Source organism: Aquarana catesbeiana, linkage group LG06 (genome assembly GCF_042186555.1).
Source record: "Aquarana catesbeiana isolate 2022-GZ linkage group LG06, ASM4218655v1, whole genome shotgun sequence".
In the NCBI taxonomy this organism is placed as follows: Eukaryota; Metazoa; Chordata; class Amphibia; order Anura; family Ranidae; genus Aquarana; species Aquarana catesbeiana.
In genome coordinates this window covers 25,930,029-26,002,117 of record NC_133329.1, presented here as the reverse complement: position 1 = coordinate 26,002,117, position 72,089 = coordinate 25,930,029, and the positions used below count along the sequence as shown (strand labels likewise).

The 72,089-nt window shown below is 43.2% G+C and overlaps 1 protein-coding gene across 1 annotated transcript; it reads right to left on the bottom strand.

Annotated features, from left to right (window-relative positions):
* Positions 1 to 23,369: 23,369 nt before the first annotated feature.
* LOC141148235 (guanylate-binding protein 3-like) lies at positions 23,370 to 69,397 on the bottom strand. Its single transcript, XM_073635484.1, has 11 exons — positions 69,242 to 69,397; positions 65,835 to 66,047; positions 65,142 to 65,269; positions 38,274 to 38,383; positions 36,177 to 36,364; positions 32,759 to 33,007; positions 31,799 to 32,076; positions 29,716 to 29,928; positions 29,277 to 29,379; positions 27,891 to 28,084; positions 23,370 to 23,810 (listed from the first exon to the last, which is right to left on the bottom strand). Exons 2-11 carry the CDS (start codon positions 66,025 to 66,027, stop codon positions 23,586 to 23,588), a joined length of 1,881 nt encoding a protein of 626 aa, XP_073491585.1. The 5' UTR covers positions 66,028 to 66,047; positions 69,242 to 69,397; the 3' UTR covers positions 23,370 to 23,585.
* Between the last annotated feature and the right edge of the window lie 2,692 nt (positions 69,398 to 72,089).

The window sequence follows — 72,089 nt, the reverse complement described above, 5'->3', positions numbered from 1 at the left end:
TCCTACTGCATGCCGCTCCAGGCCACGCCCCGGTTGACCCACTTTCAATGTGTGTCTGCATTTCTGTTATCGAAGTCTCAATTTACTGAAATGTTGAGGCAGCAGTTCAGTGCACAGTGCATTAATGATATCCAACTACCTCACTGATGTTTCCTTTTGGCATTCATTTCTTTCTCCACCTCTATTATAATACAGCTGACAATGCACACTCAGGGCATGGCTGATGATGAGAACAAAGAGTGAAAATAAGCCCTAGGTTGCAACCAAAATTTCTAGATGCTTGGAGGTGGGTCAAGCCAAGTTGTTGGAGGATGACTGCTGTCAGACAATTTAATGCTGGGAAATCCCACAGCACAGAGTGGGGGAAGCATATGTCTATCACAATAAGCACCATTGGCGGCTGACGCCAAGTTTTACTTTGTTCTAGTGGGGTGGAATGCCCGTGTCAATCTAAGAACAACAACCATTGGTGGGTCTTGTCATCAAGGTCCTCTACTGCAATCACACAAGACTTTGTGGCCAATTTCATGTAGATGTTGACCACAGAGCTTCTGAGCACTCTCCCACACATTCTCCTGCAGATTCAGTCTCTAATTTTCCTGTGGCTGTAGGCAGTCCCCAGATCAGTTTTGTTGGGCTTCTTAGGATTTTGTTTGCTGTTGTCCACTCATCAGTTGGACTGCTTTTGGATGTTCTGAGTTCCCATGTCCTTTAACAGACAAGAAACAAAATCGAATTTGTGTACTCACTAATTCGCTCACTCATTAAAATCAATTTCTTGATGTCCAAAGAGGAGGGGTTATCCTGCGTCCCTCACTGAGCTCCGAGAAAAGGATTTCATTGGGAGTGTAACAGGGGAAGGAAGTGAGACAAAATCTCCCAAATATGACCAAGGACAGAAATAAAAATCTGACAAAAAATTGAACTCTTCCCCACTCCATCCAAAATGAAAAAAACTCAGCTGGATTTGGACTTTAAAGAGAATGTGAACCCAACATTTCATATCCCTGATTAGGGATGAGCCGAACACCCCCCTGTTCGGTTCGCACCAGAACATGCGAACAGGAAAAAAATTCGTTCGAACACGCGAACACCGTTAAAGTCTATGGGACACGAACATGAATAATCAAAAGTGCTAATTTTAAAGGCTAATATGCAAGTTATTGTCAATAAAAGTGTTTGGGGACCCGGGTCCTGCCCCAGGGGACATGGATCAATGCAAAAAAAAGTTTTAAAAACGGCCGTTTTTTCAGGAGCAGTGATTTTAATAATGCTTAAAGTCAAACAATAAAAGTGTAATATCCTTTTAAATTTCATACCTGGGGGGTGTCTATAGTATGCCTGTAAAGGGGCGCATGTTTCCCGTGTTTAGAACAGTCTGACAGCAAAATGACATTTTGAAGGAAAAAACTCATTTAAAACTACCGCGGCTATTGCATTGCCGACAATACACATAGAAGTTCATTGATAAAAACGGCATGGGAATTCCCCACAGGGCAACCCCGAACCAAAATTAAAAAAAAAAAATGATGTGGGAGTCCCCCTAAATTCCATACAAGGCCCTTCAGGTCTGGTATGGATATTAAGGGGAACCCCAGCCAAAATTTAAAAAAAAAATTGACGTGGGGTTCCCCCTAAATTCCATACCAGACCCTTCAGGTCTGGTATGGATTTTAAGGGGAACCCCGCGCCCAAAAAAAAAAAAAAACGGCGTGGGGTCCCCCTAAAAATCCATACCAGACCCTTATCCGAGCACGCAACCTGGCAGGCCGCAGGAAAAGAGGGGGGGACGAGAGTGCGGCCCCCCCCCCTCCTGAACCATACCAGGCCACATGCCCTCAACATTGGGAGGGTGCTTTGGGGTAGCCCCCCAAAGCACCTTGTCCCCATGTTGATGAAGACAAGGGCCTCATCCCCACAACCGTGGCCGGTGGTTGTGGGGGTCTGCGGGCGGGGGGCTTATCGGAATCTGGAAGCCCCCTTTAACAAGGGGACCCCCAGATCCCGGCCCCCCCCCTGTGTGAAATGGTAAGGGGGTACTTACCCCTACCATTTCACTAAAAAACTGTCAAAAATGTTAAAAATGACAAGAGACAGTTTTTGACAATTCCTTTATTTAAATGCTTCTTCTTTCTTCCTTCATCTTCTTCTTCTTCTGGTTCTTCTGGCTCTTCTGGTTCTTCCTCCGGCGTTCTCGTCCAGCATCTCCTCCGCGGCGTCTTCTATCTTCTTCTCCTCGGGCCGCTCCGCACCCATGGCATGAGGGGGGAGGCTCCCGCTCTTCTCTTCATCTTCTTCTTCATCTTCATCTTCATCTTCTTCTTCTTCTTCTCTTCTTCATCTCTTCTTCCTTCTTCATTTCTTCTGCGGGCCGCTCCGCATCCATGCATGGAGGGAGGCTCCCGCTGTGTGACGGCGTCTCTTCGTCTGACGGTTCTTAAATAACGGGGGGCGGGGCCACCCGGTGACCCCGCCCCCCTCTGACGCACGGGACATGACGGGACTTCCCTGTGGCATTCCCCGTGACGTCACAGGGAAGTCCCGTCAATTCACCGTGCGTCAGAGGGGGCGGGGTCACCGGATGGCCCCGCCCCCCGTTATTTAAGAACCGTCAGACGAAGAGACGCCGTCACACAGCGGGAGCCTCCCTCCATGCATGGATGCGGAGCGGCCCGCAGAAGAAATGAAGAAGGAAGAAGAGATGAAGAAGAGAAGAAGAAGAAGAAGAAGAAGATGAAGAAGAAGATGAAGATGAAGATGAAGAAGAAGATGAAGAGAAGAGCGGGAGCCTCCCCCCTCATGCCATGGGTGCGGAGCGGCCCGAGGAGAAGAAGATAGAAGACGCCGCGGAGGAGATGCTGGACGAGAACGCCGGAGGAAGAACCAGAAGAGCCAGAAGAACCAGAAGAAGAAGAAGATGAAGGAAGAAAGAAGAAGCATTTAAATAAAGGAATTGTCAAAAACTGTCTCTTGTCATTTTTAACATTTTTGACAGTTTTTTAGTGAAATGGTAGGGGTAAGTACCCCCTTACCATTTCACACAGGGGGGGGGGGCCGGGATCTGGGGGGTCCCCTTGTTAAAGGGGGCTTCCAGATTCCGATAAGCCCCCCGCCCGCAGACCCCCACAACCACCGGCCACGGTTGTGGGGATGAGGCCCTTGTCTTCATCAACATGGGGACAAGGTGTTTTGGGGGGCTACCCCAAAGCACCCTCCCAATGTTGAGGGCATGTGGCCTGGTACGGTTCAGGAGGGGGGGGGGCCGCACTCTCGTCCCCCCCTCTTTTCCTGCGGCCTGCCAGGTTGCGTGCTCGGATAAGGGTCTGGTATGGATTTTTAGGGGGACCCCACGCCGTTTTTTTTTTTTTTTTTTGGCGCGGGGTTCCCCTTAAAATCCATACCAGACCTGAAGGGTCTGGTATGGAATTTAGGGGGAACCCCACGTCAATTTTTTTTTTAAATTTTGGCTGGGGTTCCCCTTAATATCCATACCAGACCTGAAGGGCCTTGTATGGAATTTAGGGGGACCCCCACATCATTTTTTTTTTTTTATTTTGGTTCGGGGTTGCCCTGTGGGGAATTCCCATGCCGTTTTTATCAATGAACTTCTATGTGTATTGTCGGCAATGCAATAGCCGCGGGTAGTTTTAAATGAGTTTTTTCCTTCCAAATGTCATTTTGCTGTCAGACTGTTCTAAACACAGGAAACATGCGCCCCTTTACAGGCATACTATAGACACCCCCCAGGTACGAAATTTAAAGGGATATTACACTTTTATTGTTTGACTTTAAGCATTAATAAAATCACTGCTCCTGAAAAAACGTCCGTTTTTAAAACTTTTTTTTGCATTGATCCATGTCCCCTGGGGCAGGACCCGGGTCCCCAAACACTTTTTATGACAATAACTTGCATATAAGCCTTTAAAATTAGCACTTTTGATTTCTCCCATAGACTTTTAAAGGGTGTTCCGCGGCATTCGAATTTGCCGCGAACACCCCAAATTGTTCGCTGTTCGGCGAACTTGCGAACAGCCAATGTTCGAGTAGAACATGAGTTCGACTCGAACTCGAAGCTCATCCCTATCCCTGATATGTGCCAGCAATACCATGTACATGTATGATAATGTCTCCTGTTCTTTCTGTATTGCTTCCTTTGTGTTAAAATCACTGGTGTTCCTGCCAGTCCCTCTGCTTTCCTATTAAAAATTCTATTCCTATTATTTTTTTATATCTATACACAAATGTTTTGCCTTTCATTTATATTTTAAACTGAAAATGTTGTTTTACAAGGTGAGGCAGAAGGTGCATTCTATGCATTAAGATAAAAAATCCTTCTGTGTGCAGCAGCCCCATCTAGATCCAGCCATGTTGCACAAGAGACTCGGCTGTCTGAGACTCCCCTCCTTGATTGGCTGAGCTAATGAGGAGATAAAGGGGGCAGTGCAGGGCCATAGCTCCATGTCTGAATGGACTCATGGAGCTGCAGCTCGGCTCGGGTTCCCCTATAGCAAGCTGCTTGCTGTGGGGGCACTCAACAGTAGGGAGGAGCCAAGAGTACAGAAGAGGGACCCAAGAAGAGGAGGACCGGGGCTGCTCTGAGCTAATCCACAACACAGAGCAGGTAAGTATAACATGTTTGTTATTTTTAATGAAAATAAATGAGACTTTAGTATCACTTTAAGCGAGACAATTGCACAATGTGTATTTGCATTACCCTCTCCTTCTGTCGCATGACTTGCTCCAGTTTCTCATTCAATATTTTTTTGTCTTCCTCCATCTTCTGCATGAGCTGGTTAAAGGTCTTTTGCACATTGTCCCTCTCCTCTTCCACCTTCTGTTCTTGTTGAGTCCCCTGCAACTTTTGCAACTCTTCTTCCATTGCCACAATTTTTTTCCTTGCATTTTCCTCTGACATAAAGCACAAACAAGATTAACATTGAAAAATAACATGTTTTATTATGGATCAGCATAGGGGAAAAGGAAAAATATGGCATGTACCTCTTTGGCCCTTCAATAGGAAATGGCTACATGCTCAGATTGACAAGTACTCATTGCAAAACAAAGGAAGTGGAAACCTTGGCAGTTGCTATACCGAGTCTGTTGGGGAAATGATCTTCTTGTCTGCTAACTAGGTTTCTCTTGAAATGACAGAGTTCTCATCCTCACCCATTTCCAGAAGGTAAGTTGGACACTATACAGCAGAAAAAAAAAACAGCACTTTTTGGCAGCTATCATACAGCCATTAGTCTGTAGTTTGGCTCCGTCAAAATAATAATAAATATATATATACCGTATATATATATATATATATATATATATATATATATATATATATATACACTTTTCCTGGCGGTTCACTTTCAGATATCAATTACAGTGATTTAACATGTACAGTGTATAAACTGTTAACATTTTTCAAGGAAATTAGTAAATGAGATTACATAAACCACGGACCTTCCTCTTCCTTCTGTTTCTGATTGAGAGCATTGTCCTTCTGTATAATTATAATTTCAGAACTTTTGTTGGGACTTTATTTATTCCTGTAGCACCTCTTCCGACTGTAGAACAGCAGAGAAGTATTTGGTTTGGAATATATAGGAGCATATACCGCCTTCAGGACTAATACAAATGGTCAATCTCTCTAAAGATTATATGCTCATAGACAAACAAAACATATCCTTGTGGTATTTACTATGTGATCCTTTGACATAATACCTTAGCAAGGTATCCCCCAATATGTGTGTTCCTTATAAATAATCAGGGGTACCCAGATGCAAGCCAAATGGGTCACAATAACAATGATATGTGTATGTGTTAATGATAATGGGACCAAAGGGCATAATACAATCAAGAATTGAAGTCTGTAATTTTATGATGCATTTAAACAATTTTTAAATGATGTAGGTCCACCCACCTTTACACCCTTTCCACTTTGCATATTGTACTTCTTTTCTATGGCTTTCAAGCGTCCTCCCTGGGTGTTGTATGCTCCCTTGTACTGTACTTGCTGCACTTCCTCCCCCCTCCCTCGATGGTGGCAGCCCTGGTGTCTCAAGACTCCTGTAAAAAACAAAAAGTACACAGCCTCACCTAATGCCTATAATAATAAGGCCTATTAGGGCGTGCTGCTCCCTGATGGCCCCTCCTCTCTTCTTGTCCGTCCTGGGTGATGTAATGTATAGTACAAGCAACTGGGGTGGACGGGAGGAAAAGAGGGTCCGGCGGGGAGCAGCGTGAAAGGTCTTATTACAGCCGCTGCCCATGCTAGACTGTATGTGTATGTGTTGGCCCTCTTATGGGGCCCCCCTAATGGCCCCAGGCATTTGGGTAGTGCCCGATGGGTCAGTCCGCCCCTGCTCATTAAACAGTCCACGTTCAGTGAAAGTTCATGTACTGCAAAGTTTGCAGTACAAAAACTTTCACTGAATGTGGAATGCTTATTGAGCTTGTTGCACAAATCACTTTATTATACTTTATTTATGATATCTATGGCTATGCATATTTATAATTTATTTAATCCATATTGCGCACTAAATTTGATTGGCTGCTTCTGCCTGGCACACACGCACAATCGCACATGATGATGCCCAGGCTCGGACTGGGACAAAAAATAGGCCCGGGCATTTTGGATTAAGCAGCCCATGACATGTTAACTGGCCCCTTCCCCACTCTCCGCCCTGACAAATCCCCTGAGAGAGGGGAGGGGGAACCCAGCAGAGGTGTGTGTGGCAGGGTGAGGTGGGACCAGGAAAGAGCATAGGGGATGGAGAGCACAGGGAAGAACCTTGAGAGGTGGAGAGCACAGGGGGCAGCGGAGAGAATGGGGGAGGTGGAGAGCACAGAGAGGTTGGCGGAGAGCATGGGGGGAGGTGGAGAGCACAGGGAAGGCGGCGGAGAGCATGAGGGGAGGTGGAGAGTACGGGGTCAGTGGAGAGCATTGGGGTAGCGGAGAGCATGGGGGGAGGCGGAGAGCACAGGGAGGGGGCGGCGGAGAGCATGGGGGGAGGTGGAGAGCATGGGGGGGAGATGGAGAGCATGGGGGCAGTGGAGAGCATGGGGGAGGTAGAGAGCATGGGGGGCAGCGGAGAGCATGGGGGGTGGCGGAGAGCACAGGGAGGGTGGTGGAGAGCATGGGGGAGGTGGAGAGCACAGGGAGTCCGGTGGAGAGCGTTGGGGGAAGGTGGAGAGCATAGGGAGGGCTGCAGAGCTTGGGGGGAGGTGGAGAGCACATGGAGGGCGGCGGAGAGCATGGGGGGAGGTGGAGAGCATAGGGAGGGCTGCAGCGCTTGAGGGGAGGTGGAGAGCACAGGGAGGGCAGCGGAGAGCATGGGGGGAGTGGAGAGCACAGGGAGGGTGGCGGAGAGCATGGGGGAAGGTGGAGAGCACAGGGGGGAAGCGGAGAGCATGGGGGAGGTAGAGAGCACTGGGGGGGCGGCAGAGACATGGGGGGGAGGTGGAGAGCATGAGGAGGCAAAGAGTAAAGGTGAGGTGGAGAGCCCAGGTAGGAAGCAGAGAGAAGCAGGATAGGAGGAGCAGGGGGGCGGCTGCATATAGAACAATCATTTTCTCCATCTTCCTCCTGCAGACTCGGAATGCCTGCTTCTCCTCTACCTCTCGCAGGCATTTCGAGACTGCAGGAGGAAGATAAAGAGAATGATTGTTCTATATGCAGCTGCCCCCCACTGCTCCTCCTATTCAGGTACAGGGGGGCGCACTCAAGTTTTCTGTTATCTGGCCCCAAGGTGTCTGCAGCAGGTGTCTGGCTCCTCCCCCCTTAGCAGTCACGCACCCCCGGCACCGACAGCTGACCTATACGGGCACCGTGCGGCCACAGAGAGGCCGAAGTTTTCTCATCTAGCTCCTCCCCCGGCGCCAATGGCTGAGCTTAACTGGCAGCCGGGCGGCCGCAGAGAGGCTGGGTGAGCGGCGCGGGCTCAAAGAGCAGGCCAGCTGTCTTGAGCCCCGCAAGGACTTGCAGCCTGGGGGCCCCAGCGGCCGCGGCCCACCGGGCAAGAGCCCAGTTTGCCCTATGGCCAATCCGGGCCTGATGATAGCTCAAAACGTTTGTCATCATCATGTGCGATTGTGCATGTGTGCCAGGCCTAAGCAGAAGCAAGCAGCCAATCAAATATAGTGCTCAATATAATATGAAATAGAGACAGGAAAGACCAAAATATAAAACACCACATCCCATATATAGAAATATAGAAAGAAAGGACTGTAGGCCTTAGGCCTAGGGACTTTAGAGGTGTTGATATCAGAAAATTTTTATATATATATACACTGGTTCACAACCATGTTAGGATAAAAGACAAATTTTTATTACAATTAATGTAAAAAAGGCCTAACCACGGGCCAATATATGATATAACAATTTCCAGAAAATTCATAAAAAGCTACTACAGTTTATGATGCAAATACCAATTTCTTCCCGACATGTTTCGCTCAAATCGAGCTTCCTCAGGGGATTGTGTGGTATTAATTATAGAACTGAAAATTACATAAACAAAGAAAAATCATTAATGCAAAAATATATAATTAAATGTTAAACAAATTACATAGTCAAAATAATGTGAACAAATTCAAAAATATCAAATCAATAATATAAAGTAAAATCAATATACATTATTATTAACTCAAGTTGTTAAACTAATATTTAATGAAAAAAAAAAAAAAAGGAAGGGGGGAAGGGGGAAGGGGATATTCATGAACCCTTACCTAGAAACAGTGTATTTTTAAAAAAAGAAAAACTGAAGTTTTGCCGGATTTGTTGGAAAATTTACTCCTAGGCTAACCTCCCGCTCATTAGGGTACCTGGATCGCTAGTTTGCTTGCAGAGGTGATATATATATATATAGTCGGAAATTTTTATATATAAAAATAGTGTCCTAGCAGAAGGAGACAGGACATATGTGGTTAGTAAAAATTGTTAAATATTTTAAATAAAAAATTTGTTAATTATGTATAGTCAAAGAATTGCTGCATTTGGAAACAACCAATACTATTTCTATAAATCATACCTGGAAGTATTTTAGAGGGTAGAATCAATTTTAAAGGTAAGGAACATCCTGGGTGTTTATTGGGACAGGAGCACCAGCCATAGGATGTAATACAAAGAGGAAGAGAAACTTCAATATAGAAGAGAGATGGGGATCATCTGGAAAGGAAGGGTTAAATCAGCCTTAGCCTGTATCCAACACATCTATCATAAAATAAAAAAGGGATATGCTTAATGTTAAAATTGCCTTATGCCAAAGTTAGGCAAAAAGAAAGTGCATACAGAAATCCTAAAGTTGTGAATAGAGAGGAGTTGCCTACCTTGTGCAGATGTTAAAGAAATTCAATAGGGTGGAGGAGAGATCCTTCCCTCCTTCCTCCGTGATGTCCGGCAGAGTAATGACAGGGAGCGAAAGATCTCCCTGTTTAAATATCATTCTCCGGAGCGGACAGCGTCTGACGTCACTGCCGCTCCACGGACATGCATAGGGTCCACACTGCGCATGCGCCTCACCTATCATCAGCGGCGTCAGAAGCTGTTGTAACAACCAGCTCCCGGTCGCCATCTTGGAAGTGGTTTTTGCCCTTAATAGATGGGAGGGGGAAAGCTGGCTCAGCTCAAAACGGAATGTTTAGGACAATAATGAACCAAACCTCAGTTATTATAGGAGCGGGCCAGAAAAGGTGATGAATAGATGGGGCTGTAGTGCATAGCGCAGGAGGCCATAGAAGGCATCTAAAAATGGGGCCCTTGATTAGAGACCCACATAAATCAGATGCCTGGGTGTCAGTGCAAGCTTAAATAAAAGTAATCCAGGGTAGAGGAGGGAGGGTGGGGGGGGTGTTGTAAAAAAAAAATATATATATATATATATATATATATATATTATTCAAACACAGCAAAACAAATTACTGATATATATAGAATAATAAAATCACAAAAAAGGTTTGTAGCTAAGGGCATCGTTAAGCCCTGGGGCTTTTAAAGCATCAAGATTGGAAATCCATTTGGCTTCCCGTTGCAACAAAATCTGATCATAGTTACCTCCCCTTTCTCCTGGGGGGACATATTCCAAAGCAACAAAACGCATCATAGTTTCGTCAAATTTATGAAAGAGACCCATATGGCGACTGATCGGTGTCTCCATTCTTTTTTTACAGACAAGGGAGACATGATCCCGTATGCGGTGGAAAAATGGGCGCTTTGTTTTGCCCACATAAAAAGCATTGCAGCCACAAGTCATCAGGTAGACAATGCCAACTGACTGACAAGTGACTGCAAATTTAGGAGAGTAAAAGCGGCCATTGGGGAGGGCAATGGTGCGTGTTGCATGAATATACCTGCAGAAATCGCATTTATGACACGGTCGTGTACCTCTATTTGAGCTGATAGGAATGAGAGATGGATCATAATGACTGTGAACAATCCTATCCTTAATGGATTGTGATCGTCTAAAAGTTATTTCTGGATAGTGTTTTAGATGTTTCGAGACCCGTGGATCCCCCATTAGGAGGTACCAATATTTCTGCATCAATTCCCGTACTTGTTTATGTTGTCCCGAGAATCTGGTAATCATTCTAAGTTCAGTAGTAGATGTGGGAGTTTTTTGACCATGGATAAGATCCGATCTGTTATGCTTCTTTGCCCTGGCATATGCTTTTTTTAGACTCTTGTTACTGTAACCGCGAATCTTAAGGCGGTGTTTTAGGGCCTTGGCTTCTTTTTCAAAATGACTGCTGGTACTGCAATTTCTTCTAAGGCGAAGATATTGCCCATAGGGAATGTTCTTTTTTAATGGTAAAGGATGGGAACTGGTGGCATGGAGAAGAGAGTTACCCGACGATGGCTTGCGATATAGAGTGGTACCTAATGTTCTGTCCTGGTTAATGAAAATTTGAATATCTAGGAAGGTCAGTCTTTCTTGACTTGCTTCCATGGTGAAACTAAGGTTAAATTTATTAACCCTCAGATTTTCAAAAAATAAAAGTAAATCCGTGTAATTTCCTGTCCAGATGAAAAAGATATCATCTATATATCTTCGCCAGATCGGTATCTGTTCAAAAAAGCGTTGTATATTATCATCAAGGAGCAGGTTTTGCTCCCACCCCCCCAGATACAGGTTTGCATAGGAAGGAGCACATTTGGTGCCCATAGCTACGCCCTGTATCTGGAGGTAGTGGGAGCGTTCAAAAATAAAAATATTGTTATGTAAAATGAATCGCAGAAGATCAAGAATAAATTGATTATATGCCGGGGATGACTCTCCATTAAGAGAGATAAAGCCCTCTACAACTTCCACCCCCTTGTTATGGGGGATGGAGTTGTAGAGGGCCTCCACATCCAAAGATACCAACCAAGCCCCTTCAGGTAGTGCCAAACCATCTAGAGCTCTCAAAAGATCTCTGGTATCCTGTAAATAGGATGCTAAATCTTCCACAAAAGGTCTGAGGTAGTCGTCAACTAATTGGCTGGACCTTTCTGTCAGGCAGCCATTTCCCGACACAATGGGGCGGCCTGGAGGATCCTTCAGATCCTTATGGACTTTGTGAAGTGCATAAAAAGTAGGTATACGTGGAAAGGGAACATCAAGAAATTGCCAGGTTGATTTGTTGATCAAACCTGAATGGTACGCTGAGCCGATAAGTTTTCTATAACGGGTAGTCATATGTTGTATATGGACTTCTGATATTCGTTTGTACCATTCACGATTGTTTAACAATCGTTTCACCATGGTTACATATTGTTGGCAGTCCATGATGACAAGGTTGCCACCCTTGTCAGATGGTTTTATAATTAACTGCTTGTTGTTCTGTAGGGAAGATAGGGCTTCTAATTGGGAGGGGGTTAAGTTCGAATCACGTAGTCCCTTCCACTTCGTCTTTTTTATAGCTTCAGTCATTTGTTGAATGAATGCCCAAACATTGGGATTCCCATGTAGGCCAGGAAAGGTTTTTGACTTTGGTCTATATTCTTTAGGTTTAGAAAATGAAAAAGTGTTGGACTGTGAATCTGGAGTGGAGGAAGAGGTTGAAGGTACCAATTGATCGAGAGCCAGAGAATCCGCCTCTAGCATCTCAGTTTGATCAATATGTCCTTCTTCCCACAGCTCCATTAGATCTTCAAGGGCCTTAATGTCTTCTAGACTTGGAATTTGAGAAGGAGGTGCAGATGTAGAGCAGGAGTTCTGGGAGGGAAAAATAGATCTGGAAGATGTGTCGGGTGATGAAGTAGGCTTGTCAAATGATATACGGAGGAGTAACTTTCTAGCAAAGAGGTTTAGATCTTTAATTAGCTCGAATTGGTCAACTTTTTGAGTGGGGCAAAAGGATAAACCCAGCTCCAACACAGAAAGTTGATCTGGCGTGAGAGAGGTAGATGAAAGATTTACTATTTCAAACTTTTCAACGTTTTGAACGACGTTGATTCCGTGCTCATACCTTTCTTGTGATCGTGTACCGGTTGCGTAAAAATTGGAGCCGGACGAAAATCCGATTGTGTGATGGTATCATTGGACGTACTTACTTGCGAAGATGACGCTTGAGCAGGAAATGAGTTGGCAGAACCAACATTAATAGCCGATTCGCGATGGTTAGGTGCGCTGTTTGTGGTGTTGGCTTTGGCCATAGACGCTCTAGTGCTCATCGGGGGTCGGCTGGTATTAGGAGTGCGTTTCAGAGAATTAGTGAGTGCATTCGCATTCCCGTCCGAATGTTTGGAAATATCCAAATTTTTTTGATGATTTGAAGGGCGCTCAGCAACCTGTGAAGAAAAGGAGGAAGCAGACAAAGTATCAGAGTCATTAGTAGATTTTTTATTGTTACGCTTTTTTGATTTATTTTGAATCCAATTATACGCTTGGTCATTGTCATATGCCAATTTGTCTCTCATATACTTTTTCTCTTTAGTTTTTAATATTCCTGACACATACTTCTCTAGTTCAGTATTTAGCATAGTTTCTCGATTAGGGAAAAGCTCATTAGAGACAATAGAATCATTGTCTCTATAGAGCCTTTCAATCTCTTTGTTCAGAGAGGTTAGTTCAAAGCCAAAATGTTCACATAGTAGTTCCATCATTGTGAGGGAGCAATTTTGAAGGTTCTCCTCCCATTTATGTTTAAAATCTTGTCCCATGTTGTTAATAGTGGGGAAGATCTGAATTCTAAGCCCCCACGGGGCGACCTTCTCTTCTATATATCTGGAAAAATACCATTTATTCCAATGTATTCTGGCTTTCTTTTCTAACATTCTCTGGAGTCTGAGAAAAAAATGGTCCATAGTAAGACCACCTCCTGTAAGATTTTGTGATTTATGAATTTGTTCCATAAACCCTTCAAATGCATTACCACAGTAGTTTGCCATGCTGAAAAAAAAAAAAAAAAATATACTAATATACAAATATATGTTCACTTATGAAATAACAATTAACAATAATCAATGTTAAACAACCAATTACCATTTGGGTTGAAAATATAATGATAAATTTGGTAATTCCTGTTTCAAATTGGGAGGTAGGTGGATAACACCTGAAGAATTACATAATATGAAATAGAGACAGGAAAGACCAAAATATAAAACACCACATCCCATATATAGAAATATAGAAAGAAAGGACTGTAGGCCTTAGGCCTAGGGACTTTAGAGGTGTTGATATCAGAAAATTTTTATATATATATACACTGGTTCACAACCATGTTAGGATAAAAGACAAATTTTTATTACAATTAATGTAAAAAAGGCCTAACCACGGGCCAATACATGATATAACAATTTCCAGAAAATTCATAAAAAGCTACTACAGTTTATGATGCAAATACCAATTTCTTCCCGACATGTTTCGCTCAAATCGAGCTTCCTCAGGGGATTGTGTGGTATTAATTATAGAACTGAAAATTACATAAACAAAGAAAAATCATCAATGCAAAAATATATAATTAAATGTTAAACAAATTACATAGTCAAAATAATGTGAACAAATTCAAAAATATCAAATCAATAATATAAAGTAAAATCAATATACATTATTATTAACTCAAGTTGTTAAACTAATATTTAATGAAAAAAAAAAAAAAAAGGAAGGGGGGAAGGGGGAAGGGGATATTCATGAACCCTTACCTAGAAACAGTGTATTTTTAAAAAAAGAAAAACTGAAGTTTTGCCGGATTTGTTGGAAAATTTACTCCTAGGCTAACCTCCCGCTCATTAGGGTACCTGGATCGCTAGTTTGCTTGCAGAGGTGATATATATATATATATAGTCGGAAATTTTTATATATAAAAATAGTGTCCTAGCAGAAGGAGACAGGACATATGTGGTTAGTAAAAATTGTTAAATATTTTAAATAAAAAATTTGTTAATTATGTATAGTCAAAGAATTGCTGCATTTGGAAACAACCAATACTATTTCTATAAATCATACCTGGAAGTATTTTAGAGGGTAGAATCAATTTTAAAGGTAAGGAACATCCTGGGTGTTTATTGGGACAGGAGCACCAGCCATAGGATGTAATACAAAGAGGAAGAGAAACTTCAATATAGAAGAGAGATGGGGATCATCTGGAAAGGAAGGGTTAAATCAGCCTTAGCCTGTATCCAACACATCTATCATAAAATAAAAAAGGGATATGCTTAATGTTAAAATTGCCTTATGCCAAAGTTAGGCAAAAAGAAAGTGCATACAGAAATCCTAAAGTTGTGAATAGAGAGGAGTTGCCTACCTTGTGCAGATGTTAAAGAAATTCAATAGGGTGGAGGAGAGATCCTTCCCTCCTTCCTCCGTGATGTCCGGCAGAGTAATGACAGGGAGCGAAAGATCTCCCTGTTTAAATATCATTCTCCGGAGCGGACAGCGTCTGACGTCACTGGAATCAACGTCGTTCAAAACGTTGAAAAGTTTGAAATAGTAAATCTTTCATCTACCTCTCTCACGCCAGATCAACTTTCTGTGTTGGAGCTGGGTTTATCCTTTTGCCCCACTCAAAAAGTTGACCAATTCGAGCTAATTAAAGATCTAAACCTCTTTGCTAGAAAGTTACTCCTCCGTATATCATTTGACAAGCCTACTTCATCACCCGACACATCTTCCAGATCTATTTTTCCCTCCCAGAACTCCTGCTCTACATCTGCACCTCCTTCTCAAATTCCAAGTCTAGAAGACATTATGGCCCTTGAAGATCTAATGGAGCTGTGGGAAGAAGGACATATTGATCAAACTGAGATGCTAGAGGCGGATTCTCTGGCTCTCGATCAATTGGTACCTTCAACCTCTTCCTCCACTCCAGATTCACAGTCCAACACTTTTTCATTTTCTAAACCTAAAGAATATAGACCAAAGTCAAAAACCTTTCATGGCCTACATGGGAATCCCAATGTTTGGGCATTCATTCAACAAATGACTGAAGCTATAAAAAAGACGAAGTGGAAGGGACTACGTGATTCGAACTTAACCCCCTCCCAATTAGAAGCCCTATCTTCCCTACAGAACAACAAGCAGTTAATTATAAAACCATCTGACAAGGGTGGCAACCTTGTCATCATGGACTGCCAACAATATGTAACCATGGTGAAACGATTGTTAAACAATCGTGAATGGTACAAACGAATATCAGAAGTCCATATACAACATATGACTACCCGTTATAGAAAACTTATCGGCTCAGCGTACCATTCAGGTTTGATCAACAAATCAACCTGGCAATTTCTTGATGTTCCCTTTCCACGTATACCTACTTTTTATGCACTTCCCAAAGTCCATAAGGATCTGAAGGATCCTCCAGGCCGCCCCATTGTGTCGGGAAATGGCTGCCTGACAGAAAGGTCCAGCCAATTAGTTGATGACTACCTCAGACCTTTTGTGGAAGATTTAGCATCCTATTTACAGGATACCAGAGATCTTTTGAGAGCTCTAGATGGTTTGGCACTACCTGAAGGGGCCTGGTTGGTATCTTTGGATGTGGAGGCCCTCTACAACTCCATCCCCCATAACAAGGGGGTGGAAGTTGTAGAGGGCTTTATCTCTCTTAATGGAGAGTCATCCCCGGCATATAATCAATTTATTCTTGATCTTCTGCGATTCATTTTACATAACAATATTTTTATTTTTGAACGCTCCCACTACCTCCAGATACAGGGCGTAGCTATGGGCACCAAATGTGCTCCTTCCTATGCAAACCTGTATCTGGGGGGGGTGGGAGCAAAACCTGCTCCTTGATGATAATATACAACGCTTTTTTGAACAGATACCGATCTGGCGAAGATATATAGATGATATCTTTTTCATCTGGACAGGAAATTACACGGATTTACTTTTATTTTTTGAAAATCTGAGGGTTAATAAATTTAACCTTAGTTTCACCATGGAAGCAAGTCAAGAAAGACTGACCTTCCTAGATATTCAAATTTTCATTAACCAGGACAGAACATTAGGTACCACTCTATATCGCAAGCCATCGTCGGGTAACTCTCTTCTCCATGCCACCAGTTCCCATCCTTTACCATTAAAAAAGAACATTCCCTATGGGCAATATCTTCACCTTAGAAGAAATTGCAGTACCAGCAGTCATTTTGAAAAAGAAGCCAAGGCCCTACAACACCGCCTTAAGATTCGCGGTTACAGTAACAAGAGTCTAAAAAAAGCATATGCCAGGGCAAAGAAGCATAACAGATCGGATCTTGTCCATGGTCAAAAAACTCCCACATCTACTACTGAACTTAGAATGATTACCAGATTCTCGGGACAACATAAACAAGTACGGGAATTGATGCAGAAATATTGGAACCTCCTAATGGGGGATCCACGGGTCTTGAAACATCTAAAACACTATCCAGAAATAACTTTTAGACGATCACAATCCATTAAGGATAGGATTGTTCACAGTCATTATGATCCATCTCTCATTCCTATCAGCTCAAATAGAGGTACACGACCGTGTCATAAATGCGATTTCTGCAGGTATATTCATGCAACACGCACCATTGCCCTCCCCAATGGCCGCTTTTACTCTCCTAAATTTGCAGTCACTTGTCAGTCAGTTGGCATTGTCTACCTGATGACTTGTGGCTGCAATGCTTTTTATGTGGGCAAAACAAAGCGCCCATTTTTCCACCGCATACGGGATCATGTCTCCCTTGTCTGTAAAAAAAGAATGGAGACACCGATCAGTCACCATATGGGTCTCTTTCATAAATTTGACGACACTATGATGCGTTTTGTTGCTTTGGAATATGTCCCCCCAGGAGAAAGGGGAGGTAACTATGATCAGATTTTGTTGCAACGGGAAGCCAAATGGATTTCCAATCTTGATGCTTTAAAAGCCCCAGGGCTTAACGATGCCCTTAGCTACAAACCTTTTTTGTGATTTTATTATTCTATATATATCAGTAATTTGTTTTGCTGTGTTTGAATAATATATATATATATATATATTTTTTTTTTTTTACAACACCCCCCTCCCCTCCCCCCCCCCCACCCTCCCTCCTCTACCCTGGATTACTTTTATTTAAGCTTGCACGGACACCCAGGCATCTGATTTATGTGGGTCTCTAATCAAGGGCCCCATTTTTAGATGCCTTCTATGGCCTCCTGCGCTATGCACTACAGCCCCATCTATTCATCACCTTTTCTGGCCCGCTCCTATAATAACTGAGGTTTGGTTCATTATTGTCTTAAACATTCCGTTTTGAGCTGAGCCAGCTTTCCCCCTCCCATCTATTGAGGGCAAAAACCACTTCCAAGATGGCGACCGGGAGCTGGTTGTTACAACAGCTTCTGACGCCGCTGATGATAGGTGAGACGCATGCGCAGTGTGGACCCTATGCATGTCCGCGGAGCGGCAGTGACGTCAGACGCTGTCCGCTCCGGAGAATGATATTTAAACAGGGAGATCTTTCGCTCCCTGTCATTACTCTGCCGGACATCACGGAGGAAGGAGGGAAGGATCTCTCCTCCACCCTATTGAATTTCTTTAACATCTGCACAAGGTAGGCAACTCCTCTCTATTCACAACTTTAGGATTTCTGTATGCACTTTCTTTTTGCCTAACTTTGGCATAAGGCAATTTTAACATTAAGCATATCCCTTTTTTATTTTATGATAGATGTGTTGGATACAGGCTAAGGCTGATTTAACCCTTCCTTTCCAGATGATCCCCATCTCTCTTCTATATTGAAGTTTCTCTTCCTCTTTGTATTACATCCTATGGCTGGTGCTCCTGTCCCAATAAACACCCAGGATGTTCCTTACCTTTAAAATTGATTCTACCCTCTAAAATACTTCCAGGTATGATTTATAGAAATAGTATTGGTTGTTTCCAAATGCAGCAATTCTTTGACTATACATAATTAACAAATTTTTTATTTAAAATATTTAACAATTTTTACTAACCACATATGTCCTGTCTCCTTCTGCTAGGACACTATTTTTATATATAAAAATTTCCGACTATATATATATATATATATCACCTCTGCAAGCAAACTAGCGATCCAGGTACCCTAATGAGCGGGAGGTTAGCCTAGGAGTAAATTTTCCAACAAATCCGGCAAAACTTCAGTTTTTCTTTTTTTAAAAATACACTGTTTCTAGGTAAGGGTTCATGAATATCCCCTTCCCCCTTCCCCCCTTCTTTTTTTTTTTTTTTTTCATTAAATATTAGTTTAACAACTTGAGTTAATAATAATGTATATTGATTTTACTTTATATTATTGATTTGATATTTTTGAATTTGTTCACATTATTTTGACTATGTAATTTGTTTAACATTTAATTATATATTTTTGCATTGATGATTTTTCTTTGTTTATGTAATTTTCAGTTCTATAATTAATACCACACAATCCCCTGAGGAAGCTCGATTTGAGCGAAACATGTCGGGAAGAAATTGGTATTTGCATCATAAACTGTAGTAGCTTTTTATGAATTTTCTGGAAATTGTTATATCATGTATTGGCCCGTGGTTAGGCCTTTTTTACATTAATTGTAATAAAAATTTGTCTTTTATCCTAACATGGTTGTGAACCAGTGTATATATATATATAAACATTTTCTGATATCAACACTTCTAAAGTCCCTAGGCCTAAGGCCTACAGTCCTTTCATTCTATAGTGCTCAATATAGATTAAATAAATTATAAATATGCATAGCCATAGATATCATAAATAAAGCGTAATAAAGTGATATGTGCAACAGCTGTTCACAAATCACTTTATTACAGTTTATTTATGATATCTATGGCTATGCATATTTATTTAATGCACTGAGCACTATATTTAGCTGCTTGCTTCTGCTTCGCAGTTGGCACACACACACATGAACATGATGACGATCAAGAAGTAGTATCTGGCTGCTACTAGGTTGCTATCCTTGGTGCTGCTGCTGGGGGTTCCCCATCCGGCCGTCATCCAATCCTTCTCCCGTCCTCTCTTCTTCTCCTCACCTCACGTCACATTCTCTGCTCCGGGGAGAAGATGATGCCTGGCAGAGGAGGGTAGGCGGAGCGTTAGGCTCCGCCTCCACCACTATTACCCTACCCTATGTGGATCCGATATGGGCAGTCATCGGCTGTTATGGGGGCGACTGTCACTCCTCTCCCCAGGCCAAGTAGCAATATTAGCAATTGCTGTTCTGGCGCCACGCTCCAGCAGGCCGGCCACGGTGCCGGAGGCTATATTAGTGTGGAAGGTGGGAAGGGTGGGGGTTTTTTTGTGCGGGAGCGGCTTTTTGCCGCCCCCCATGGCACCCATGGCACTTGCCATGGTTGCTATACCTTAGATAAGCCACTGCTTGTGACAACCAGCGTGCAAGCCAAAAAGCCCCAGACAGAGTTGTATTTATTGAGAGTCCAACACAGTTAAATCCAACATGTTTCAAGGGTTCAAAAGGTCCCCATGATCAGGACTCAACAGATGTTGAAGAAAAGAAACATATACACTGGTTTGATGGCTTTAATGTGATTTTTATTAAATACAACTGGACTTCATGCAATAAGATTCATTTACTAAAGGCAAATAGATTGTACACAGCTTAGTAAATGATGGGAAGCTCTGTTGACGTCCATCATGTGCAAGCAAAAATGCTGCTTTTTTAAAATAAATTTCCTTGCATGTGATTGGGTATTCTTTGTAAAGTGAAGCTTTACCTCATTTACTAAGCTCTAGAGCAACTACACTTGCAATATACAATATATACACACAGGTGCATCTCATAAAATTAGAATATCATGAAAAAGTTAATTTATTTCAGTAATTCAATTCAAACTCATATATTTTATACAGATGAGTTACACACAGAGTGATATATTTCAAGCATTTCTTTCTTTTAATTTTGATGATTATGGCTTATAGCTAGTGAAAACCCAAAATTCAGTATCACAGTAAATTAGAATATTACATTAATAAAAAAAAGGATTTTTAATACAGAAATGTTGGCTTACTGAAAAGTATGTCCATGTACATTATAGTATGCACTCAATACTTGGTTGGGGCTCCTTTTGCATGAATTACTGCATCAATGTGGTGTGGCATGGAGGCGATCAGCCTGTGGCACTGCTGAGGTGTTATGGAAACCCATGTTTTTTTTTATAGCGGCCTTCAGCTTGTCTGCATTTTTGGGTCTGGTGTCTCCAGGGATGGACTGGCCATCGGGACTACCGGGAGATTCCCGGTGGGCCGATGGCTCAGTGGGCCAGTTTCAAAGACAGGGGAGGAGAGAGAGATACACAGCACCAAATGTAGCATTAAAACAACTTTTATTCCACTTAAAGAACGTTACTGACAAAGTTAGTAGGGTGAAAGGCATTGAAACACTGTGCAAGAGTCCAGGCTTGTCATCAATTTGAATTAGGAGCCGCCACCGGGAACCGATCGGGCCAGTAGATGAAGAGCGCATCGGTGTGTACTACTACTTCCTGGTGGCGGAGGAATGATGGCCTGAAGGATGCGTCACCTTCCACATCTTGCATCATTTTCGGATGATGACATCACATCCGCCCCATCATGCGTTCCACCACTACCAGGAAGTAGTAGTACACACCGATGCCCTGCATCTACTGGCCCGATCGGTTCCCGGTGGCGGCTCCTAATTCAGATCGATGACAAGCCTGGACTCTTGCACAGTGTCTCAATGCCTTTTACCCTACTAACTTTGTCAGTAACGTTCTTTAAGTGGAATACAAGTTGTTTTAATGCTACATTTTGCGCTGTGTATCTCTCTCTCCTCCCCTGTCACGTTGTGTGTTGGGGGGGTACAGAGCTGGGTTGGAGATGCCCATCAAGTCCTGTAGTAGCACTACATCTGGTGACAAGTGACTTGGCAGGTGACAGGCAATGGGGCAAGTGATATGCGGCATCTGGTGGCAGGCAATGGTGGCAATTGACATGCGGCACCTGGTGGCAGGCGACATGGCAAGTGACAAGCTGCCTCTGCTGACAAGTGACGTGGCAAGTGACGTTTTGCATCTGGTGGCAGGTAACATGGCAAGTGACATGTGGCATCTAGTGGCAGGCGACGTGGCAAGTGACACGCTGCATCTGGTGGCAGGCGATGGTGGCAAGTGACATGCGGCACCTGGTGGCAGGCAACGTGGCAAGTGACATGCAGCATCTGGTTGCAGGCGACGTGGCAAGTGACAAGCTGCCTCTGCTGACAATTGACGTGACAAGTGAAGTTCTGCATCTGGTGGCAGGTAACGTGGCAAGTGACACACTGCATCTGGTGGCAGGCGATGTGGCAAGTGACGTGGCAGGTGAAACACTCGGGGCTCCCACTGATTCTGCATTATGGTGAGTTGAACTATTTCATGTTATATTACAATGTAATAATAGAAATAATGCGCTTCAATCATCCTGACACCATATCAACCATGGTGCCGAGAAGATTGAAGCGCCAACACCAGGTGTTTGGAGTAAAGTGGGCTGGTCTGGATGAAGTCCAGGGCCAAATTTTTGTCCCAGTCCAGCCCTGGGTGTCTCTCATCTTCCTCTTTACAATATCCCATAAAGGCTCTAGAATTTCCTGCTAGAGGGCTGCGCTGACTTCAGGCTTGATAAAACACATTGGACCAACACCAGCAGATGAGATGGCTCCCCAAATCATCACTGACTGTGGAAAATTTAGCATTTCATTTAGAAATCAAGGTCCCTGAGTCTGGAGGAAGAGTGGAGAGGCACAGAATCCAAGTTGCATGAGGTCCAGTGTGAAGTTTCCACAGGCGTCCCAATACTTTTGGTAATATAGTGTATATACATTGGAGAATTTAACCAAGCATAGACATGTGCAGGATGAAAAAATTTGTTTAGTTTTGTTTTGTTTCGATTCGTTATTTAACTAAATTTGTTTTGTTAAATTCGTTGCATTCGTTACATTCATTTTCAGAATTCATTTTGTTTCCTATTCGAAAAAATTCGACTGCATTCGAAAAAAAACTATCAAATTCGAAAAAATTCTACCACATTTGAAAAAAAGTGTCAAATTTGAAGAAATTCTACCACATTCGAAAAAAACTATCAAATTCGAAAAAAACATTAACTGAATTTGAAAAAGTAAACTATATATAACCAATTTGCGAAATTTGAAATTCGTATAGAATGAAATCGAATTCCAATAGAAAAAATTAGGATAGAATAGAAAATATAAAAGAATAGCATAGAAAAACAATAGAACAGAATAGAAAAAAATATAATATATTGTATTCTAATCTTTTCTATTCGAATTCGAATTCATTCTGTACCAAATTCCAATTTCGGAAGATGGTTATATATATATTATATTTTCTTCTATTCTGTTCTATTGTTTTTCTAGTCTATTCTTTTCTATTATTTTCTGTTCTAATCTTTTCTATTCAAATTCGAATTCATTCTATATGAAATTCAAACTTCAGAAGCCACGTTCCGAAATTCGAATTTCGTATAGAATGAATTTGAAGTTGAATTGAAAAGACTATTATAGAATATAAAATAATAGAAAAGAAAAGAATAAAAAAAAAATAGAAGAGAATAATAAAAAAAAAAAATTCTATATTTATATATTCTATTGCTTTATTATTTTATATTCTATCTTATTGTTTTTTTTAGAAAAACGTTTTCTATTTTTTTCAAATTCGATTCGAATTTGTTTTCAAATTCGATTCAAATTTGTCTTCGAATTCGATTTGAATATGTTTTCGAATTCGATTCGAATATGTTTTCGAATTCATTCGTTTTTTTTCGGATTCGTTTAAATTCTTTACTTTTGTAATTCGGAAATTCGGATGCATCCGAATTTCCGAATAATGAAAAATTTGTCCGAATTTCGATTCGGAAGGAAACGAAATGCACATGCCTAACCAAGCATTGGTGATAAAGTTCCTGGATCATATGGAGAAAACAGTCTAGAGAACAGTTTCATGTTTATGTTTTGAGTTTATTTTCCTTTCTACTGCTTTCTTTTTTCATTAAGATGATGAACAGTTAAGAAGTGGGCGGGGCAGGTTTTATTCTGTCATAGTATAGAGCAGGTGGGGGAGGGGGATTTTTTGAATGAAGCTGTCTTATTATCATAGCTCTGTCTCATAATCTCTTTGGCCTGTTTTGGGGCAGACTTGTTACCTGCCCATTCTTAATTATTAAAATATTTTTTGCTTATTGTTTCTTTGAGCACTGTTCCTCCCTTTACAAGTAATCCTGGAATCACAGCAACAACAACGTCCTTGAAAGTGTCTACGATGGGTTTATACCAGGCCGGACCGCTCTGTTCTTTTTGCTCTTCCTGTATTTCTTTGATCTGCTCACGGTACATGTTGGCATGCCTCGGAAGTCCCTGGTCCATGAAAAGCTGCTGATTCTAAGAACACATCAGGAGTCAGTATGTAGATAGATAGATAGATAGATAGATAGATAGATAGATAGATAGATAGATAGATAGATAGATAGATAGATAGATAGATACAGTAGATCTATAACAACAGTTCTTTTCTGATATGTAGTCTTGATACTGTTTGGAACAAACATTTGATTGTCTACTTAGTAACGAGAACACAATAATAGATTAAAAGCCTTGTCACTAACTGTGGCCCCATATTTTCACATTTTTTCTTATACCCCATTTAATAAGCAGAATTGGCTGTTATTGTGTGCTGAATACATTTCATGATGTTGAGTGTTGATGATTTGGTAATTGTGAATTAGTGGTCTCTGGTTCCTTCCCCAGTGTTTTATGTCACTGGCCATAAGATAACTGGTATTATCAGGAGTGATGCTTGATTTAAGGAACCTTGTAGGTCCTAATGATGTGTTACACATCAAGTTTAGTTAGATTGATATGGCAATTAGACTGTTCCCAAACAAAAGATCTCCTCTACCCACTGTGGGATTTTAGGAAAATGTGGGGTGAAAAAGAGCAGCATCAAAGGAAACATTCTGTTAGTTGATTAGGTGGAAATAATTTACATTTTATGACCAGACATTCCCATTGGACTAATGGTGGAAAGCAATTAGGCATAATAGTTCATCATCAGCATGTATAGACCATTGGGACAACTCACAAAAGATTCTCCATAGATGGTATATAACTCCTTATAGGTTGCATAAATATTACCCAGCCACTTGCCCATTTTGTTGCAGAAATTGCCAACAAATAGGCAATCTTTATCATATTCTGTGGGGCTGTACTAAAATTCAAGGGTTCTAAAAGGAGATATCCTCTCTTCTTTCCTTCATAACAAGGACTAAGACAACTCTCTCACCTGCTTCATCTTTACTAAGCATTGTGATTGAGGGCAACCCCCCATCATTTAGAACAGTTGTTCTTTTCATCCTGTCTGCAGCCCAAATTGCAATTGCTAAGTTTCATGATCAGAGGGTAAAATCACCTGGGACTGTAGCTCAAGATCTAGCAGCCAATGCAACACTTAACCAGGTGTACCTGGGTATGGGTCCTTACAGATGTGTGACCGCAGGCAACGGTGGTGTGCCAGAGTCGCAGGATCTAAGGACCAACACATTCTTCCCCAGAGCCACTGGTGGTGTGGACAGCCAACAGGTTGCGGCTCTCTAGCACACCCGTGTGGGCACAGTGCTACCAAGTAACATGCTGGAGGGACATGGGGTACACACAGGAGTCTAAGCAGAGATAGACAGAAACAGGAAATACAGGAAACCACTGTCAGAAACCAAAGGGAACTGAGAACAAAGACAGGTTCAAACAACACACAGAATGAGGGAATACTCGGAACAGCAAACACCAGAGGAACAAGAGGTTCCAGCTTCAGCATGGAGATACGTTGCTCAAACGCTAAGCCACAGGTGCACCGACCTAATAATACGTACTGCAGGTTCAGGGTGGATTGGCAGGAACCTGATCAGCTCCAACGGGAGGTAAAACCCAGCGGCGGATCAATGTGCATGGAACCGTGACACAAAGGAGTGGATAACAACGATTCCTCCCAAAATTATGGAGGTGATATCCAGGTTAAATACACAATGCCTGTTAGAAAAACTGATGGCTTATAAGGAACATAGGGGTTGATTTACTAAGGGTAAAGCCAATTTGCACTACAGGTGCACTGAAAGTGCACTTGGAAGTGCAGTCGCTGTAGATCTAAGGGGAAGATCTGAAAAAAGGGGAAGCTCTGCTGATTTTATCATCCAATCATGTGCAAGCTAAAATTCAGTTTTTTTATTTTCCTTGCATGTCCCCCTCAGTTCTACAGCGACTGCACTTCCAAGTGCACTTGCAGTGCACTTGTTGTACTAAGTGGATTTGCCTTTAGTAAATGAACCCCATAGTGCTCAATCATTCCATAATCAGTGACGTGCTTGAGAAGCCATTCTCAAGCCTTGACACATCTATAAGGGGTGATATTCATTCATTGATGTTTAGACAATTCTGCCATAATGCTATACTTTCGGTATCCTGGTATTCAAAGAATTGTAACAAACTGAGTATCTGAGTATCTGATCTGAATAAAAACTTATGGTTACAAAAAAAAAAAAATTAAATTGGCATTTTATTAGCAATCGAAAGCCAGGTAACAGATACCGTCTATTACTTGTGCAGGTGAGTGGTTGGCCCACTTTCATTGTGTGTCTGTATTTCTGTTATCGAAGTCTCAATTTAGTGAAATGTTGAGGCAGCAGTTTAGTGCACATTATCAATAATGATATCCAACTACCTCACTGATGTTTCCTTTTGGCATTCATTTCCTTCTCCACCTCTATTATAATACAGCTGACAATGCACACTCAGGGCATGGCTGATGATGAGAACAAAGAGTGAAAATAAGCCTTGGGTTGCAACCAAAATTTCTAGATGCTTATAGGTGGGTCAAGCCAAGTTGTTGGAGGATGACTGCTGTCAGACAATTTAGTGGGGGATGCATGTGTCCATCACAATAAGCACCATTGGCGGCTGACGCAAGTTTTACTTTGTTCTAGTGGGGTGGAATGCCCATGTCAATCTAGGAACAACAACCATTGGTGGGTCTTGTCATCAAGGTCCTCTACTGCAATCACACAAGACTTTGTGGCCAATTTCATGTAGATGTTGACCACAGAGCTTCTGTGCACACTCCCTCACATTCTCCTGCATCTCTAATTTTCCTGTGGGTGTAGACAGTCCCCAGATCAGTTTTGTTGGGCTTGTTAGCATTTTGTTTGCTATTGCCCACTCATCAGTTGGACTACTTTTGGATGTTCTGAGTTCCCACGCCCTTCAACAGACAAGAAACAAAATAGAATTTGTGTACTCACTAATTCACTCCCTCGTTAAAATCAATTTCTTGATGTCCATTGGGGGACATAGTTCTACTTTCTATAGACTGAGGCATGGAAAAAAGTGGAGGGGTCATCCTAGGTCCCTCACTGAGCTCCAAGAAAAGGATTTCATTGGGAGTGTAACAGGGGCAGGAAGTGAGACAAAATCTCCCAAATGTGACCATGGACAGAAATAAAAATCTGACAAAAATTTGAACTCTTCCCCACTCCATCCAAAATGAAAAAAAACTCAGCTGGAGTTAGGCTTTAAAGAGAATGTGAACCCAACATTTCATATTCCTGATATGTGCCTGCAATACCATGTACATGTATGATAAAGTCTCCTGTTCTTTCTGTATTGTTTCCTTTGTGTTAAAATCACTGGTGTTCCTGCCAGTCCCTTTGTTTCCTATTAAAAACTGACCACACTAAGGAGGAGAACACACCGTGTCAGGTCTCTAGCTATGCTGGAACTCAACCTGCTCTCCTCCAATGATCAATCATGTCCTGACACGCCCCCGCTGTTTCCCCTTCTCTAGCTCTCAAGCTCCTTATGCAGCTGACAAGAGAGGGTATGTGATCCCTTATAAAAAAAATAAAAAAAATACGTTTTTAATTTTTTATATGTATACACAAACATTTTGCCTTTATTTCTATTTTAAACTGAAAGTGTTGTTTTACAAGGTGATTGTTTATAATCATTTTAAAGTGGTTGTAAAGGCAGAAGGTGCATTCTATGCATTAAGATAAAAAAAATCTTTTGTGTGCAGCAGTCCCTCTCAGCCCCCCTAATACTCACCTGAGCCCCATCTAGATCCAGCCATGTTGCAAAAGAGACTTGTCTGTCTGAGACTCCCCTCCTTGATTTGCTGAGCCAATGAGGAGATAAAGGGGGCAGTGTAGGGCCATAGCTCCATGTCTGTATGGACTCATGAAGCTGCAGCTCGGCTCGGCTTCCCCTATAGCAAGCTGCTTGCTGTGGGAGCACTCAACAGGAGGGAGGAACCAAGAGTACCGAAGAGGGACCCGAGAAGAGGAGGACCGAGGCTGCTCTGTGCAAATCCACTGCACAGAGCAGGTAAGCATACCATGTTTGTTATTTTTAATGAAAATAAATGAGACTTTAGTATCACTTTAAGCGAGACAATTGCACAATGTGTATTTGCATTACCCTCTCCTTCTGTCGCTTGACTTGCTCCAGTGCCTCATTCAATATTTTTTTGTCTTCCTCCATCTTCTGCATGAGCTGGTTAAAGGTCTTTTCCACATTGTCCCTCTCCTCTTCCATCTTCTGTTCTTGTTGAGTCTCCTGCAACTTTTGCAACTCTTCTTCCATTGCCACAATTTTTTTCCTTGCGTTTTCCTCTGACATAAAGCACAAACAAGATTAACATTGAAAAATAACATGTTTTATTATGGATCAGCATAGGGAAAAAGGAAAAATATGGCATGTACCTCTTTGGCCCTTCAATAGGAAATGGCTACATGCTCAGATTGACAAGTACGCATTGCAAAACAATAATGGTAGTGGAAACCTTGGCAGATGATATACTGAGTCTGCTGGGGAAAATTATCTTCCTGTCTGCTAACTAGGTTTCTCAGATTTGAGAACTTTGAAATGAGTGAGTTCTCATCCTCACCCATATCCAAAAGATAAGTTGGATACTATACAAAAGAAAAAAAAAACGGCACTTTTTGGCAGCTATCATACAGTCATTAGTCTGTAGTTTGGCTAAGTCAAAAAATAACACTTTTCCTGGCGGTTGACTTTCAGATATCAAATACAGTTATTTAAAATGTGCAGTGTATAAACTGTTTACATGACTATGGTATTAACCATGGCTTGTTACCTGCTATGCCAATAAAACCACCCCCCTTTCCTCTAATGAAACACCACACATAACTGGGGTAAATTGGCTGTAGCTGCCGTTTTATTAACCAAATATGTCAATAACCAAAAATTAACATAACAATAACCTTTTAATCATAACATACAGTTTATTAATGATAATGGAGCCCAAGGTCCCAATAGGCATAAATCAGAACCGTACCTGCTAGTCACTTCTAAGGCCTCCAGTCGTGAACCCCCAACTAGGAGACAACTAGCAGGTACCCATTCCAACAGGGAGCCATACCTTAGACGGGTCCCTACCAACAGGGAGCCGTACCTCAGACGGGTCCCTACACCACACCTTTTATGTGCCCATATGACCTAAAAGGACCTTGCACCCCGTCAGGTGCTCCACTTTTCCTCAGGGACGCACCAATCCCCCAAACCAACCGAAAAATTACCACAACATGTAGGGCGGGAGGGTGGGAAGCTGTTCCTGTCTTTCCCCTGCAGACTGATACAGCCTCCCTTCCTCGTCTTACGTCACTTCCCCCTCCAGGGCTCCACCCACCTAAACACCCACTACACTCCCCTGCTTCCCTAACCACGGGTTCCTAAAGCCCCATTAACCCCTGTCATGCCGGCCCTCCGTTATGGCTTTGGGTTGTACTCTGGGCCTCTCTTTTTTCAAGGAAATGAGTAAATGAGATTACATAAACCACTGACCTTCCTCTTCCTTCTGTTTCTGATTGAGAGCATTGTCCTCCTGTATAATTATAATTTCAGAACTTTGTTGGGACTTTATGAATTTCTGTAGCACCTCTTCCGCCTGTAGCACAGTAGAGAAGTATTTTGTTTGGAGTATATGGGAGCATACAAATAGTCAATCTCTCTAAAGGTTATATGCTCATAGACAAACAAAACATATCCTTGTGGTATTTACTATGTGATCCCGTGACACAATACCTTAGCAACTTATTTCTCAATATGTGTGTTCCTCATTAATAAGCAGGGGTACCCAGAAGCAAGCGAAATGGGTCACAATAACAATGATATGTGTATGTGTTAATGATAATGAGACCAAAGGGCATAATACAATCAAGAATTGAAGTCTGTAATTTTATGATACATTCAAACAATTTTTATATGATGTAAGTCCACCAACCTTTACACCCTTTCCACTTTGCATATTGTACTTCTTTTCTATGGCTTTCAAGCCGTCCTTGAACTTTGCATGTCCTCCCTGGGTGTGGTATGCTCCCTCCTTCAAAGCTTTGTCAAAGTCCGCTGAATGCTTCTTAATGAGAGCCTGACATACCTCCCGAGACTTTGCCTCATTCATGACACTGAATTCCTCTTTCTTCTTCTGTATGTTTTCCTGATGGTGGGGAGATATACGGACATTGGTCATGTTAAGTGTTGTGATTTAGTGCCTCCTCTAAACCATTATTTTTGGTAACCCCGATGGGATTTCAACAGTGGAGCTTTAAGGCAAACAAACGTTGGTCCTAAAAGGAATATCTCTTTTCTAGAACTATTTATACAAAATATTTTCTTTTTGTGTTTCTGGTTTCTACAGATTAATACAATTTTGAAAAAGTTCAATCACTTACGGTTCAATCAAACTTTTAAAAAAATTGCAAACCTCAGAAATGCCCCTTTTTTACTGGAAGCTCCATTAATTCAAAAGTAATCCAAACAAAACTCCAATTAAAACTGTATTACAGAACAGCAAATGTTGTATAATTGTGTAAATCGATTTGGGAAGCTCATTGCAGCCCTGCCTGATGAAATAATAGGGCCAAAAAACAGCTTAAAGTGGTTGTCATCCTATGCATGAATGTAAAAAACCTTCTCTGTGCTGCTCACCCCACAGTGGTGGCTGGTGCTGAATTTTTTTTTTTTTGGGGGGGTAAACACCCCCCCCGGGGAAGGTTGGGGGATGGCAAATAACCACCCCCCAGGAAGGCGGCGATCCGTGCCTTAACTTCCGATGACTAGGCGGTGCTGGATCCTGGAAGTGGCTGTTGCTGCCCCTTCGCACGCTGCCCTTCGCTCCAGCTAGGGACAGGTCGCCGATTCTGAGGGAACACCATTGAACTCCCTGGCCAATCAGGTCTCAGGACCCGCTTTCTGATTGGCTGGAAGGAGAAGCAGGAACACATTAGCATATATTAACACGCAACTGGGTGGGCTCAGGGTGCAGTGCCCTGCGGCCCAAGCCCACCCTTTTTTGAAGGCAATTAGAGCCTCATCATGTGCTTCTAAAAAAAACCATTGAAATATATGCATGTGGCAGCCTGCATGTAGCTTAGGGGCCGGGCGCATGGATTAGGGGGGGAGCGTGCCCCTGTGCCCCTAATGGAGCAGCCGTCACTGGTCCCCCTATTACTCACCTGAGCCCTCTCTCAATCCAGCAATGTGCACAAGAGCCTCAGCTGTCACAGGACTCACTCTCCTCATTGGCCGAGACAGCAGCAGGAGCCATTGGCTCCCACTGCTGTCAATCGCAGCCAGTGAGGACAGAGCGAGGGGCGGGGCTGAGCCGTGGCTCTATATGTCTTGCGGACCCATAGAGCAGGGCTCGGGAGAGAGCACACACCAGTGACCCCATAACATAATAGCTTGCTATTGGGGGTCATTGTCATGGTTAAGGATCCAGGAGCACCGGCGGGGAACTGGGGGAATGTTTTTGCACAGAGCAGGTAAGTATGATAGGTTTGTTATTTATTTTATTATTTTTTAAAGCCAAACCTTTAAGTCACTTAAAAAAAAAAAAAATCTATCAGGAATATGAAGATAGAGGGATGGGACCTGATGGAATTGGTAGTCAAGCTAAGGGTGATCAGGCAACAGCAGAAGCCGATATAACGCAGACAAAGTCTTTGGTCTGTTTCTTTTTTTTTTTTTTCCCCTTAAAAATGATCTCACAAACTTTGATTTTGCTGTTACTATTGTTGAGTTTACCTCTGTGGAAAAATATCAGTAATATAGGAAGTGAAGATAAATCTCTCTAATGGAGCCTGGATAGCAGGTTTCAATCTTTCCCTCTCTATCCAACATGTAAACAATACATTTCGCCTAGCTATGGATTTTAAATGAATAAATCAATATTTTACCTGCCCCCCTCCCCCCTTGTCTATCTGATGAAAATAGTATATCACAAGTCAGACTTTACATAAAACAAAAAGCTAATTTAGCTGCTTGCTATTTGTTTTTTTTAAACCAATAAAAAAAATATATCTTACCATATATTCCCGAAGAAACTGCTGATCCTTATCATTGAAGGACCTTTTCAGAAATATTTTCCGAGCTTCATCCTCATACTGACTGCTCAGAGTCATGAAGTCATCAAGAGTTTCTGTGGGAAACCCAACTGTCTTCATCTTATCCTCATAGTGCTGCGTTGCTTCCTGGACGGCCGCTTTGTTCTCCATCTCAGCTAAAGAAAGCGCGGCGTCCTCCATGCAGGCAAACTTCGAGGAGCTTACAGCTTCAGTGTAAATTTTAGCCAGCTCACCCAACCCTGAGATGAGGAGACAAATGGATGACTTTTTTTTTTTTTTTTGCATCCAAATGTCATGTTTGCTAAATCCCTTATAACTTAGCGAAACTAATTTAAATAACAAGAAATAACCATGGATACTGTAATGTTGTGATGAGTCACTAAAGCAGACCAGGGTGTGACATAATTTTTTTTTAACATACCAGGGATCGCACTTGCAATAGGATTATTGAATTGAATTGAATTTTTTATTGAATTCTATTGAGTGGAGAAGGATTTGCATATTTTGCAGTTAGGCTAATTTTGTCAAATTTTTAGGCAATCTCTTGGAAAAGTTGGATGAAATGTTTTAATAACACCAAGACCATTGCTCATCTGCAGAATTTACAGTTTTTTTTCAGAAAATGTGATATATATTAGGGATATATAAATGTATAATAATAATAGTATGTGACTGTGGGGGGGACATTAGAGTATAAGCTCCTCTGGTGCAGAGACTGAGACTGGCTTAGTGTTCTCTGTACAGCACTGTGGTATATGTCAGAGCTATAAAAACAATAGAAATAATAATTTGTGATTGACTGTGGTGGGGGCATTAGAGTGTAAGCTCCTCTGGTGCAGAGACTGATGTGAATGATTTAGCCTCCCACAGACGAACCCCTTTATGTACAATGGGTTTGGAAGAAACATTTGATGAACTCACTGTGTCCGGTCACTATGACTGTTTCATTCACTCTCTTTGTATCAGCATTTTTCCAGATGTAGTCACAGAATTCTTTGCACTGATCCACAAAGTTCTTATTGAGCTCATCATCTGGGACTTCCTCCAGTCTCTGAAGAAATTCTTTATTGGTGGTGGGAAAATCAAACACAAAGCATTTCCGGTTTCCAAAATACATTTGGAGGCAAATTCTGGGATTATTGTATGCCATATTCCTCGGTGACATTTCAGCTGTGTACATGGATTAAGAAATGTAGATAAAGATAGGTGTTTAGGTAGGTGTTAGTTGATTTACTGTTAACTGTTGACATCTGCTGACATTGTGTCTTCCTGCCCCCCCCCCACCCCAACACCACCATCAAAGAGTTACCACCTTTCCAAGTGCAGTGTGAGTTGTTTTCTTGCAGCACTTGTCCTGTTAGCAGTGGTGTGGTGAGGTTGGCAAGCCCTGGGCATACAAGGTATGCCCCACAAAATCCTAATCTTTAGAATTTGGACATACCTTGTACGCGCTGAGATTACCCTACCACACCTAATCTGTTACTGTAATCATCTTTATCCTGTATCCTAGTTTGTGTATCAACAACACTGCAAATAACAGCTACGGGCTTTAATTATAAGCACATGGCAACAATATTGTTACAATGTATTATGTTCTGCTACTTTTTTTTTTTTTCAAATATTTTATTTAACCAGAAAGGCAGTTTCCATGTCAACAAAACAATAATAGAGAGTTAGTGATATACCAGTACACAAAATATAGGCATACGCCTCTTGAGAATGTCCGTGTGATGGAACGCATTGGGCGGTACCGGATGTGATGCCATCAAGCACACTGCACCTGGAAGTGATGCTGCATACAGGAAGGAAGTAGAAAGGAGCCAGCAAGTGGTATTACACAGGTTACATTACACAGAATGACAAGAGGATTGCACTGAAGCGTAGTTTAATGTACCATATTGTCTATACTCCTTGGTGCGAGGAAAAATATAAAAAAGACAAGACATGAAAGGGGAGAAGAGGGGGCATAGGAAAGAAAGAAGGGAGGGGAATGGATAGTGGTTGGGGGGAAAGAGGGGGGTGGAGGAGGGAAGGTTGTAAAAGAAATATACTAACTGTGGGTGTGTCCCAGCAGGGGGGCATCACTAAGCAACCTTTGTTCAGCAGCTTATACATCAAAAACAGCTTTCCTCTCTTCAGAGTAGACAACCATATTCCACAATGTCCAGGTTTTGGAATACCGTTCACACTTATGCTGTGCTGTAAGGACTAAGTCATCTATCTTATTTATTTCTTTCACCTTGTTAAGTCAGAGACCAATGGTCGTGGCTACGGGTGCTTTCAAATAAGAGGGATGCAAGATTTGAGGGCTTTGAGGAGGCGATGAATTAAATATAATTCGTAAATTTTATCTGGGATGTCAGAAACATGGAGAAAAAAAAAGGTCGGGTCATCCAGAACTACATGATCTGTAAGTTTTTGGACAATCCTCCAGACCTCTCTCCAGTAATAATCAAGTTCAGGGCAGGACCAAAAGATATGTAGCATTGTTTCCCGCTCCTCCTGGTATCTCCAACAATGATTGGTAGTGTTTGGGAAGAATTTATGTATGGCAAATTTATGTATCATGTAATGATACCAACACGTCAGAATATTAAAACTGGTTTCCTGGATCCTCATGCAAATTGAGGATTTGAGGGTGAACCTGATAATATTGTTCTGTTGGTCTGGAGTAAATGTACGGTCAAAGTCAGCTTCCTATTTTGTTATAAAGAGTAGTTGGTGGTCCTCGGGGGCGGGGAGGGGGGTGTGTTCAATTGATTATAGGCTTTGGAAAGTACTTGGGGAAAAACCCCTTTGTTGGAACAGTAATCCTCAAAGGTTGTGAGATGGTGACTAAAGATAGGTGGAGAAGGTAAAGAATGCAAAAAGGGATGTAGTTAAAGGGCCCTCCAAAAGTCTAAGTGAAATGGACCAGTAGGGCTCACTAATGAAGACGGAGAAGGCCAAAGGTCCACTGACAGGAAGTGAGAATCCTGGTAGTGACTGAAGTCATGTAAGGCTGAAAAAATCATGTCGTGGAAACCTGGGGAGGGTTGTGGATTTCCCAGCACTGGGAATAATGGAGAGTCTCAGGAAGAAAGACAGGTATGTACAAAAAGCTGAGAGCATATTCATGTCTTGGGTCCTGTTAATGGATGTGTTTTCAAAGAAAAGAGCGTGGTAAGGCCTCGTAGCAACCATAGTGCTCTAGGAAATGGAACACTTGTTCTACTGCTTTTATGTAGAGTAGATCAAAGGCTGGTCGGCATTTTTTAATTCAACCTATCAATTTTATATTCTATGGTCTAGCTCCAGAGTTGGGGTTGGTTTACTAAAACTGGAGCACACAGAATCTGGTGCAGCTGTGCATGGTAGCCAATCAGCTTCTAACTTCATTATGTTTAATTACGCTTTGACAATAAAATCTGGAAGCTGATTGGTTTCTATGCAGAGCTGCACCAGATTTCTACAATCCTCAGTTTTAGCAAATGAACCCCCTTGACTTGAGCCTTTTTCCTTTTTTTTTGCAGATTGTGTAAGCTGAAGTCTAGGCATGAGTATTTTGCATAGTTACATCGATCCAACGTGGACCCAATGTAACTTCATTTTCTATACCTGTGGGATCTCCATGGAAGCTGAAGTCACTAACTTGGCACAGGCGCCATTCAAAGAGCACTTTGCACATTTTTGCAATGAGTGCAAAGCATTCTCTGATTGGATGAGGCAGGGAGGTGGGTGGTGACATCATAATCTCCACCTCGTCCAATCAGAGAAAGCATTTCATTCTTTGAGTAAAGGCAAAGTGTTCTCTGAATGGCATCCGTGCCCACCGTCTTCTTGTGTTAACAGTGCAGCAGGGCAGTCGTTCAGCATAGAATCTGGAAGCTAGTGGAGATCACTGTAGAAGTGTTGTAGTAGTGGGCCTTCCACCATAGCTTCCATGGGGATCTCACAGGTATGGCACATACTGTACATACTTACATTGGTACAAGCTGAGCAAATGTAACTTTGCCAAAAAACCATACCTAGAATTCAGCTTTAGTTTGGCTGAGCCCAACCAAAACTGCATTGTAATATTTGGAAAGTAATACATGTAATGTGCAACCAGTTCAGGCCCTGAATATCTCACCAAAAAATTTCAACCACAGCTTCAGTAACGCAATTTGTATAAATATTTTACTTGACTGGTGACTGGTAAGTCAAATTTTTTGTTCCTTCAAAAGTTTTTAGGTGTCACTGACATTTTCCTGCCCACCAGACAGATCCATACTGATTGTCTTTTACAGACTGTCCATTATCTATTTTCTCACACAGGTGTCTGGGCTGCTTTAGAGCATGGATAATACAGAATACATACGCTGTTTAAGCTTTAAAGCATTCTCCAGGTAGCCATCTGCTGACACCTGTCCCCCTTCGATCTGCAGACTCAGATGGAAGTCTCTCACTGCCCAAATAAAAATGGGGAAATGTCTTGAAAATTTCTGCTCCTCTTCTTCATTGTCCTTTGATTTCACCTTTATTATTTCAGTGAGCTCCCCTACAAATCTATCAAAGGTTATTAAGGAGATATAGAAAAGAAAAAATAACAGTGCCGAAAAGCCTGGTAGCAATACATTTAGTGTACAGAATAATGCATAGGGAAAGTCCATGAAGCAATAGGAATGGTCGGGGTCAAAAACACTGAAGGCTTCTGCAGTACTACTTTAGAGGCAGGAAATCTGGCAAAAGCCGGCCATAGTCGACTTTACCCTATCTCTGTCTTTTGCTGGCGATATCAGCTCTCCCACCCACCCCTCCCACTGGGAGAACACAATGGGGTTGATTTACTAAAGGCAAATAGAATGTGCACTTTTCAAAGTGCAGTAAATGAGCAAGAGCTCTGCTGACTTCCATCATCCAATCACATGCAAGCAAAAATTCAGTTTTTTTTATTTAGCTTGAATGTGATTGGTTATTCTTTGCATTGTGAAGCTTTAACTCATTTACTAAGCTCTGGAGCAACTGCACTTGCAGAGTGCAACTGCATTTTGAAAAGTGCACAGTCTACTTGCCTTTAGTAAATCAACCCCAATGACTTAGCGGGAGGGTTTCCCCTGTTAACACTAACTGTGTTGATGGGGGAATGGAGCGAAGAGAAAGAAATTTGCTCCATCTATGGCAGGCCTAACTCTCGTTGGTAACCATGTAAAGAGGTAAAAAGACCCTTCCCTTTGTCATTTTACATTATTATAAGAATACAAAGAAATACTTTTTTTGCATGGAGGGACACTTAGAATAATAATTGGTCAAAATGTAACCAGTTAAAGTAAAACTAAAGGTAAACATTTTAGTTTTGGATTGTGTGTGAAACTGACAAGCAGACTCCTTCCTGTCAGGTGAAATCATTCTGGTGGTTGTGTTGCTGCACAATTGCTCACACACACCCCAAGACCAGAGTCCCTCTGCACTGCCACACCCTGCCATTTTTTCTGGGCTCCGCTTGTCCATCTGGGGGCCCAGGACAGACATGGTGGGTGTTAGCAGCTGGAGGGGAAGGAGAAGAGAGGACACACATCCACTCTTCTCCCCTTCTTGCTATGACCCAGAAAGTGACGTCTATGATGTCACTTCTGGGTCAGCTTAGCCAGAAAGCAATGTTGTGCAATGCGATCTGCATTGCAAAACATTCAGTGGAGCACAGGGGAGACGAGGGGTCTTTTAGACCCTGCATGTCTCATTAAAGAGAACCTGGCACCTAAAAATCATCACATAGGAGACTTTTTGTCCCCTATGTGATGAAAAAAATAAGTTAAGTAAAAAAAATTAGGTTTTTTGCCCCCTACCCCCAGATATATGCACATATGAACCTAAACATATGTGTCGGGGACACCTATGCATGAAAGCGTTAATTGCGATACACATGTTACTGTAGAAATCGCCACGCACGCCGGAGTGAGATCAATAATTCTAACTGATACCTATAGGGGGCATTTGAAGCGTCGCATATAAATTATATAGGGTACTGAAGTACTGAATTTTGTCGCCATTTTACGGGTGCACACAAATTTAAGGTTCTATGTGTTGGGTATCTATTTACTAGGCACAACCTCATCTTTTATATTTTACCATCATTTGAGCAGTTTATTGCGTTTGTTTGCCCTAAATCTCAATTTTGTGTGTTTCTTACTGAAATTTTGCGGTAATAATGTGTGACATAAAGAAATTGGAACTACCACCAATTTATTCTCGAGGGTGTCTGCAAAAAAAAAAATGCAAAAACGCCTCTAGTGTAGGAAAATCTCCCCAAAGGGGTACAGATTGCAAAAAGAAAAAAAAAGTAGCTGAATACTCCTCTTGAAAGTTAAAAAAGAGATATAATATTTTTTTGTATCCATTTTTCTGTCCTTTCTCTCCAATTTCATTAAGATCAATGAGCAATATAAAACCACCAGTACCCTAGGATGAAAAAGGATACTTTAATTTATCTACTGCATCCTGGTCGATTGTTCCTTTGCTGTTGTACACCATGGCACTGCTTAGCAGGAGAGCGAGGGTAAAAATCCAGATATCATTTTTGCCATCCCCCTAAAAAGAGGCAGAAACAAATTCACGTGAAGGTAAGACAGGATTACTGAAATGGAAGCTTCCTGCACTTTCCTGGTGACCGGAACCAGCACTGTGGCTCTTCATGCAACGTTACAGTTGGTGGTATTCTTTTTTGCTCAGAATGATAGAGTGACAGCATGGTGGGGGTAGGAGGTCAAAGCTGCTGATCCTTTAAAAATGAAACATCCTATTGTTGTATTAGAGCTTCCTTGGGAGCCCTGTATATTGGGGCCCTCTAATTTGCAAATGAAAACCATCTGTGTCTAACACTAAACTTTCTGCCTCCTTCACCTCTCTGTTGGTCAATCACTTTGAAAGGTGGCCTCTTACATCAATAGTGAGTTGTGGAAGAAGTTAAAGCTAATTTTCGATCCATGTGTGGCCACTTCAGTTCAACAGAAGTCAATCTACCAATACATTTCTGTTCAACCGCCCTGTTGGATAAAAGCCACCAATGGCTGCAGGGCTGATTTGCAGTCTTTTGATAAGAAACAAATGGGTATCTGGTCACTGCCAAAGAAAACGTACTAATGCAAAAAAATAAATGTAAACACCATTCAGCAGGGAAAGAATCTTTTCATGTGACTTAAAGGACAACAAAAAAATACAGAATTGATTTAAATAACATACTTTTTGTTTGTTTGTTTGTTTGTTTGAATGTCTTTCCCTAAAGGGAAAGTATAGCATCTAAAAAAAAAAAAAAAAAAACTCTTTGTGCCCGTGCTATAGCCCAAAGACGCCACAGCATGGGCCTAAATTGCCAGGAGGGGGACCATGTACGTTCTAACTTGCATGTGATGCCTGCACACCACCTACGGGGCACACGCGGCCTCGCTCTGTGATCAGCGAGTCCATGAGATATGAGGCCGCTCCCAGCCCCTTACCACGTGATCAGCTGTCAGCCAATGACAGATGATCACGTGATGTAATTGGAAGCCAGTAATCTGCTTTTTCCCCCCTCATGCTGACAGCGTGAGGCAAAAAAAAAGCAGATTACCATTTGGAGTAAACGGGACATCGGTCTCGCACACTCCAGACTCACTGCTGCTAAGCAGTGCCCACCAGTGTCACATACCAATGCCCACCAGTGCCACCTACCAGTGCATATCAGCACTGCTAATCAGTGCCCACCAGTGCCACCTACCAGTACCCAACAGTGCCAGCTATCAATGTCCACCAGTGCCACCTATCAATGCCCATCAGTGCTGCCAATCAGTGCCCATCAGTGTCACTTATCAGTGGTCATCAGGGCTGCCTATCAGTGCTGCCTATCAATGCCCATCAGTGCCACCTATCAGTGCCCATCTGTGCCACCTATCAGTGCAGCCTCATCAGTGCCTTCTGATCAGTGCCTTCTGATCAGTGCCCACCAGTGTCATTATCAGTGCCACCTATCAGTGTCACCTACCAGTGCTCATCACTGCCACCTATCAGTGCCCATCAGTGTCACCTATCAGTTCCACCTATCAGTACCCATCAGTGCCGCCTATCATTGCCCTTCAGTGCCACCTATCAATGCACATCAGTGCCACCTATTAGTGTCCATCAGTGCCAGTTATCAGTCCAGCCTCATCAGTGCTTTCTGATCAGTGCCCACCAATGCCACCTCATCAGTGCCCATCAGTGCTGCCTTATTAGTACCCATCAGTGCAGCCTATCAATGAAGGAGAAATATTACCAGTTTGCAAAAAAAAAAAATTTTTTCCAAAATTGTCGGTCTTTTTTTGTTTGTTTATCAAAAAATTAAAAAAAAACAGTTGTGATTAAATACCACCAAAAGAAAGCTCTATTTGTGTGAAAAAAAATTATAAAAATGTCATATGGGTACAGTGTTGGATGACCAATTGTCATTCAAAGAGTGACAGCGCTGAAAGCTGAAAATTGGTCTGGGCAGGAGGGGGGTAAACAGTATGTGTCCAGTAAGCAAGTGGTTAAATATGGCCAGTTGGTTCACCCATTCACTAGCAAACAGGCTTGACTCAAATTGAACACACATTCAATCCAAACCTGAAGCTCATCCCAAGAAAAATTTAGCAACATTTCTGTTTACCTTTGCACAAGCACATCCAGTTGTCTGCACACATTTTAAGAATTTCCTGGTACTTCCAAAATTCGGGTGCTCTATTGTATAAATAACAAACAGAGATGACAAAACTAATAACTAGGGATGAGCTTTCTGTTCAGGTTGAACATGAGTACGACTCGAACATTAGCTGTTCGCCGTTCGTCGAAAACCGAACATTATGGGCCGCTCGTGCCAAATTCGAGCGGCACGTAACGGCCCATAATGCACTGCCGGGAACGCAGTGTGTTGCTGTATGATGATTGGCCAAAGAATGCACCATGACCTGCATGCTTTGGCCAATCCCAGCGCCCTCAGCTAAGAGAGCCATAATTGGCCAAAGGCAGGGTGCCTTTGGCCAATTATGGCTCAGGGGGACTAAGTCCATGCCCCACACCATACAAGGCTGCCTGCATGACGGCCCCGTGTAGTGTGTTGTTGGCATGGACGGGGAGAGACTGTCATTTAGATTGAGCAGGCAGGCAGGTTATTCAGTTATATATATATATATATATATATATATATATATATATATATATATATATATATATATATATATATATATATATATTCACTGTATCCAGTTTAGCTATTTCTAACTGCAGTCCATTCCTGGTGTACTTTTTCTGAAATACTCCAGGCCGTGTAGTAGTGCAGTAGCTACTACTTTTCTGGTGGTGTACACAATACAGTACACCCATAGTTGTTATTACATTTCTGTTGCTGTACACAGTACCGTGCACCCCTAGTGCAGTTGCTACTACTTTTCTAGTGGTGTACACAGTACACAATACAAACAGTGCACCCATAGTTGCTATTAGACTTCTGGTGGTGTACACAATACCGTGCACTCCTAGTGCAGTTGCTACTACTTTTCTGGTGGTGTAAACAATACAGTACACCCATAGTTGTTATTACACTTCTGTTGGTGTACACAGTACCATGCACCCATAGTGCAGTTGCTACTACTTTTCTGGTGGTGTACACAGTACACAATACAGTGTAGTGTGGTGTTGCAAAACAAAATCCCCATCATGTCCGGAAGGCCACCAAGGAGAGGCAGACGCTCACAGGCCACTAAAAGAGGGCAAGCAGCCTCTGTGTCTACAGTCCACAGTGCTGATCATGGACATGGTGCATCTTCTGCAGGTGGCCGTGGAGCACGCTTGTCCTTTTGTTCTGCTGCTGGGACAGGGGCAGAAAAATTGGGCCTTTGGTGGTGGTGGTGGTGCCACAACACTGTAACCCCTCACAGATACTCTTGAACAGGCCCTGCTGTGAAATATTAGATCAAAAATTGTAATTACATGCCCCTGTTAAACAGGGACAGAAAAATTGGGCCTTAGGCAGTGGTGGTGGTGCCCTAAACCAAAAATATTGTTGAAAGCTAACATCATCAAGATTGAGGAGGAATAGGATAGTCGCTCAGCATAAGCAGTCTTCAAAGGATCCCACATCCATAGAAAAATCAATCAGTTACATCAGCATCAGGTGCTTGATAGCTGCTGCTGATCCAAGACTGATTGATTTTTGTGAATGTGAGCCTATTAACGGAGTCTGTGGACAGGCGCACTCTATGATCCATTACAAACCCTTCAGCAGCACTGAATGTACATTCAGAAAGAACGCTGGATGCAGGACAGGCCAGCAGCTCAATTGCATGTTGAGCCAGTTCTGGCCAGTGGTCCATTCTCAAGACCCAGTAACCCAGTGGATGCTCTGTTAGAAAGGTCTCCAAGTCTGCTCTTGCCCCTAGATATTCCTGTACCATGTAATGCAGATGCTGGCAATGGTTGCTTGAATCGATCAGACCTTGGTGCTGAGGACTGAAAAATTGTCTAAAGCCATTGGTCAGTCGGCCACCTTCTCCACTACTCTTCCTCTGACTGCACGATGCCTCAGCAACACGTTGTCCAGCACCAGGAAATTGTAACCTCACAGGGTCTAGAAATTCATTGCACAAACCTTTCTTCAAGGTCTCCTGAAGATGTTTCATCCTTTGCTCCCTCTGTGAAGGCAGGATGAGTTCTGCAACCTTACCCTTGTAACGTAGATCAAGAAGGGTTGCCAGCCAGTAATGATCGCTCTCTTTGATACCACAAATCCTAGGGTTCTTACGCTGCATGGCCTCCCTGATTCTGCAAAGCCTGCAAAAGATTGCAGAGGCATTCGATTCTGAGTCTTCTGGGTCACTAAGGATCACATGATCTGTAACAACTTCCTCCCAGCCACGTACAACTCCTTGTGTTTCTGGGGACTGAAAATGATCCCTTGAAGACTGCTGCTGAGTGTTATCCTCCATGTCCATGCTGACACAATCCTCCTCCTCCACCTCCTCCTCTTCTTCCTGTGTGTTTGGCTGGACTGCAGGAAGAATATCTGGATAAAGGGGGCCTTGAAAGGTAAGGAAGTCCTCCTCTTCCTCCCGCTGTTCTGCCTTGTCCATTATTCCATGAAGCGTGTGCTCCAACAGGAAGACAAGAGGGACAGTATCATTGATGCATGCATTGTCGCTGCTCACCATCCTCGTGGCCTCATCAAATGGTGACAGGACAGTGCATGTATCCTTGATCAGTAGCCACTGGTGTGACAAAAGAAGCCAAGCTCCCCTGACCCTGTCCTGTGCCATACTCACACAGGTACTCATTGATGGCCCTCTGCTGCGTGTACAGCCTCTGCAGCATTGCCAACATTGAGTTCCACCTGGTGGATGAGGCAGTTGGTGGGCAGGTTGCATTCCCTTTCAATGTCAGCCAGCTGAGCACTGGCATTGTATGACTGTTGGAAATGACCACAGACTTTTCTTGCCTGCCTCAGGAGATCTTGTAAGACTGGGTACTTGCTCAAGAACTGCTGCACCACCAAATTCAGGATGTGTGCCAAACATGGAACATGGGTCAAGTGTCCCTGTTGGAGGGTGGAGAGAAGGTTGATGCCATTGTCGCATACAACCATTCCTGGCTGAATCTGGCGTGGCGTCAACCAGCTCTGAGCCTGCCCCTGCAGAGCTGACAGAATCTCTGCCCCAGTGTGGCTCCTGTCCCCTAAGCAGTGGTTTAACCTTAAAGTACGTAGAGGGTTCTTTACTGTAAGGGCGGCAAGGATGTGGAATTCCCTTTCACAGGCTGTGGTCTCAGCGGTGGGGCATCGATTCGTTTCAAGAAACTATTAGATAAGCACCTGAACGACTGCAACATATACAGTGTATAATGTAATATTGACGTATAATCACACACATAGGTTGGACTTGATGGACTTGTGTCTTTTTTTAACCTCATCTACTATGTATCTGTGTAACTCATGCACCGCTTGGCATCTTTTTGCCTGAGTGCTTGTGTAGCCCCTTGAATGCTTACGGAGCACCGCTGGTTCAGAGAACAAATCTGCAGAAGAGGCCATAGAAGAAGAAGAGGAGGGGTGGAGGAGAGAGCTGTGGCAGAATCACCGCTAGCATTTTGGAGGTGTGGTGGCGGAACAAGCTCCAATAATACTGAACCCTGTCCTGAATCCTTCCTAGCTGCCAGCAGAATTACCCAGTACGCAGTGAAGGGAAGGTAACATCCCTGCCCATGCCTGCTAGACCATGAGTCTACAATAATATACACCTTACTGCTGACCGCCCTGTCCAACAAGACAAAAACATTGCCTTCCACATGCCGGTAGAGAGCTGGAATGGCCTTCCATGAAAAGAAATGGCATTTTGGAACCTGCGACTGAGGTACAGCACATTCCACAAATTCACGAAAGGGGGCAGAGTCTAAAAGCTGAAAAGGCAGTAGTTGCAGTGCTAGCACTTTGGCCAAGCTAGCATCCAGACGCTGAGGTTGTGGAAGGCTGGGACAGAATTTCTTTTTACGGTTTAGCAACTGGGGTAGGGAAATTTGCCTGCTAAAATCAGATGGTGGTGTACTGCTAGCAGATTGGCTGTAAGTACTTGGGACACCTATTGCTATACCTTCATTCCTCTCAGTGCAGGTTTTCGAGAGGACTGGAGGTATAATAGGGTTGGAGATCCCAAATGAGGAGCAAGGAGAAGTCTGCCTTTTTCTTTGATGTGGGTCTTTCAAGTGCTGTTGCCAACGGACTTGTTGCCTTATGAGTTTATGTGATATCTACATTAATAGCTGTAAAACATTGGAATTATGAATATATTTAATTTAGCTTTTATCTATGTAGGGCGGAACATATTATCTTCACAGAAATCTCTGGTAGACCAGACAAGTCGGTGCCTAGCCTTGTGTATACAAACAATGGGATCCAAACCTCATTGTTTTACACATACTCACTTCAAAGGATCCCATGCTGGGATATGCAATAAAGGGAGGCCAACCCATAATCAATACTTAACTTCCTGGGAAAATTTAAGTTAAGCTCCTGCTCAGAATAGTCACAAGGATTTGCATTAAAGGGGGCTGACTTATGCAAAGTATAGGGATTGGAGATGTAGCCAGTCCTTAACCAGGAATAGAGAAGCTCACCAATCAGAGCCACACTATGCCAATCAATGAGTCATCAGCATGTAATGATATACACAGACTAGATGGGAGGGAAACATACACTTTTATGGGAGAGCAACCATCAGAATGGAACCTTGGTGCAAAGGGTAATTATGGGAAATTATGTTTGCATTTTACTTGTAACTAAATATGTTTGTAGATTAATGTTTTCAGGAATATACTCTGTATTCCTTCATGTAATTCTCTTATTTTAACCTAATATTTTCTTCCTTGGTGTAGACTATAGATAGATGGTTGTGTATTAACCGCTTCAGCCCCGGAAGATATTACCCCCTTCCTGACCAGAGCGTTTTTTGCGATTCTGAACTGCGTCGCTTTAACTGACAATTGCGCGGTCGTGCGAAGTGTCTCCCAAACAAAATTGACGTCCTTTTTTCCCCCCAAATAGAGCTTTCTTTTGGTGGTATTTGATCGCCTCTGCAATGTTTATTTTTTGCGCTATAAACAAAATAAGAGCGACAATTTTGAAAAAAACGCATTATTTTTTACATGTTGCTATAATAAATATCCCCCAAAAATATATAAAAAAAACATTTTTTTCCTCAGTTTAGACCGATCGTATTCTTCTACATATTTTTGGTAAAAAAAAATAGCAATAAGCGTTTATTGATTGGTTTGCGCAAAAGTTATAGCGTTTACAAAATAGGGGATAGTTTTATGGCATTTTTATTAATAATTTTTTTTTACTAGTAATGGCGGCGATCAGCGATTTTTATTGTGACTGCGACATTATGGCGGACATGTCGGACATTTTTGACACATTTTTGGGACCATTGTCATTTATACAGCAATCAGTGCTATAAAAAGGCACTGATTCCTGTGTAAATGACACTGGCAGTGAAGGGGTTAACCACTAAGGGGCGGGGAGGGGTTAAGTATGTCCTAGAGGAGTGATTACTAACTGTAGGGGAGATGGGCTAGCAGTGTCACTACACTGATCACTACTCCCGATTACAGGGAGCTGTGATCAGTGACACTTGTCACTAGGCAGAACGGGGAGATGCTGTTTACATCAGCAACTCCAGGTCCATCCTCTCCGTGAGGCAATCGCGGATATTCCCGCGGTGATCGAGTCTGCGGGACCCGCGACCCGACTCACGGAGCTCCCGGCCAGCGCGCGCGCACGCCACCGGTGCGGCGCAGGGCATGGCACTGCGGGAAATTCAAATGGACGTACCTGTAAGTCCATTTGCCCAGCCGTGCCATTCTACCGGCCTACAGTACATCGGCGTGCGCCGGTCGGGAAGGGGTTAAATAGACTTTCAACTACTCACCAATGAATGTTGTTATTGTGTTAAAGCTTTCACTCATGGTCAAAGAACTCTCATTTAACCCAATTCATATCTGAGAGATATTAAATCTCAAATATAGTATACTGGAAAAAGACTGCATGGGAGGTCGTCATATGTCTGGTCAAGCATGCGGTTCCCAAGCGTCTGCTGTTGTGGCCACGCTTGATCCGCTTCAGACATAGGTTGCAAACAGCAGCACACGTATCCAAAAAGGCCCACAACAAGGAAATTTTCAAAATCAGCGGGGAGTCAGCAGTGCCCTGCACCTGCAGAGCTCTGCGGTGTGATGCAGTAGGGTGGCTGCCCTTAAGCTGCCCCCTAGAGGATACCCTGCCTCGTTGGAGTTGTGCCTCCTCCTCTATTCTTTTTGTTTACAAAAGTTTTATTTGGAAGTTTCACAGAAGTACAAAGCAAAAAAATAGGAGTGTTAACAGAGTGTGTCGCAATGTTACAGCGTTATCATTAAATTAGGAGACTGAAATACATTTCTAGACCATAATTTCAAGGTAGAAACATGTAATCATGAAATCTATATATACATTAATTTGCAGGTACAAAAGTCATATATAATCAAAAGTGAGGAGAGACATTTAGGTGCTAATCTGTAATCCAAAAGGACCATTTATTTTTATGTATATGTATAGTATCGTTGAGGGTGTGGTATATCCTTTCTGCAATTTTGATTGATTCCATTCTGGAAACAACTTGTTGCCATGTGAGATTGTTGGATTTCCAGTTGTAAGCAATCATCCAGAGTATGGAGCTGCATAGAGAATGAATTAATCTGGTACATGGAAGGGGGACATTCGGGATATTAGCAAATAATAAACAAATTTGTGGTGTAGGTATGATTTTTTGTTTAGAGGAGGATTCAATAATTTCAAAGGCCTTACGCCATATTAGGTCTAGGTGGGGGCATGACCAGAATATGTGTATGAATGTGCCAGGAACAGAACAACCTCTGAAACAATCTGGAGATACCGAAGGGTAGTATAAGTGTAATTTCACTGGGGTTAAATACCATCTTGAAAATACTTTAATTGGGGTTTCTCTGAATGATATAGCTTTGTTACTCTTACGTAGATTATTTGACATAGACATCCAGTCTTCAATGCTGAATGTGATGCCCAAATCTGACTCCCATTTAATCATCTGTGAGGATTTTTCCGGGACTCCAACACTGTTTAGGAAATTATAAAGTTTTGAGATCAAACCACTGTCTCTAGTAAAGGAGATACAGATCTGTTCAAACACTGTGTTGGAGGGGTTTGTAGAGAGTGCAAAACATTCAGCATAGAATCCCCTAATTAGTTGGTAATGGTGAAATTCTGAGGAAGGGAGGCCATGTGTAGATTGTAGAGAGGGGAATGGGGTGAAGTTCCATTTTAGTTGTAGGGATCTAAGTGTAGTAAGATTTTTGTTAATCCAGTTTAAGAAGGGTCTTTCGTTGTTATATGCGTGTGGAAATCTGGGGTCACCTAAAAAGGATGCTAAGGGTGGGGTGTTAGAGGAAAGTTTAAAGGTGTCTTTATGTTTATTCCAAAGTTGGAGAAAGCGGGCAACTATAATATTTACTTTGGAGAGTTTATTGTATGATGTGGTGTTAGACCATAATATTCCTTGTAAATACAGTGGTTTAATAGAGGTGATTTCAATTTTTTCCATGGTGTCTCGTATGTAGGGGTGAACCAGAAAGCTGGGTTAGTCTAGCAGCAAGGTAATATAACCATATGTTGGGAAGACCTAAACCTCCTGCAGACTGGGGTCTATGCATCAGTGCATAGCTGCATCTGGGCTTTTTGCCTGCCCATATAAATTTGTTAATATTTCTCTGAATAGAGAATAATTTGGATTTTGGGATATTAATTGGTAGGGTACGAAAAAAATATAAAAGTTTGGGTAGGATTGTCATTTTGATGGCACATATTCTACCTAGGAACGAGATATGAAATGAAGACCAAGAGTTAAGAATAGTGTTAATGTTGGAAAAAAGGGGGGTGTAATTAGACTTATATAACTGGTTATGTGTTGGGGTTATAGAAACTCCAAGGTACTTAAATGAATTAGAGCACCATATGAAAAGAAAATTGCTTGATAATAAATTTTGTGTGTTTTGAGAAAGGTTAATTGGCATGGCAGAACATTTATTCATATTTATTTTGAGGCCAGAGATATTGTGAAAAAGTTTCAGTTCCTTAAGGAGGGATGGGATAGAGGTGATAGGTTCTGTAAGGAATACAAGAGCATCATCAGCGTATAAGCTGAGTTTAAATTCGTTTTCCCCTTTAGTATATCCTTTTATATCATAGTTATTTCTTATTTTATGGGCTAATGGTTCAATAGCGAGGGCGAATAAGAGTGGGGAAAGGGGGCAACCCTGTCTAGTCCCTCTACTAAGGGGAAAAAATTCTGAGTTGTGACCTGGTATTTTAATTCTAGTTTGGGGATTATGATAAAGGGCGTTAAATCCCTGCAAGAATTTATCTGATATCCCAAATTTGGGTAATATAAAGTTAAGGTAAGACCAGCTAATGTTGTCAAACGCCTTATGAATATTTAGACTTAAGAGGCAAAGCTTACGTGAGTAAAGATTTGCGTCTTGGATAATATTAGTGACCAGTCTAACATTATCAACAATTTGTCTTCCAGGGATAAAACCTGTTTGATCAATGTGAATTAGATTCGTGATAACTTTTGCCAGTCTGTCGGCAAGTAATCTTCCAAAGATTTTGAGGTCATTGTTTAAAACTGATATAGGGCGAAAATTTTGAGGAAGAGAGTGATCCTTAAGCGGTTTAGGAATTAGGGAAAGATTAGCTAAAAGCATCTCATTGGGGAATTGTCCACCATTAAGAATGTGATTAAAAAGGTTAGTCAAGTGAGGGGTTAGGAGGGGGGCAAATTTTTTATAATATGAAGAAGAAAAACCATCTGGGCCTGGGGCTGTGGAGGTTTTGAGGGATTTTATAATACGGGTCAGTTCTAGTTCTGTACAGGGGGCGTTCAATGACTCTATTTGCTGTGGGGTGAGAGAGGGTAGTCTGATGTCATCCATCCACAATCTAGATGATTGGTCTGTAGGAGGCTGAGGGCTTGAGAGGAGGTCTTTATAAAATGTGGAGAATATTTTAAGTACTTCTTGAGGGTGTGTGATCATATTTCCTTTGGGGTCCCTGAGTTTATATGTATGTGGGGGTTTGTGTTCGTGATTAAGTTTTTTGGCAAACATAGATGAGGGAGAGTTGCTATGTAATAAAAATTTAGCCTTGGAAAACCTTAATGATTTCTCTGTGTTTGCTGAAAGAATAACATCCAAAGCTTTACGCTTGTCCTGAATTTGTTTGGTAATTTCTAATGAAGCAGTTATTTGCAGTTTAAGGTATAAGTCATTAAGTTCTTTAGTGAGGCATTTGATGTCTGTGAGTCTTTGTCTATTTCTGTTTGCAGTGAGGCTAATTAAATGGCCTCTTAAGACTGCTTTATGTGCCACCCAGATCATAGTGGGAGGAGTTTCATCATTGACATTGTCAGAAAAATAATTCTCAATTTGTGTTGTGATGGTGTGTGTCAGTGAGGCATCTGTTAGGATTGTATCATTTAGTCTCCAGTTATATGGTGAGAGTTTGAGACCTACGTGTGAAGTTTCAAAAAATGTAATGTCATGGTCTGACCATGGGCATGGGTGTATTGTAGCTTTAGAGGAGTTAGCTAATAGAATAGGTGTGCAGTAAATGTAATCTAATCTAGCGTAGACGTCAATGGGGTTTTAGTAATGTGTGTAAACTTTTGCACCTATGTTATGCGCCCTCCAGTCAATAAGTTGAAATTTATTAAGGGATCTGTTTAAAGATTTAGGGAAAGCTTTGGTGGATGGGGAAATTTTGCTTCTGTCTAGTGCTGGGTGTGCTGTTAGATTAAAGTCACCACCGACAATCAGATGGGGAGAGCTAAATTTTTCCAGAGATTCAAAAAAGCTCTGGAAAAAAGAAGAATGGGAATCATTAGGTGCGTAAATTGATGCAATAGTAATTTCTTTATTATTTATCTGACCTTTTATAATGATATAGAGGCTATCTGGATCTTTATAAATATGTTGTCAAAAATGGTAGATATATAAAGATAGCAACTCCGCGGGTTTTATTGTGGTATGTAGTATAATAAAATTGGTTGTATGTTTTGTCAAAATAATTTGGATGTCTAGAGGAAGAGAAATGAGTTTCCTGTAATAGGATAATATCTGCACCAATTCTTTTGTAGTGTTGGAAGGCCTTTTTCCTTTTGTGGGGTGTATTGAAGCCATGAACATTATGAGATATTACTTTAAGTACCATTGGTAATTTGTAGAGAGGTTTGCTTATGAAAAAAGACAGTCCTAATTACACACATTGGAATATAAATGAAAAGCATATAAGCGTATGAGGGAAGGTTAAAGCTTAGCACTCGAAATAGGAGTGTCACCTTATACCATATTAGTAGAGAAACCATGGTCAAATATGTACCAGATTTAAAACATGAGTATTTGAAACAAAAAAAAATATAACATTGGATCATTAGATGAGATTGGATAGTATTACTGTAACTTCCATTTTTTAATCTATAGAAAGTATTGACCATAAAGGCGAAATTGGTAAATACTGTAATGAAAAATAACAAAAACAAAGGGACAAGAAATATCTTGTCACAACATTTTTCACTTGAATCAGAAGGACAAACGTGTCCTGATCCTGCGAATGCCATCAAGTGCACCATCCTCCAAATTAAGGACGCAGCAGTTAACCGCATGGGCAGGTGGGGAGACAATCCAGCGACGACGGACTTAGCAGGCTATTTGAATACACTGGAACAAAAACAATTAAATACCAACCAGAGGGGTAAATGTAACAGCAGAGGAAAATACCCTCTATCTTTGGGGGTTGAAAAATAAGGAGATTGTATCTCATTTCTAACAGTCCCCGAGTTTACCCAACTAAAATATACCATCCTAAGCACTGCTAAAAACTCAATTTAGCCACATATATATCTTTTAGAGATAATAAAAAAAATAAAATAAAAAAATGGGGGGGGAGGGAAAATTGGTGGGATGGGGTGGGATGGAGGGAAGGGAGGGAGGGAAAAGGAAGGAATAGGGGAAGGAGAGGGTTTGAGATAGAGATTCTTATTTTAGGGATCTTGATGATGTCCAAGTTCCAGATGTGGGGAAAGTTCAAATGTTAGCAAAATGATGAGCAGGACTGTGCTAAGGATGATCCATTCAAACAGGGAATAGAAAAGAAGAACAAAAATTCAGTCCTGAGAGGACATCAAAACAAATGGGGCCTTGTGTGAAAAGGAATAACACTTAATTAAGATGATCAAGTGGCTTGATTCTGGAAAGGTTGCCGCCATCTTCTCTGTTCAGCTGTGTTGCGTCTGGAAGACGGAGTCGACCATATTGGGGAGGGTCTTGGAGTAGATGGAAATCTGTTCGGTGGCTCTGGATCAAGTAGGCCCAGTTTGACTAGCAGTTCTTTGCCTTCAATTACATTATACACGGTGTATGTAGAGCCATTATGTGGGATTGTAAGCTTGAAAGGAAATCCCCATCTATATCTTATGCGAGCTGTTTGTAAGATGTTTGTGACTTCCTTCATTCTGCGTCTTCTATTCAGAGTGGCTGGGGATATGTCAGGGTAGATTTGTAGCCTGTTGCCCTCAAAAGCAATGTTTGGGGAGGTTCTGGAAGCACGCATGATTTCCTCTTTGGTAAGAAAATCCTTCATGCACATGATGATATCTCTAGGTGGTTTGTCAGGTGGGGGTTTGGGGCGCAGGGCTCTGTGTATACGGTCGCATGTGAATGCTGACATTGGTTTGTCAGGGAGAAGATTATGGAAAATCTTGGAAACCGCTTGTAACAGATCAGTGACTGTTTCAGGAACACCTCGGAGTCTGATATTGTGGCGTCTGTTCCTATTATCCAAATCTTCCACTTGTGCTTGCATAAAGGTGAAGCTATCTGCCAAAGATTCATAGTCCTTTCTTAAATCGTTATGAGCAAGTGAAAGTTCATCATGTTTAGTTTCTAAGATGTCAGTGCGATTTCCTATATTGGCTATTTCCTGAGATAGGGCCGTAGTAGCTTTATGTACCTCACTCTCTATTTTGTTTACCAGCTTATCAAAGATTGTGGTAAGGCTGGCATCCAAATCAGCTTTAGATAATGGGGATGAGTACTCACAGTTCCCGTTGTTGAGAGAGTGGATGGATGGATTAGAGAGCTGTTTCATTGCAGCCGCGTGTGTGCTGGCGCCGGCGCCATCTTGGGACATCTTCCTGGCCTGCTTGCCTGCAGCGTTCAGAAGATAGTGGGTTAAGTGGTGTTGTGAGCGGCAAGAATGTCCGGTTCTTCTTACCGGCATGCACGGAGGGTTCCCCGAGGGGTATGGAGTATTTTCGGCGGCGTGTTGTTCGTCTGGCTCTGGTTATTCAGCCCGCTCCGGCCGGGTCAGACGGAGCTGTGGTTACTCACGTCCTTCCCGCATCGCGCCGCGCATGCGCCCCTCCTCCTCTATTCTATCAGGCACCCAAGTAGAGTCAGTGACCTCATCATCCCCTCCCTCCTTGTCACTGGAGCAAACTTGGCACTATGCTACAGCTGGGGGGAACATGACTGCCAGTTTTTTGTCCTTTTTTGGGCACCCCCTCTCTCTAGGCTCATGTTACTCCCTTCCTTAACCTGGGAACCAACATCGGAGCATCCTCCAGCAGCATGTACCCAACACTCCTCCGTGCATGATGGTGGGGCTACGGAAGGAGTGACTGTGGACATGGATAGGCTGCTTTGGCAGCTGCATAGGAAGGAAAACTACTCTGAGCCTGGGTGACAGAGGATGAGGAGGATGAGGACGGCTTTGTTATCCACTCCACCAACTCTTCTGCATGTTCTGGCTCAATAACATGGCCAGCAGCAGAAACAAAGGACAAGTGTGCCCCATGGCCACTGGCAGAGGAGGCATCATGTCCATGACCAGCACTGTTGACTATAGACACAGAGCCTGCTTGCCCTCTTTTAGTGGCCTGTGAGCATCTGCCTCTCCTTGGTGGCCTTCTGGACATGATGTATATTTGATTTGCAACACCACACTACACTGTATTGTGTACTGTGTACACCACCAGAAAAGTAGTAGCAACTGCACTGTGGCTGCACTATATTGTGTACTGTGTACACCACCAGAAAAGTAGTAGCAACTGCACTACAGCTGAACTGTATTGTAATTACAATTTTTGATTTAATATTTCACAGCAGGACCTATTCCTGCACCCACCAAGAGTATCTGTGAGGGGTTACAGTGTTGTGGCACCACCACCACTGCCTAAGGCCCAATTTTTCTGCCCCTGTTTAACAGGGGCATGTAATTACAATTTTTGCTCTAATATTTCACAGCAGGGACCATTCCTGCGCTCAACAAGAGTATCTGTGAGGCTTTACAGTGTTGTGCCACCATCACCACCACCACCACCACCGCCTAAGGCCCAATTTTTCTGTCCCTGCTTAACAGGGGCATGTAATTACAATTTTTGATCTAATATATCACAGCAGAACCTGTTCCTGCAACTACCAAGAGTATCTGTGAGGGCTTACAGTGTTCTGGTACCACCACCGCCTAAGGCCCAATTTTTCTGCCCCTGTTTAACAGGGGCATGTAATTACAATTCTTGATATATTTCACAGCAGGGCCCATTCCAGCGCCCACCAAGAGTAACTGTGAGGGCGCCCACCAAGAGTAACTGTGTTCTGGTACCACCAACACTTAAGGCCCAATTTTCTGCAGAGTTTATAGGGCAGGCCGTATAGTATATACAGGTGGCTCCCTATTTTTAAACTTCCGACTTACAAACGACTCCTACTTACAAACGGAGGGAAACAACAGGAAGTGAGAGGAAATCTACCCCTAGGAAGGGAAATTCTCTCCTGTAAGAGCTAATATGGCGAAAAGGTGTCTCCACTAGGGATGAGCCGAACACCACCCGGTTCGGTTCGTACTAGAACCTGCGAACGGACCGAAAGTTCGCACGAACGTTAGAACCCCATTGACGTCTGTGGGATTCGAAAGTTCGAAATCAAAAGTGCTCATTTTAAAGGCTAATTTGCATGGTATTGTCCTAAAAAGGGTTTGGGGACCCGGGTCCTACCCCAGGGGACATGTATCAATGCAAAAAAAACTTTTAAAAACGGCCATTTTTTCGGGAGCAGTGATTTTAATGATGCTTAAAGTAAAAAAAAAAAAGTGAAATATTCCTTTAAATATCGTACCTGGGGGGTGTCTATAGTATGTCTGTAAAGTGACGCGTGTTTCCCGTGTTTAGAACAGTCCCTGCACCAAATGTCATTTTTAAAGGAAAAAATCTCATTTAAAACTGCTTGCGGGTTTAATGTAATGTCGGGTCATGGCAATATGGATGAAAATCAGTGAGACAAACGGCATGGGTACCCCCCAGTCCATTACCAGGCCCTTTGGGTCTTGTATGGATATTAAGGGGAACCCCGCACCCAAATTAAAATAAGGAAAGGTGTGGGGCCACCAGGCCCTATATACTCTGAACAGCAGTATACAGGCTGTAGGTTTGTTGTTAAGTAGAATCTCTTTGTAATTTTGAACGGGTACATTTTTAACGTGTTTAGCTCCAGACAAAAAATCTTTTTTAAGCTTTTTGGAAAACATAGGGAAGGGTTATCACCCCTGTGACATTTGTTTTGCTGTCTTTCCTCCTCTTCAGAAGATTTCACCTCACTTTTTGTCCCAATGAAAAATGTTTTTTGAAAATTTGGGTTTTTTTGTGGAACAAGGATTGGAAAGCATCAGTGGAAAGGAGAAATTTTTTTCCCATATTAACTCTTACAGGAGAGAATTTCCCTTCCTAGGGGTAGATTTCATCTCACTTCCTGTTGTCTCCTTCCGTTTGCAAGTAGGAGTCGTTTGTAAGTTAGATGTTTAAAAGTAGGGTCCTGCCCTATACACTCAGCAGAAATGTGGGCCTTAGGTGTTGCTGTGGCCACAACACTGTAAGCCCTCACAGGGCCCTGCTGTGAAATATTCGATCAAGAATTGTAATTACATGCCCCTGTTGAACAGGAGCTGAAAAATTAGGCCTTAGGCACTGGTGCTGGTGCCACAACACTGCAACCCCTCACAGACACTCTAGTTGGAACTCAGGAACGAGCCCTGCTGCAAAGTATTGCATCAAAAATTGTAATTACACGCCCCTGTTAAACAAGGGCTGAAAAATTGGGCCTTAGGCACTTGTGCTGGTGCCACAACACTGCAACCCCTCACAGACACTCTAGTTGGAACGCAGGAACGAGCCCTGCTGCAAAGTATTGCATCAAAAATTGTAATTACACGCCCCTGTTAGACAGGGGCAGAAAAATTGGGCCTTAGGCACTGGTGCTGGTGCCACAACACTGCAACCCCTCACAGACACTCTAGTTGGAACGCAGGAACGAGCCCTGCTGCAAAGTATTGCATCAAAAATTGTAATTACACGCCCCTGTTAAACAAGGGCTGAAAAATTGGGCCTTAGGCACTGGTGCTGGTGCCACAACACTGCAACCCCTCACAGACACTCTAATTGGAACGCAGGAACGAGCCCTGCTGCAAAATATTGCATCAAAAATTGTAATTACACGCCCCTGTTAGACAGGGGCAGAAAAATTGGGCCTTGGGCACTGGTGCTGGTGCCACAACACTGCAACCCCTCACAGACACTCTAGTTGGAATGCAGGAACGAGCCCTGCTGCAAAGTATTACATCAAAAATTGTAATTACACGCCCCTGTTACACAGGGGCTGAAAAATTGTGCCTTAGGCACTGGTGGTGGCGCCCAGAACCAAAAATGTTCTTACAAGCTATCAGCGTGATGATTGAGGAGGAAGAGGATAATTACTCAGGGATAGTCACTCAGCATCAGCATAGGCAGTCTTTGAAGGGATCTGAGATTTCAAAAAAAATTATTCGGTTACATCAGCATCAGGTGCTTGGTAGCTGGTGGTGATCCAAGACTGATTCATTTTTATGAAGGTCAGTCGATCGACTGAGTCGGTGGACAGACGCACCCTGTGATCGGTTACCATGCCTCCAGCAGCACTGAATGTGCGTTCCGAAAGAACGCTGGATGCAGGACAGGCCAGTAGCTCAATTGCATACTGTGCAAGCTCTGGCCAGTGATCCATCCTCAAGACCCAGTAACCCAGAGGATTTTCGGTGGGAAAGGTGTCCAAGTCTGATCTTGCCCCTAGGTATTCCTGCACCATGTAAAACAGACGCTGGCGATGGTTGCTGGAACCGATCATACCTTGGGGCTGCGGACCAAAAAATTGTCTGAACGCATCGGTCAGACGGCCACCTTCTCCACCGCTCCTTCTTTGACTGACCGAAGCCTCAGCAACACGTTGTCCAGAAACAGGAGTTTGTAACCTCCCAGTCTCTGGGAACGCGTTGCACAGACCTTTCTGCAAGGCCTCCCGAAGATGTTTCATCCTCTGCTCCCTCTGCGATGGCAAGATAAGATCCGCAACCTTACCCTTGTAACGTGGATCAAGGAGGGTTGCCAGCCAGTATTGGTCCTTCTCCTTGATACCACGAATACGAGGATCCTTACGCAGGCTTTGCAGGATCAGGGAGGCCATGCAGCGTAGGTTTGCTGAGGCATTCGGTCCGGAGTTCTCTGGGTCACTAAGGACGACATGGTCCGCAGCCACCTCCTCCCAGCCACGTACAAGTCCATGTGTTTCTTGGGACTGATCCCTTAAAGACTGCTGCTGATGCTGAGTGCCAGGCTCCACCTCCATACTGACACAATCTTCCTCCTCTTCCTCCTCCTCCTCCTCGTCCTCTTCCTGTGTGATCGGCGGGCACGCAGGAACACTGTCTGGATAAAGGGGGCCTTGAGAGCTAAGGAAGTCCTCCTCTTCCTGCCTCTGTTCTGCCTCAAGTGCCCTGTCCATTATTCCACGCAGCGTGTGCTCCAACAGGTGGAGAAGGGGGACAGTGTCACTGATGCATGCACTGTCACTGCTCACCATCCTCGTGGCCTCCTCAAATGGTGACAGGACAGTGCATGCATCCCTGATCATGGCCCACTGGCATGGGGAAAAAAAAACAAGCTCCCCTGACCCTGTCCTGGTGCCATAGTCGCACAGGTACTCATTGATGGCCCTCTGCTGCGTGTGCAGCCGCTGCAGCATGGCCAACGTTGAGTTCCACCTGGTGGGCATGTCACAGATTAGGCGGTTCTTGGGCAGGTTAAACTCCTTTTGGAGGTCCATCAGCCGAGCACTGGCATTATATGACCGGCGGAAATGCACACAGACTTTCCTGGCCTGCCTCAGGACATCCTGTAAGCCTGGGTACCTGCCCAAGAACCGCTGCACCACCAAGTTAAGGACGTGAGCCAAACAGGGCACATGGGTCATTTGTCCCTGTCGGAGGGCAGAGAGGAGGTTGGTGCCATTGTCGCAAACCACCATTCCTGCCTTAAGTTGGCGTGGCGTCAACCACCTCTGAACCTGCCCCTGCAGAGTTGACAGAACCTCTGCCCCAGTGTGGCTCCTGTCCCCCAAGCACACCAGCTCAAGCACCGCATGGCATCTTTTGGCCTGCGTACTTGCGTAGCCCCTTGAACGACTACGGAGCACCGCTGGTTCTGAGGAAGAGGCCATGGAGGAAGAAGAAGAGGAGGGGGTGGAGGAGAGAGGTGTGTCACAATCATTAGCATTTTGGAGGCGTGGTGGCGGAACAACCTCCAACACTACTGCACCAAGTCCTGCATCCTTTCCAGCTGCCAGCAGAGTCACCCAATGCGCCGTGAAACTCAGGTAATGGCCCTGTCCATGCCTGCTGGACCATGAGTCAGCGGTAATATGCACCTTACCGCTGACCGCCCTGTCCAGCGAGGCATGGACATTGCCTTCCACATGCCGGTAGAGAGCCGGAATCGCCTTCCGTGAGAAAAAGTGGCGTTTGGGTACCTGCCACTGAGGAACCGCACATTCCACAAACTCACGGAAGGGGGCAGAGTCTACCAACTGAAAAGGCAGCAGTTGAAGTGCTAGCAATTTTGCCAAGCTAGCATTCAACCGCTGGGCATGTGGATGGCTGGGAGCAAACTTCTTTCGGCGGTGCAGCAGCTGGGGCAGGGAAATTTGCCTGGTACAATCTGACGTCGGTGTACCAAAAGCAGATTGCCCACAAGTACTTGGCTGTGACACACCTAATTCTACACCTTCATTCCTCTCAGTGCAGGTCTCAGAGAGGACTGAAGGTCTAGTGGGGTTGGAAATCTCAACTGATGAGGAGCAAGGAGAGGTCCTCTTTGTTCTTTGGTGTGGGTCTTTTAGATACGCTTGCCAACGAACTGCATGGCAGGTCAACATATGTCTGGTCAAGCATGTGGTACCCAAGCGGGAGATGTTTTGGCCACGTGAGATATGCTTGAGACATATGTTGCAAATAGCAGCGGTGCGATCTGATGCACTCATCTCAAAAAAGGCCCACACCAAAGAACTTTTTGAATAACGCACAGAGACTGCAGCGCCCTGCACATGTGGAGCTTTGGGGTGTGATGCAGTCAATGTGCTGTCCTTAGGCTGGCCCCTGGAGGGCATCCTGCCTCGTTGGTGATGTGCCGCCTCCTCCTCCTCCTCCTCCTCCTCCTCTCTCCTATCAGGCACCCACGTTGAGTCAGTGACCTCATCATCCCCTCCCTCCTCATCACTGGAGCAAACCTGGCAGTATGCTGCAGCAGGGGGAGCATGACTGCCAGATTGCTGTCCTTCTTGGGCACCCCCTCTGTCCGTGCTCATGTTACTGCCTTCATCGAGCTCAGTATCATCATCAGAGCCTTCCAAACGCTGGGCATCCTCCTGGAGCATGTACCCAACACTGAGGTCAAACAGTTCGAGGGACTCCTCAGGAGGACATGGTGGAGCTAGGGAAGGAGTCACTGATGACATTGAGCCAAGGGAAGAGGCCGCTGCTTTGCCAGACAAAGTACCCTGAGCATGGGTGAGAGAGGATGAGGAGGATGAGGACGGCTTGGTCATCCACTCGACCAAGTCTTCCGCATGTTGCGGCTCAACACGGCCAGCTGCCGAAAAAAAGGCCAAGCGTGTTCCATGGCCACGTGCTGATGAGAATGCACCGTCTCCACGACCAGCACTAGACACAGAGCCTGCTTGCCCTCTCTTATTGACTTGTGACTGTCTGCCTCTCCTTCTTGGCCTTCCAGACATACTAATGGCCTGTAGCTGCACTAAGCTGGGATATATATATATATATATATATATATATATATATATATATATGTACTGATACTGCAGCTAGCAAAATCAACTGCCTGCCTGTAGTATGAGAACACCACCAACCTTCTACAGGTAGCTTTAGCTGAACACTGTGAGGTGGACGCACCCCACTAACTTGTAGGTTTAGCTGAACACTGTGAGCAGGACGCATTGCACTAACTGTAAATAGTCTAGCTGCCTGACCGTGGTACTAATAGGATCAAAAGAACACCAGTAATTTTCTTCAGGTAGCTTTATATACTGTAACAAGACAAGCCTGCCTGTCAGTAGGAAGATAACAGGAACGGATCTAGCTGAACACTGTGAGCAGGACGCACTGCACTAAATGTAAATAGTCTAGAAGATAACAGGAACGGATCTAGCTAAACTGAATACAGTGTATATATATACATGCAACACCTGGGATGCATATATATACACAATACACTTTAAGTGCAGCTAACTGACTGACTGTCCTGCCTAATCTAGCTAACTCAAATGAAATGACACTGTCTCTCTCTCTCTCTCTAAGCACACCGGAACACACTGCACAGGGCCGCCGTGCAGGCGGCCTTATATAGTGTGGGGCGTGTACTAAATCCCCTGAGCCATAATTGGCCAAAGCCTCCTTGACTTTGGCCAATTACGGCTCTCTGTTCAGGCGGCGCTGTGATTGGCCAAGCATGCGGGTCATAGTGCATGCTTGGCCAATCATCAGCAAGCAATGTACTGCGATGCCGCAGTGAATTGTGGGCTGTGACGCACCACACGAATTTGGCGTGAACGGCCCAAATTGTTCGCAATTCGGCGAACGACCGAACAGCCGATGTTCGAGTCGAACATGGGTTCGACTCGAACACGAAGCTCATCCCTAGTCTCCACTGATGCTTTATCACCAATCCTTGTTTCCCTAATAACCCAAAATTTTCAAAATTCAATTGTCTTTGGGACAGAAAGTGAGGTGAAATCTTCTGAACAGGGGCACAGACAGCAAAACAAATGTTACAGGGGTGATAAACTTTCCCTATATTATCCAAAAAGCTTAAAAATAGGTTTTTGGGCTGGAGCTACACTTAAAAAAATGTTCCTGTTCCAAATTACGAACAGATTCAACTTAACAACAAACCTACAGTCCCTATCTTGTTTGTAACCCGGGGACCGCCTGTATACTGCTGTGCTGTGCAGAGTATACAGGGCCTGGGGGCCCCATGCCTTTTTTTTAAATTAAGTACGGGGTTCCTCTTAATATCCATACCAGACCCAAAGGGCCCAGGAATGGGCTGGGAGGGGGGGGGCAACATTAAATTATAGCAACAAGCAGTTTTAAATGACTTTTTTTCCTTTAGAAATGTCATTTTGTGCAGGGACTGTTCTAAACACGGGAAAAATGCACAATTTTACAGGCATACTGTAGACATCCCCCAGACACGATATTTAAAGAAATATTTCACTTTTATTGTTTCAGTTTAAGCATTATTAAAATCACTGCTCCCGAAAAAACTGCAGTTTTTAAAACTTTTTTTTGCATTGATACATGTCCCCTGGGGCAGGACCCGGGTCCCCAAACCCTTTTTAGGACAATAACTTGCATATAAGCCTTTAAAATTTTTGATTGTTCACGTTTGAGTTCCATAGACTTTAACGGTGTTCCCACAAATTTTTTGTCTGTTTGCATGTTCCGCCGCAAACCGAACCGGGGGGTGTTCGGCTCATCCCTACTAATAACTAATAATATGGCACATAGCAAGACATGAGGTGGTCTGCCATGGTCTACCATGCTCTGGCCACCATTCTCAGCACATAAAGCCAATTGGTTTTAAGGAGCCCAGGGCTCTTGAAATGTTCTGTAAATGTGAGCTGGAGGTGTTTGTCCCTCCGACCTAGGAAAATGGACCAAGAAGAAAAATTAAAAGGGAAGATCAACTTCCGGTTCCGGCGCTGCATGGAGTAGCTGCTCTTCACACCAGCTCCCGCAGCTCGACTCCAAAAACGGCATATAAAGCCTGCAAACCCGCAAATCACACCGGCACTTGCCCCACTCTCTCCCCGGTCACGAGATGGACCGGTTTGTTGAAAAAACCGGCCCACGATTGTACGCGGCCGTGATGGTGCGCACACCACAGCCGCAAATCAAGGCCTACACGGAGCCCCTCACAGAAAATGAGCCTGACATGGAGGTAAGCGGCGCTGCGGCCCCCTCCCTACCTGCTGACCCATCCACTCTACTCACAGGCACATCCAGTGCGGAGATGATTGCACAGGCTGTGGCAGCTCTTCTCTCCCCAATGATAACAGCCTCTGTGGAGAAGGCTGTCAGCGCAGGAATGCAGCAGCCCCAGGCCCAGCTAGGGGAACATGCCTCCAGGCTGAATGAAGCTGAGCACCGCATAGCTAATATTGAGGAAGAACTATACCACTCTCAATCCACAGAGCAGGCCCAAGACAAAACTAACAAATACATTCTTGAAAAATTGGACGATTTGAAAAATAGATCCAGAAGGAGCAATCTGCGATTTGTGGGCATTCCAGAATCGCTGCAGCCTTCAGCTCTCACAGACTTATGCGCCAGACGCATTCCCGAAGCACTGGGCCTTCCAGGTCCCTGCACAGTAGAACGTGCACACCGCATGGGAACCTTCAACTCAGATCGCAAATCGCCCCATCCCATAATCGCCAAGTACCTCAACTACTCGGATAAAGCTTTCATCCTGCAAAAATTCAGGCAATCTAGATCTCTTCAGATCGACGGAATGAAAATCCTGAAAATCCTACGATCACTACGCTCGGGCCCCAACCTCAGCCCCTCTCCTAGAGCGGCTCCTGTCAACCATGCTCTAGACCAAAGAAGCCCAAGCAAAGACTCTCCAAAATGGTTTAAAACCTCTGCACCAGACCATCATCGCTCCACACCCCGTTGAAGACCATTATCACGGTCTCACACTGTTTACCTCACCGCCTCGCCTCTAACGGCCATGGTGGTTCAACTTTCAATGAGATGTCTCTTTCAAGAGAAAAAGTTACATTTTTCCCTCAAGCTTGCTCTCTCTTCCTCCCCAGGCAAATCAGCTACTGATAGGCCAAGAAGTTTTCTAATGTTTTACATATGGTTAACTGGTTAACTTGATTTTGTTATACCTCAGGTATTGATTTTCTCCCCTGGCTCTCCTATGTAACCCACTCCTCATTTACTATGCACAGCCCAAGCTGCCAGTACACATCACCCCCTCAATTATGGGTTTTAAGTACAGCAGTTACTGGGTCTTGTGATGGGAGCTGGCCTACACGGTGACTCCATGCAGAAAAAAAGCGAAGTTTATTGAATATGTTTTATTGTTTCTCTTTTTTACCCCCCTCCTTCTAGACCCCTCCCTATATTGCGCACCCCCATCTTATGATACATACGCCCCCAGTGGTTGTACTAACACTCGTTCAGATAGACTAAACCCCTCCATAATCCAGCCTATTCTCACATCACACCATCACATATTAACCTATGAAGATCATGTAATATCTGCACATACCCCCCCAGTGACCCCCCCTATATGAAACTGGTCTCCTGGAATGTTAAAGGGCTTCGTTCACCTAATAAGAGAATGAAAATCCTCTGTCACCTTAAAAGACTTAAAACCGACATTGCCCTGCTCCAAGAAACCCACCTTTCCGCCTCTGATTTCCACCGCATGAAAAAATTATGGGTAGGCACGGTTCTAGGCTCAGATTCTAATGGACGCAAAGCAGGAGTCTTGATACTCATACACAAAAACCTCCCATGCGAGGTCCTATCTGTTAAATCAGATTCACAGGGACGCCTTATCTCAGCCCACATTAAATTAGGAACCAAGGATACAATAGTCTCCAACATTTATGCACCCAATAACCCCACAAAGCAGTTTTTTAGCGAACTTTCAACATGGCTCCTTAATGACCCGACTCTCCCACATATAGTCGGCGGAGACTTTAACTCCACAATTCACCTGATAGATGACAGATCCACTCCTAAGCGCACATGTCTCCCCCCAAACCATGATTCACAAACTCTTCTAGCCTCCACGATGGAATCCCTCCACTTACACGACATTTGGCGACTCCGGCACCTAGCTGACAGAGAATTTACTTTTTACTCCAACCCCCACAACGTTTTCACCAGAATTGACTATCTCTTCTGCTCAGATGGCCTTTTCCCACTGATATCCGACGTGGACATTCACGACATTGCCATATCTGACCACGCACCGATCTCGACTACGATTGACAACCCTGAACTACACCCGAATCCTAAAATATGGCGTTTCCCATCTTATCTCCACAACAACTCTGACTTCCGACAATACATGGAAAACGCCTCGTCAGAATACACCTCGACCAATGCTGGACACTCTGACAACCCCAATCTATTATGGGAAGCAGGCAAAGCATTTCTCAGAGGCCATGTAATCTCTTATGCTGCATCCTTTAAGAGAAATACACTCAAAAACTACAAACTAGCCAGCTCCCGACTGCACCTAGCCCAACGATCACTATACATAAACAACTCCACTGATAATAGAAAGGCATGGCAGTCAGCAAAACAATCCTTTGACACTTGGGCCGAAACCCTAGAATGAACAAAAAAAGCTTACATGGATGCCACCCTCCACAAATTCGGCAATAAGGCAGGTAAACTCCTGGCCAATTTATGTAGGGGACCCTATAGTCCGACCTATATCACATCTCTCCGTGACACTTTGGGTAACATAAAAAACACTCAAAAAGACATAAATGAAGCCATGCTACATTACTATTCCTCCCTTTATGCACCAGACCCCATAAATACCTCGACGGCACAATCTTTTCTTGAAAAGGTAACCCTCTCTCAAGTATCACCTTCACAGTTAGATGCTCTAAACGCACCTATCTCCCTCCATGAAATTTCTACTGCCATTAAAAACCTAGCTCCTTCTAAAGCCCCAGGCCCTGATGGATTCACGGGATCCCCCACCCCCCTGATGTATATTTTGTTTTCTTTCTGGCTTTCCTCCACTCACCTCCCTCCCCACCCCACACCTTATGTGGGGTACATCCAGTAACATTCTTCTGGCAATCTTAGGGATCCTCCCCCCCCCCACCTAGATCCATCCAGTTTATTTCCTCTTTCTCACATAGAAGGTTACCTTACTACCCCATTCCCCAGGCTAATTATCTTTAACAACTGTCCTGTATCTCTACTCCATACCAGGCTGATGTTTGTTTTTTTTGTTGTTTTTGTACAAAATACAATGATACTTTTTTGATGTTATTCCCTGTATGTTACATCTTTCAATAAAATCTATTTAAAAAAAAAAAAAAAGGGAACAACAGAAATAATAAGAGATAAGTAGGTGTGTGTGGAATAGTGACACAAAAAAACAAATATGTTAAAGTATAGAAGTTTAAAAAATTCAATTGGCCTGCTAACAATACCTGCAAAACTGAGCAGATCATGACATTCATAAACAAATAAAATTCAGAACCTACAAGAAAAAGACATGACAGTAATCATATTTAATCATTTACAGTCTTATATTCCCACCTTCTCTACATCCCCCAATCCTTCGGTGTCCAGGAGAACCAGAGTGTGATTCTTCTTTAAGGGGTGAGGAACACACCACATCCAGATGCCTTTAGTTTCAGCTTGAATGGTGGCACCCAGGTTGAAGCCTATGGAAATTAAATATGAAAAACCCTTATTAAAGGGGTTGTAAAGGTTCAGGGTTTTAAAAAAAAAAACACAAAAAAAAACATGTCATATTTACCTTCTATGTGCAAGGGTTTTGCACAAAGTGGCCCCGATCTTCCTCTTCTGAGGTCCTTCCGTGGCTCTCCAGGATCCTCCTCTTCTCAAGTGTCCCGTCGGAGAAGCGCTCTCCTTCGGGGCACTCCTGCGTGCATGCTCCCGTGTCCTGCTGCTGCGTCCGTAGACACAGACAGCAGGACTTGGCCCTGCCCCCTCATGCCCCCGTCATTGGATTTGATTGACAGCAGTGGGAGCCAATGGTTGTGTTATCAATCTATCCAATCAGGACACGAGACACCGGCTGGGGCTGGTGTGCTCGATCCCGTCGCTGGAAACACAGGGCTCAGGTAAGTATAAGGTGGTTTCGGGGGGCTGCTGAATGACAGAATGTTTTTTACCTTAATGCATAGAGGTGAAAAACTTTGAGGGTTTACAACCCTTTTAACATCATCAACATGCAACAAAAACTTACTACTAATGATATATCACCTTTCTGAGCTCCGGCCAGCTTGTTCATCAGGTAGGACTTCCCTGTCCGATACATGCCTACGATGGCCACCACCACGACTGGTTGATTGATCCCAGACAGAAAACGTATGGCCTCAGAGTTCACCACAAGCTTTCCATTTGCTGTGTTTTCAATTAGGCAGATGGGGGCTTCCATTCGGATTGGTGGCTCCATAGGGGAAGATACAGTCAGGTCTGAATGAAGGAAAAATAAAGTGACCATCCCAAAATAATTAATGCAAATCAATAGGTTATATGTCAGCAACAGCCAATCCCATTAAAATGTTGTGTAAAAGATACCTGCTGCTTCCAAACTTTGGCTCAAGTGGCCTAAAACCCAAGATGCTTCAAGCAAGAAAGGACTATTATATACTACATCATAAGAAGATAGATAATAAAGAGTTTATTTTCACACATACAGTGCCTTTAAAAAGTATTCATACCCCTTGACATTTTTCACATTTTGCCATGTTACAACCAAAAATGTAAATGTATTGTATTGGGATTTTATGTGATAGACCAACACAAAGTGGCACATAATTGTGAAGTGGAAGGGAAATAATAAATGGTTTTCAAATTTTTTTACAAATAAATATCTGTATGCATTTGTATTCAGCACCCTTACTCTGATACCCCTAACTAAAATCTAGTGTAACCAATTGCCTTCAGAAGTCACCTAATTAGTAAACAGAGTCCACCTGTGTGTAATTAAATCTCAGCACAAATACAGATGTTCTGTGAAGCCCTCATAGGTTTGCTAGAGAACCTTAGTGAATAATTATCATCATGAAGACCAAGGAACCCCCCAGACAGGTCAGGGATGAAGTTGTGGAGAAGTTGAAAGTAGAGTTAGGTTATGAAAAAATATCCCAAGCTTTGACCATCTCACGGAGCTCTGTTCAATCCATCATCCAAAAATGCAAAGAGTATGACACAACTGCAAATCTACCAAGACATGTCCGTCCACCTAAACTGACAGGCTGGGCTAGGAGAGCATTAATCATAGAAGCAGCCAAGAGGCCCATGATAACTCTGGAGGAGCTATAGAGATCCACAACTCAGGTGGGAGAATCTGTTCACAGGACAACTATTAGTCGTGCATTCCACAAATCTGGCCTTTATGGAAGAGTGGCAAGAAGAAAGCCATTGTTGAAAGAAAGCAAAAGACGTTTGCAAGAAGCCATTTGGAGGACACAGCAAACATGTGCTTCCATGTGCTCTGGTCAGATGAGACCAAAATAGTGGCGGAAAACTAACACTGCACATCATCCTGAACACACCATCCCCACCATGAAACATGGTGATGGCAGAATCATGTCGTGGGGATGCTTTTCTTCAGCAGGGACAGGCAAGCTGGTCAGTGTTGATGGGAAGATGGATGGAGACAAATACAGGGCAATCTTAGAAGAAAACCTGTTAGAGTCTGCAAAAGACTTGAGACTGGGGTGGAGGTTCACATTCCAGCAGGACAACGATCCTAAATATACAGCCAGCGCTACAATGGAATGGTTTAGATCAAAGCATATTCATGTGTTAGAATGGCCAAGTCAAAGGCCAGACCTAAATCCAATTGAGAATCTATGGCAAGACTTGAAAATTACCGTTCACTGATGCTCTCCATCCAATCCGACTGAGCTTGAGCTGTTTTGCAAAGAAGAATGGGCAAAAATGTCACTCTCTAGATGTGCAAAGCTGGTAGAGACATCCCCAAAAAGACTTGAACATGTACTGTATTTATTGGCGTATAACACTCACTTTTTCACCATGAAAATCGGGTGCAAATAGCATGTGCGTGTTATACGCCAATACTTCAATTTTAGCTGCCTTGGAGGGGACAGGGAGGGGGCGGGATGAGCGCTTTTAGATTACATACAGTGAGAATCTCCTGTTTACTTGGCAGCCTCTGTAATAGGAAGTCCCGTCTCCTGGGCTGCCATTAGACCACTGTTCTGTCTATCATAGGAGATTCTCACTGTATGTAATCCATCAGCGCTCATCCTGCCCCCCTCCCTGTCCCCTCTAGGCTGCAGATGGGCATTGATCAGGCTGTACTGGTGGCAATGGTGAGGATGCTGCATTGAAGGCAATAGAAAGGCTGCAGATGGGCACCGACCCTTATTTTTCTTCAGATTTCCTTTTGTTAAAATTTAAGGTTTTTTTTCTGATACTTCCCTCTTAAAATTAATGTGCGTGTTATACGCCTGTGCGTGTTATACGCCGATAAATACGGTAATTGCAGAGAAAGGGGGTTCTAGAAAGTATTGACTCAGGGGGGCGCCATACAAATGCCCCTCACACTTTTTACAAATTTATTTATAAAAAAATGTTGAATAACATTTATCATTTATCATGTTCCTTCTACTTCACAATTATGTGTGTTGGTCTATCATATAAAATCACAATAAAATACATTTATGTTTTTGGTTGTAACATGACAAAATGTGGAAAATTTCAAGGCACTGTACTTCGAACCCCCAAGCATAAGATCCCCTCTAATGCACAACATTATAAATACAAACTAGCAACGGCTTAGGTATCTAATGGGGATAAGGGATACAATTAGAACCTGGGCAAACTGTCATCACTTTCTCTGAATGGTGGGGTACTCCACCCAGGTTTTATCAGCCAAGAAATGTTATTATCATTTTGTCCCATTTTATGTTCCACAGATGTGCCAGAATTTACTTCCCCTGACTCCTTAGTGGAACAGAATTACATTTTAAATAAGGCAACACCAAATGACAGAGCAATTCATGAAGCAAATTAAATTTGCAGCATATACAACCCACATATAATGTGTTCTTTTAGATAGCATTTTGTTTATTACTAAACCAACAGTCCCAGATCACTACACCGCCAAGGAAATAATTCTAACAAAGGAAAGCTTTGTCTACATCCTGATGGCACCTCAGGCTCATGTCAAGCTTCTTGCATTATTGCCTTTCCCATCCAATACAAATGTCTCTTGCCGTAGAGAATTGCCACTGAAAGTATTAAAAAATGTCTTGCAATATATAAATTATCTACCAGACCCTTCAGTTGGGCTTAGATGGGCAACCTGTGTATAAACAGGAGTGCAAAAGCTAAATGTTTGTATCTTTCATCTGTTGGGTGTATTATCCTGCAAGGTAGGGTGTGCTGGGCGTAACGTTCTGCAGTGTGAAGCATGGTTGGGCGTAACGTTCTGCAGTGTGAGCTGTGCTGAGTGTAATATTCTGCAGAGAAAGTTGTGCTATGGTGCATTGGGTTTACTGTTCTGTGGTGTTTTGGGTGTAATATGCTGCAGCATGTGTTGTTCTGGGTGCAATGTGCTGCAAAAAGAGATGTGCTGGATATAAGGCATCCTGCCAATAACACACTATGGAACACATATATAAAATGTTACTTACAGTATTATGTCTTCCTTGCAGTGTCCTCCTGAGATATGGCTGGAAGAGTTCTGATACAAAGTCTGAAGCAGTTGTAGTTTTTATAATATTCAAAGTGAAAGTGAAAATGAAAAGCAATAAACAGAACAGACGTGCACCGTGAACATTCTGCAGGGAAAGTCACCGCAGTTCCTGCAGTCTGTACTGGCTGTGTTTACAGTGACATTAATCAGACACCTCTTTTGTTTCTATTTCATACCTCCGCTTGGAACTTGAAAATGAGGGATGCCTTGGGATGGAGAAGGCATGTGGCAAAATTAGACGAGGCTAAACAATGCTGAATATTGGGCCTGGCTTGTCTATCACTCATTTTTAAACAACTGCTGGTGTCAGCGGTTTCTGTGGGCTCACTTCGGGACAGCTAGGGTCCAGCGCCAAGCCCGGGAGTTTATACAATTTTCTAAAAGTAAATAAAACACTTCCAGGTTGTATTTACATAGGAAGGGATGTGATTGGGTGGAAATGTTACAGTTCTGTCCCTCCGGTCCAAACAGCACTAGATCACTGCTATTGGGTAGGGATGAGACGAACACCCCTCGGTTCGGTTAGCACCAGAACCTGCGAACGGACCGAAAATTTGCACAAACATTAGAACCCCATTAACATCTATGGGACTCAAACGTTCAAAATCAAAAGTGCTAATTTTAAAGGCTAATTTGCATGGTATTGTCCTAAAAAGGGTTTGGGGCCCCGGGTCCTGCCCCAGGGGACATGTATCAATGCAAAAAAAAGTTTTAAAAACGGCCGTTTTTCGGGAGCAGTGATTTTAATAATGCTTAAAGTAAAAAAATCGTACCTGGGGGGTGTCTATAGTATGCCTGTAAAGTGGCGCGTGTTTCCCGTGCTTAGAACAGTCCCTGCACAAAAACATTTTTAAAGGAATAAAAGTCATTTAAAACTGCTTGTGGCTTCAATGTAATGTCGGGTCCTGGCAATATGGATGAAAATCGGTGAGACAAACGGCATGGGTACCCCCCAGTCCATTACCAGGCCCTTTGGGTCTTGTATGGATATTAAGGGGAACCCCACACCCAAATTAAAAAAAGGAAAGGCATGGGGCCTCCAGGTCCTATATACTCTGAACAGCAGTATACAGGTGGTGCAAACAAGACAGGGACTGTAGGTTTGTTGTTAGGTAGAATCTGTTTGTAATTTTGAACTGGTACATTTTTAATGTGTTTAGCTCCAGCCAAAAAATCTATTTTAAGCTTTTTGGAAAACATAGGGAAAGGTTATCACCCCAGTGAGATTTGTTTTGCTGTCTGTGCTCCTCTTGAGAAGATTTCACCTCACTTTCTGTCACAATGACAAATGTTTTTAGAAAATCTGGGGTTTTTAGTAAAACAAGGATTGGTGATAAAGCATCAGTGGAAAGGAGTAAAACGAAGGATTTGCCCTGGGACTTTAAATGAAGTGGGTACCGTTTCCGCCAGTAAATATAACAGTAGTAAATACAGTATATGGTTTATTCAAGTAAAATTGTTTACATGCATAGATAACACCAACAGTTGCCAAAAAAAGATACATAAACAAGAAATATTGGTACATGGATGTAATAGCAGTCATAGTACATGGGCATCATACTACCCGACTAGTTTCGCGAGATCCAGCTCGCTCTTCAGGAGTGGATGTGTGTAACATTGTACCACTGAGCTTGACCATGGCTACAGGTGTGCGGCTCAAAGATAGCGGCAGCAGGTGCCTCCCCAAGGAGCTGAGGGGGCGAAGTCAGATGGGACCCCACCAGGGGCCAAAAGGCGAGCAGGCATGGCATAGGTGTAGTGATATAACCCTAGAGACCTCGTTAGTTCATAAAGAGTGTAGGCTGAGTGTGGTGTATATCTTGAATATAAGAGTAATGAGACACAGCAGGCAACCTCCACAGCTGTGTGTGTCCTCAATGAAGAGTCACTCTTGGTGGGCGCTGGAACGGGCCCTGCTGTGAAATATTAGATCAAGAATTGTAATTACATGCACCTGTTGAACAGGGGCAGAAAAATTGAGCCTTTGGTGGTGGTGGTGCTGGTGCCACAACACTGTAAGTCCTCACAGTTACTCTTGGTGGGTGCAAAAACGGGCCCTGCTGTGAAATATTAGACCAAAGAATTGTAATTACATGCACCTGTTGAATGGGGCAGAAAAATTGGGCCTTTGGTGGTGGTGGTGGTGGTGCTGGTGCCACAACACTGTAAGTCATCACAGTTACTCTTGGTGGGCGCTGGAACAGGCCCTGCTGTGAAATATTAGATAAAGAATTGTAATTACATGTCCCTGTTGAACAGGGGAAGAAACATTAGGCCTTAAGCACTGGTGCTAGTGCCACAACACTGCAACCCCTCACAGATACTCTAGTTGGAGCGCAGGAATGAGCCCTGCTGCAAAGTATTGCATCAAAAATTGTAATTACACGCCGCTGTAAACAGGGGCTAAAAAATTGGGCCTTAGCCACTGGTGGCAGCGCCCAGAACCAAAAATGTTCTTACAAGCTCTCAGCATGATCATTGAGGAGGAAGAGGATAATCACTCAGCATAACAGTATAGTCACTCAGCATCAGCATAGGCAGTCTTGAAGGGATCTTACATTTCAAAAAAAAATATTCAGTTACATCAGCATCAGGTGCTTGGTAGCTGGTGGTGATCCAAGACAGATTCATTTTTTTGAAGGTCAGTCGATCGACCGAGTCGGTGGACAGACGCACCCTGTGATCGGTTACAAAGCCTCCAGCAGCACTGAATGTGCGTTCCGAAAGAACTCTGGATGCAGGACAGGCCAGTAGCTCAATTGCATACTGTGCAAGCTCTGGCCAGT

Bases quoted from the DNA above. Each gene is read 5' to 3' on its own strand.
- LOC141148235 (XM_073635484.1), bottom strand. From the start codon at position 66,027: ATGGAGCCACCAATCCGAATGGAAGCCCCCATCTGCCTAATTGAAAAC. The intron at 36,365-38,273 runs GTATCCTTTTTC...AACCTTTGATAG, and splicing joins GATGCAGTAGATAAATTAAA to ATTTGTAGGGGAGCTCACTG. The intron at 23,811-27,890 runs GTAATGCAAATA...ATGTGTTCTTAG, and splicing joins TCAAGCGACAGAAGGAGAGG to AATCAGCAGCTTTTCATGGA.